The 72,089-nt window shown below is 34.8% G+C and overlaps 1 pseudogene; it reads left to right on the plus strand.

The window, feature by feature from the left end:
* Positions 1 to 19,129: 19,129 nt before the first annotated feature.
* LOC129494155 (multiple coagulation factor deficiency protein 2 homolog) lies at positions 19,130 to 37,918 on the plus strand (annotated as a pseudogene).
* Positions 37,919 to 72,089: the final 34,171 nt, after the last annotated feature.

The raw sequence follows: 72,089 nt of genomic DNA on the forward strand, positions 1-72,089 counted from the left end.
ACAATTGCACCCAAAAGCATAAGATACCTAGGAATAAACCTAACCAAAGAGGTAAAGGATCTAAACCCTAAAAACTATAGAACACTTCTGAAAGAAATTGAGGAAGACACAAAGAGATGGAAAAATATTCCATGCTCATGGATTGGCAGAATTAATATTGTGAAAATGTCAATGCTACCCAGGGCAATTTACACGTTCAATGCAATCCCTATCAAAATACCATGGACTTTCTTCAGAGACTTAGAACAAATTATTTTAAGATTTGTGTGGAATCAGAAAAGACCCCGAATAGCCAGGGGAATTTTAAAAAAGAAAACCATAGCTGGGGGCATCACAATGCCAGATTTCAGGTTGTACTACAAAGCTGTGGTCATCAAGACAGTGTGGTACTGGCACAAAAACAGACACATAGACCAATGGAACAGAATAGAGAACCCAGAAATGGACCCTGAACTTTATGGTCAACTAATATTCGACAAAGGAGGAAAGACGATCCACTGGAAGAAAGACAGTCTCTTCAATAAATGGTGCTGGGAAAATTGGTCATCCACATGCAGAAGAATGAAACTAGACCCCTCTCTTGCACCATACACAAAGATAAACTCAAAATGGATGAAAGATTTAAATGTGAGACAAGACTCCATCAAAATCCTAGAGGAGAACACAGGCAACACCCTTTTTGAACTTGGCCACAGTAACTTCTTGCAAGATACATCCACGAAAACAAAAGAAACAAAAGCAAAAATGAACTATTGGGACTTCATCAAGATAAGAAGCTTTTGCACAGCAAAGGATACAGTCAACAAAACTCAAAGACAACCTACAGAATGGGAGAAGATATTTGCAAATAACATATCAGATAAAGGGCTAGTTTCCAAAATCTATAAAGAACTTCTTAAACTCAACACCAAAGAAACAAACAATCCAATCATGAAATGGGCAAAAGACATGAAGAGAAATCTCACAGAGGAAGACATAGACATGGCCAACATGCACATGAGAAAATGCTCTGCATCACTTGCCATCAGGGAAATACAAATCAAAACCACAATGAGATACCACCTCACACCAGTGAGAATGGGGAAAATTAATAAGGCAGGAAACAACAAATGTTGGAGAGGATGCGGAGAAAAGGGAACCCTCTTACACTGTTGGTGGGAATGTGAACTGGTGCAGCCACTCTGGAAAACTGTGTGGAGGTTCCTCAAAGAATTAAAAATAGACCTGCCCTACGACCCAGCAATTGCACTGTTAGGGATTTACCCCGAAGATTCAGATGCAATGAAACGCCGGGACACCTGCACCCCGATGTTTCTAGCAGCCATGTCCACAATAGCCAAACTGTGGAAGGAGCCTCAGTGCCCATCGAAAGATGAATGGATAAAGAAGATGTGGTTTATGTACACAATGGAATATTACTCAGCCATTAGAAACGACAAATACCCACCATTTGCTTCAACGTGGATGGAACTGGAGGGTATTATGCTGAGTGAAGTAAGTCAATCGGAGAAGGACAAACAGTGTATGTTCTCACTCATTTGGGGAATATGAATAATAGTGAAGGGGAATATAAGGGAAGGGAGAAGAAGTGTGTAGGAGATATCAGAAAGGGACACAGAACATAAAGACTTCTAACTCTGGGAAATGAACTAGGGGTGGTGGAAGGGGAGGAGGGTGGGGGGTGGGGGTGAATGGGTGACGGGCACGGAGGGGGACACTTGACGGGATGAGCACTGGGTGTTATTCTGTATGTTGGTAAATTGAACACCAATAAAAATTAATTTATAAAAAAAATAAAAAGAGAAAAAAAAATAAAAAACCCCAAAGAATAAAAATAAAAAGGAAGCTAGATTCTATTTCCATAAAGCTAAAACTTGGCAGCCTTCAATGATCAGTAAACTTGTTGCAAGTGAAATGTTTCTGCTGGTTTTCTGGGGGAAGGGCCTAATGTGCTGATTTCTCAGATTATATGGAAATTAAATAAAGCTATGATTCCAATTTATCTCTTATTTCCCCATCTAAAGTCTTACTTCTATGTCTTCAGTACATGAACCAAACAATATCTGTTGTTTATTCCATGTATGATTTCAATAAAATTCCTTTAGTTTATTATTATACATGCACACAACATACACACACACATGTATGAAAGAGATATACAGAACTCTCCCCATTCTAGAACAAAAAATATTTTATAACTACCACTTCAAGTTATTTATGTTGTGCTATTTACCCATGCTTCTCTTTTCTTGTACTAGAAAATCTCTGGAAAGAGCAATTTATACCTGATTTCTCATTTCCACTCAGTGATTATTCCCTTGTAACATGATATTTACCTTTTTAAAGGTTACCAGCACCAAACCTCCTCTTCAGCAAACATGATTTGAGTGCTTAATATTTGGTTGGCACTGGGGATAAATATTCAATTAATATTTGCAACTGTCTTCCTAATGTTACAATAAGGAAGACACAGAGGCCAATAATATCCTATATGGTGGTAAGTATTTTAGAAGTGGGAGTATGTTCATTCAAGGGAGGTTATCTGGGGGGATGTGATACCTGAGTTGCCTTGCTTTACAAGTCGAAATTAGTTGCTGAAAAAGGATAAAGGGATTCAGAAAAGACATAAAACAGAAATGGGATATATGCAATGAAGTGTTATTCCAAAGAATAAAGGTTTGACACATTGTTGCAGACTTAGTGAGCAGTAAATGGTGCTATACTCCCAGAATTAATGGGGTATGTATCTGGGATTGTATATGTTTAGGGATAAGGAAGAGCATGATTATTTTCATAGGCTAAGGTATGGAATTTTTGCAATGTGAAGTTGGCCCCACGTCTGTTTTCTTACAGGTTAAAATTAGAATAGTAATATTACCCTCTCCTTCATGGTTTCCTGAGGATTATGTAATAGGATGCTTTTTGTCAACCAAGTCTGGCACTTAGTACACACTTAACAAGATGCCAAGATGCCGTCAATAAGTATTTTCTCTTGTTATTACATAGCAGCAATGGAAGAAGTTTGAAGTGTTTGAAGTTGTGGAAGAAAATTCAGGATAGAAACAGGACAATTAGGAACCTCCTGTCTTGGCAGGAAAAGAAGTGATTAAGTAAGGCTAGTCAGGTAGTAATGGAAATTAACAGAGGATAGCAGAAAGCATTTAAATTCACTTGAGATGGGGTTTATGAATTTTCAGAATATAGGTTTCAAAAATTGATTAAGGGAGAAGGGGCAGATGGCGGAAGAGCAGGGTCCCCAAATCACCTGTCCCCACCAAATTACCTAGATAACCTTCAAACCATCCTGAAAATCTACGAATTCGGCCTGAGATTTAAAGAGAGACCAGCTGGAACGCTACAGTGAGAAGAGTTCGCGCTTCTACCAAGGTAGGAAGACGGGGAAAAAGAAATAAAGGAACCAAAGGCCTCCGAGGGGGAGGGGCCCGCGAGGAGCCGGGCTGAGGCCGGGGCTGTCCCCAGGACAGGAGAGCCCCGTCCCGGAGAAGCAGGAGCTGCACCAACCTTCCCGGGCGGAAAGGGGCTCGCAGGGAGCTGGGGCAGGACCCAGGAGGGCGGGGATGCCCTCGGGCTCCCGGGGACACTAACAGACACCTGCGCCCGGGAGAGTGCGCCGAGCTCCCTAAGGGCTGCAGCGCGCACGGCGGGGCCGGAGCAGCTCGGAGGGGCTCGGGAGCGGCTCCAGGGAGGGAGCTGCGGGGCGGGAGCGCGAATCCCACAGCGCAGGCCCCGGAGCACAGGGCGCCGGGACACAGCCCAGGATCCGGCCTCCCCCGGGACAGCAGAGGCCGGGAGGGCCCAGGACAGCAAGGACGCTCCTGCCCCGAGCTGAGCACATCAGCGGCCCCGCCCCGGAGCCTCCAGGCCCTGCAGACAGAGAGCCCTGGAGTTCCTGCGGGAGCTGAATCCAGGCTTCCAGAGCTGCCATAGCCACTGCGGCTGTTCCTCCTGGGGCCTCACGGGGTAAACAACCCCCGCTGAGCCCTGCAGCAGGCAGGGGCAGAGCAGCTCCCCCAAGTGCTAACACCTGAAAATCAGCACAGCAGGCCCCTCCCCCAGAAGACCAGCTGGACGGACCAGTTCCAGGGGAAGTCAAGGGACTTAAAGTATACAGAATCAGAAGATACTCCCCCGTGTGTTTTTTTTGTTGTTGTTGTTGTTGTTTCTGCTTTTTGATTTCTGTTTGCTTCCCCCACCCTTTTCCCTCCCTTTCTTTCCTTTTCTTTCTCTTTTTCTTCTCTTTTTCTCTTTTTCTTTCTTTTTTCTTTTTCTCTTTACTTCTTTCTCTCCTCACTTTTTCTCCTTTTCCCAATACAACTTGTTTTTGGCCACTCTGCACTGAGCAGAATGACTAGAAGGAAAACCTCATCTCAAAAGAAAGAATCAGAAACAGTCCTCTCTCCCACAGAGTTACAAAATCTGGATTACAATTCAATGTCAGAAAGCCAATTCAGAAGCACTATTATACAGCTACTGGTGGCTCTAGAAAAAAGCATTAAGGACTCACGAGACTTCATGACTGCAGAATTTAGATCCAATCAGGCAGAAATTAAAAATCAATTGAATGAGATGCAATCCAAACTAGAAGTCCTAACGACGAGGGTTAACGAGGTGGAAGAACGAGTGAGTGACATAGAAGACAAGTTGATGGCAAAGAGGGAAACTGAGGAAAAAAGAGACAAACAATTAAAAGACCATGAAGACAGATTAAGGGAAATAAATGACAGCCTGAGGAAGAAAAACCTACGTTTAATTGGGGTTCCCGAGGGCGCCGAAAGGGACAGAGGGCCAGAATATGTATTTGAACAAATCATAGCTGAAAACTTTCCCAATCTGGGAAGGGAAACAGGCATTCAGATCCAGGAAATAGAGAGATCCCCCCCTAAAATCAATAAAAACCGTTCAACACCTCGACATCTAATAGTGAAGCTTGCAAATTCCAAAGATAAAGAGAAGATCCTTAAAGCAGCAAGAGACAAGAAGTCCCTGACTTTCATGGGGAGGAATATTAGGGTAACAGCAGACCTCTCCACAGAGACCTGGCAGGCCAGAAAGGGCTGGCAGGATATATTCAGGGTCCTAAATGAGAAGAACATGCAACCAAGAATACTTTATCCAGCAAGGCTCTCATTCAAAATGGAAGGAGAGATAAAGAGCTTCCAAGACAGGCAGGAACTGAAAGAATATGTGACCTCCAAACCAGCTCTGCAAGAAATTTTAAGGGGGACTCTTAAAATTCCCCTTTAAGCAGTCCAGTGGAACAATCCACAAAAACAAGGACTGACTAGATATCATGATGACACTAAACTCATATCTTTCAATAGTAACTCTGAAGGTGTCTTTATACAGAGATGTTGACATTATCAATGACCTTATAATTCCTAATGGGATTATTACTTTGAAATTCACAGAGCCACTATACTAGAGTCATTTACACAATAAGAAATTCTTATACTGAAGTTTTCCTTAGAGTTTCAGAGCAATTTACTTGAGTTTTTTAAGTCTAATTACGTGTCTTGATTATGAATTGCAACAAGATTTCAGTTAAGAATGAGGAGAGATGGAAATTTTAGAGATTTGAGAAAGTAGGAAAGTTCTGAAATTATCATCACTGACATTGGCAATGTGAATTTATTAGGGACATAGACAGGTGTGGCTGTATTGAGTGACCACTTGAAAGCATGGTTATAAATCTGAAGTGAGTCTTGAATGCATAGTTGTGTTATTTTCAACAGGAATATATTATTGCTTAGGTACTGTCAAAAAAGCAGATGATAGTTGAATTTAATCAGAAGTAAGATTTTGTTGTTGTTGTTGTTCTTGTTTTGTGTTTTATTTCCCCTAAATTAGTTCAAAGAAGGCTGGTGGACAGAGAAGTTAAATGTTTGCATACAGAACAATAATGCTAGACAATGGATCCAAGCCAGTTAAAAACAGTGACTGGTGTAGATAAAGAAAAGGCAGTAGAGGGTGACGGACACTGAGGGGAGCACTTGACGGGATGAGCACTGGGTGTTACTCTATATGTTGGCAAATTGAACACCAATAAAAAATAAATTTATAAAAAAAAGAAAAGGCAGTAGAGTAATCAGCATGAAGCATTTGAGATAGAGAAATACCTAAATATTTTGGATTAGGTTGGGCAATGACCAGAGTGGGATAGTTGTTATATTAATTTTCTAAGGTGGTGCAATTATTTATGATGACAAAGTCCTGAGGGTGACCCTAGGAGTGAGTATCTGAAATAGGGAAAAAGACAAAATAATAGGAACAGAGATATTAAAAACAAAATAACTAACCAGCCATTCTGTAACTGGAAGCCATGATATTGGTGGATCATTTTTGTGGAGGTTTAATATGCCATGAAATAATCCAGAAGTGGTGGAAAGAAATCCCATGAGCCAGAAATTAAAGCCATTGATGAGTTTGAGGATAACAATAATAATAGTTAATGTCTGTTAAAATTTGGTGATATATACTTGAAGGGCAGCAATATTTGAAGAAGGAAAGCAGTGCCTGAGTGGCACAGTTGGTTGACCACTTGACCCTTGGTTTCACTCTGGTCATGATCTCAGAATCATGAGATCAAGTACCTCGTTTGGCTCTGCACTCAGTGTGGAGTCTGCTTAAGACTTTTCCTCTCCTTCCTCTCCTTCTGCCCCTCCCCACTACATGTGCCTGCACATGCCTACGTGTTGTCTCTCTCTCAAATCTCTCAAATAAATAAATAAATCTTCAAAAAAAAAAAAAACTTTGAAGGAAGAAAGAGACATATTGGAAGAGGAGGAAATGGGGAATAGATAATTTATTCCATGTCCAGGCTCTGAGATATAGGACTTTGCTGCAAATATTACCTCCACAGAGTGTTCTTCAAAGTTAAAAAAAAATCCATTAGTTCAAGAAGTGAAAGGAATAGGTTGGTGGAAGATACTGACACACATCTATATTTTAGTACAATGTCATATATGCTACAATGAAGATTTCTATAGATGCATCTAACTTTGACCACATGGTGGGCCTGGAGAGGGTGGCAGTGAGGATATCTGAGTCTAGCTCCATACTATGAGAAAGGGGAAGGAGAAGAAAAGCTGCTCCATTCAGGTGGGGAGGAAACTATGAAAGACGGAGTTTATACAACATCCTTGAGGTCATGACTGTGCAAACTCCTTTCTAAATTTCTCTAGCTATACTTTCTATACGTTCTATAACATGACATATATTCTTCATGTGAACTCTAGTAGTTCTTCTATAGAAGTTTCCTCTTACTGGTCTAGCAGTGTTTTCCGAATGCCTGTGGAGCTTATTGTGTGCACTAAGCACGTTGGCAGGAATTATAAGCTACTATACATTATTCTCTACGATATTTTACTTATATTTTTCCCAGCTGGAATTTGGGTTCTTGATGAGTGAAGACCATGTTTTACACATCCAAAATTCTTTCGAGTAATTTGCAGAGTGAACTCTACAGTTAAGTTTTGCATAAAAACCCGTTGAATGAATTGTTTTTATTAAACTAATTTAAGTGCTAATTACTTTGGTATTGACTAGAAAACACCTATCTAAGGACATTGAATTAGATATAGTTTTGCATAAAAATTAGTTCTTTAATTCAGTAAAATAGTGTGCTGCGGTTTTAATGTTTTGATTCCAATTTGAAATAAAATATATGCTAAATAATTTTGTAATGGCAGAACCATTATAAGACAATTGTCATATAGTGGGACACCCAGGTGGCTCAGTGGTTGAATGTCTGCCTTTGGCTCAGGTCATGATCCTGTGGTCCTGGGATCAAGTCCCGCATCAGGCTCCCTGCAGGGAGCCTGCTTCTCCCTCTGCCTATGTCTCTGCCTCTCTGTGTGTCTCTCATGAATCAATAAATAAAATCTTTTTAAAATAAGACAGTTTGTCCTGTAATATATATTTATTGAATACTTGAGTACTATAAGGATAAATGGGCATGATAGGTAGGCATCCTTAGCCACAGCTCAACTAGATGATCTATGAAATCTAATTTCGCCAATTTGTGGGGGGGGGGGAGACAGACATCAAAAGGGAAAAAAGAAAGCACAAAGAAAATTTCAAGGCCACCTCACCAATACACATCATAAATTCATACTTCTATAAAATGTCAACCTTAAACTATTTTTTCCTTTACAACTGATATCACCAGTGTCAATCATTTAAAATTGAATGTTAGCTCTTTTATCCCTCAATTTCTATTTCCACTTTCAACTGATAGACTTAAATTCTTTCATTTCTCTTTATGAGTTACCATTCACTATAATTTACTTGCAAGTGCTTTTTTATTGTCTGGATGTTATAAGAAATGAAAGAGTGATTATTGTAATACCTGTGACATGGTTTTTCTCTTTGTCCTTACCTGATGATTTCCAGGCAGGAAGTTCAACTTTGTGTTTGGTTTTGGATTGCTATTCAGTAAATTCCCATGCCTATAAAATATTAAAGAAATAATGGAAACAAAAATCCATATATGTCATCTTAGATTCTTGAAAAAAGATATTCTCGTTTCTATGCCGTTTATGCATCTTCATCATTAAATAACAAGTTCACTTGAAAGTACCAATAAGCTTATACAGTTGGCAATAAAATACCAGTAGTAGATCTTAATGCTTATCTGTTAATCTGATTTTGCTCTCTGCTGTGTCTTCATGCCTGTAAAAATACTAAGTGATCAATAAATACTGTTGAATGAATGTAAAGCTACTTAAAAATATGTTAATAAAGAATTTAAGGGTGGTATTAAAATTTTTTAAATGTCAATTAACATTTTATGGCTCTAAACTTAAATTTAATGAGCACTAAGGACCCAAATCTTAAAAACTAAACTTTTCTCCTCTAAATCATCAAGTCAACTGTTACCTTGATACCTGTACAGGATCCTTGGTAGTGGGATTGGGTTGGATCTGCTGATGTTTATGGCAGTGGGTAAAGAATCTTGAGCAGGCAGGAGCACTATAGATAAAGGAACAAAAAACAGAGAAAGTTTTAAAAAAGAAACTGAACACATTTTTTTGATAAAAATTGTCAAAATTATTAAAATCAATTATCTGCTGTGATATGAAATGAAAAGCCTTGATTACCCCAGGAAACACTCTTTGCACAAAAAATAAAACTTAATCTAAACAAAATGCCAATTGATAAATATTTCTTTTGTACATACAAGTGAAAACAATATCCTTAAATCATTTTCATAAAATGTCCTTAAGAAAATATCAGCTGCTGGGGTGCCCGAGTGGCTCAGTCAGTTAAATGTCTGCCTTTGGCTCAGGTCATGATTCGAGAGTCCCAAGCTAGAGTCCCATGACCAGCTCCCTGCTCAGCAGGGCGTCTGCTTCTCCCTCTCCCTCTGCCCTCCCCCTGCTCCTCTCTCTTGCTCATGTTCTCTCAAATAAACAAAATCTTTGAAAAAAAATAAAATCAGCAATTCTATTACTGTTATTAAAATTCTTTTTTTCACCTGTCAAAGATATTTCAGATTACTCTGCTATTTTTACAATGAGGAAAAGCACAGACAACAACAACACATGACTGTGGTAGGTAGCATTTGAACACTTGGGGAGATGTTTGCAGTTTAACATTTACTATATGGCAGCAATACAGGATCCTCTTGGCAACAGCACATCCGTACATCCCCTTGTGTGACATAGGACTTCAGATGAGAAATGCATTATAAAGAAGAGCGGGAAATGGGTGCAACGTAGATTTTTAAACAGTTATTTTACTTTCCTAGTTTACTATATTTTTCAGACCAATGTTTTTCTAGCTTGAATTATCTGACTGATCACTTAGGGGGGAAAACACATTAGTTTTAGATTCAAAAGGTCTTGGGTAACATCCTGTATCCAAATCAGCGGTCATCTGACTCTCAGCTTTGTTGTGCTAACAATAAGGATAACATCTGTGAAAGCTCAAAAGTAATAGGTGCTCAACACATTTTTCCCCCCAATTTCTTGTCTCCACTTCCACCATGGCCTTTTTAAGGCATTCTCGATAGATTTTATGACCAATGAACAAATTCAAATAGAAGCAGTAATCCAATTCGTATTCTTCAAAGAGACACCACACAACAGCATAGAGACATCACCAGAGAACTCCCATTAGACTTAGCTCTGCAGGAATCAGTTATCGGGGTTCCAATAATATGAAATCTTTATTAAGACAGAAGTAGTAATCTGAAAAATATAAAAAGATGGTTAATAAAAACTGATAACAGTGCAGCTGAAAAAATTAAGAGCAATATATGTTGAGTGTTTTGCATGTTTCACTCTTTCTTCTTTTTATATTATTAAAATAAGATTATCACCTGATGCTTATTTGAAAAATACAAAACACAAACCACAAATTACAAAGCATAATAAACTTAGACTAACATCTCTTTCTTCCACCAAAACCAAATGTTTTTGTTTAGAAGCCTATGTCTTTGCTCATAATATCGATTCTGGCTAGAATCCTCTCTCCTGTCTTGGTGAACTTCTGGTAAGTGCTCGTTCACTTATCATGGTCATCCTACATCATTGCTTCCGCAAGCTTGGCTTCTTGGACACCACATCTCCTTGTGCATATTTCTACTGTATTATTTGGAATTAATTTACCATATTTATATTCTTTAATTGACTTTTTCTTATGGGAAATAAACTCCTATTTAAAAAGGCCCATTACCTTCTCATCTTAGAGCTATGGATTCTGTAGAATTCTTGATACAGAGAAGAGAGCAATGAGTTTTGGTAAGATTGAATGAATCAGGGAGTTGCTTACAGGGCAAAGTATTATTTAAAAAAAAAAGAGTTGGGATCCCTGGGTGGCGCAGTGGTTTAGCGCCTGCCTTTGGCCCAGGGCGCGATCCTGGAGACCCGGGATCGAATCCCACGTCGGGCTCCCGGTGCATGGAGCCTGCTTCTCCCTCTGCCTGTGTCTCTGCCTCTCTCTCTCTCACTGTGTGCCTATCATAATAAATTTAAAAAAATTAAAAAAAAAGAGTTGTTGCCTTTACTCATTCTATATCTTAAAAATACAAAAAAGGGGTTTCCTCAAATGGATCCCCATCTAATATTACTATTTTTAAAACAGCTAGTAAAAAAATTAAAAAATAAAATAAAAACAGCTAGTAATAAAAGTTTAATATAGACTTTAATTTCCATGATTAAGCAACATTATACCCCAGTAGATGGCAGTGTAGGATAGGGTAAATTTGTGAACACATGCATTAGGTGTGCCGCCAGGTAAGTCCTGGAGCTGCTTTCACAGAAATGAGAAAGGAAGAAAACAGACTTCTGCAAACAAGAATCCGTCAACAATAGTACCAAAAATAGCACTATTTATATGTCAATGAGAAGAATCCTGATTACTTTGTTGACTTCTGGTAGTTGTTGAGATTAGGTATTATATGACTAAAAATTCTATTTTATAGTATAACAATCAGGGCATATCTGGAAAAAACAAGATCAAGGAATTAGACCAGGTTCCAGCAGTATCAGTTGAAAAACTGTAGCCTCGTTTTCCTAAATAAATAATATACTGTATTTCCAGTGATAAATAACAGATGACAATTTGGTTATATCATAATCACCTAGGCTATTCTCAACTCATTAAGATAAAATATTCCTACCAAACATATCTGGGAAGCATGTCACTATTATAAAAAAATATTTTTAAAAGAGACCCCAGAGGACACCTGGGTGGCTCAGTAGGATGAGCGTCTGCCTTTGGCTTAGGTCCTGATCTTGGGTCCGGGGATCAAGTCCTGCATCGGGCTCCTGTTTACGTCTCTGCCTCTCTCTCTCATGAATAAATAAATAAAATAAAATAAAATAAATAAAAATAAGAGACCCCAGGCCTAAACGTATTGTGTCCTTCCTTCCTTCCTTCCTTCCTTCCTTCCTTCCTTCCTTCCTTCCTCCCTCCCTCCCTCCCTCCCTCCCTCCCTTCCTTCCTCCCTTCCTTCCTTCCTTTCCCTCCCTTCCTTCCTTCCTTCCTTCCTTCCTTCCTTCCTTCCTTCCTTCCTTCCTTCTTTCCTTTCCTTTCCTTTCCTTTCCTTTCCTTTCCTTTCCTTTCCTTTCCTTTTTTTCTTCCTTCCAACAAATATTTATTGAACACTTACTATCTCAAGAAATGCACATCAGAATCACCATATGAAGGAAATATAAAGCCTTTAAAAACACTTAAACTCAGAAAGGAGAGGAATAGCATTTATTTAATGTCCACCATGTGCCATGAGTGATGCTAAATATTTTCACTGGTTATTTCACAACTAAAAGAAAGGTGTTCATTGCTTCCAATGTATAATTGTAGCCTGATGCCCAGGGAGGTTCTGTATATTATCTAAAGTTCCACAGTTACTAAATGCTAGAACTTGTGTTTGCATATAGATTAGTATGTCTCTGAAGATCATGTTCTTTCTACTAGACCATCCCTACCACCAAAGAAAATGAAGATATTGTGAGAGTTTTGAGAAAGGTGCATTTCTATATTATATAAAGATATGTACAGTGGGGTTTTTTTTGTCACAAGAATTTAATTGTATAGATCCAATTAAAGGTATTTGAAAGTTTGAAAGTTGCTTAAAGGTTAGATGAAATAGTCATCCTTACTCCTTGTACTTGGTTTACTTGACAAGAAAGAGTAGATTTCCCAGTTTCTTTATTCTCTCTTTTCTTCTCCTCTTTCACGCATCCTATCGAAAAATATCTTATGCCTTTATTAAAATAAAAAGCCACACCATTTAAAAAATATATTTTAAAGTCTAAGATAAATCAGGATATTACTTTTTTCCCTCAGGAATTGTATGAAAAAAGCAAAATGTTTCCATGGGAACCAAATATAATATTAATGACTTACATTTACATAACATGTTTATTACAAACTTTTGTATCTCTTGTTTTATTTGATCTTTGCAACATCCTTTGTACAATACATACAGCTATTCTAATCCTTTAGGTAATCCGTGTACACAGTAAATATTTAAATAGGTAAATATTTAAACGTGTATTATATGCCGGCTTGGCTCTCTCAATTAAACACTCCTTAAACTGATGATTCAAAACAATTTTTAAAAACTGAATTTGAGGATTAGCATTTAACACTCTCAGGGCTTCCATAATTTGTTACATTATGTTATACACTAATTTATGTTTTAATTGATTTTTAACTTTTTGGGATCCCCAGTAGATAATAATTCACAAGAACATTTACTCTTGCCTTCGTGCAATAGTGACCTAACTGGCTTTGTTGTGTCTTCCCCTCTACCCCTACTGACCTCTACTCTGCTGATACAATTTTAATCCTGAAACAATTCATTTACACTTTCCAGGAATCTAGACTGGCTTTGTATTGTCTACAAAACAGTCTAAAATCCATAGCATTGACTCTAGTCTTATATCAGTCTATCTTCCTGCGCTTACCTCTGGCCAACCCTCCTCACATGTTTTAGACAATTTTTCTCCTTTCAAGAAAAGACCATGTATCTTACACCTCTATTCCTCAATTTACACCATTTCTAAATATCTTTGTTTCTTGTTCTACCCAACAAAGGCCTACATAAATTTCAAAAATCTCTTCCTGGAGCTTCCCATATTCTCTGTGTCAGAATTTATGATGCTGCCTATATAACAATTGTTTACTCTTTCTTTACAGCATTTGTCATACTGACAAATATAACTTGATTTGTTGGAAATAAGCCTATGTGTCTACTTATAAGTATTTGCATAACGTGAGTCCTGCCAGTCTCTTCACTTTATTTCCCAACTGTCTCTAACTTACTGCACCAGAAGATTGTTCAAACCTCTACCATTTCACTATCTTTTTACCAGTCTTCTTAGTTCTACCACTTATTAAGTCTGACTTTGGGCAGTTTATTGGAACTCCTGGAAAGTCAGGAGTACATATATATCTATGTATAGTATATCTATGTATAGATAGATTTATAAACATAAATTTCATGACTAAGTAGAAAGTTTTGTTGATGTATTAACAGAATTATTTTCTTGTAGGAAAAATCACTAAAATTTGATTTAATAATTTCACCTGAGAATTTCTGGAATTTATTTTAGGTTATGTGTATATTATTATGCAAATTATCCTTTTGTATAGTTATATTTTAAATATAGGTTGAAACTTTTTTTTACCTGCTTTGGGACTTGCTTAAGCAGAAACCATGAAGATACTCTTATAATTGATCAAGCAGTTACTCCTTTTGTCATGAACATGAGGAGTGATGAAATAAATGGCTAAGGATTGACAGGACCCTGGACTACGTATGTCATCAGACATTTATCTCACCATTAGGTAAATTACCAGTGAAAACAAAAGAATTTCTCCTCTGTTATTTGATCATGGACCAAGCTTCTTACATCTGTGTGCAGTTAATTTGGTTTGATTCATAACCTTAATTACTTAACTTGTTATATTTTACAGAAAAGACAATAATAATATTCTCCCCGTCATGAAATCTTTCGTCAGTGGGTATTAGAGTCACAGCAGATGTGCAAGGCTATAACCTAGCAGAGTACAATTTATGTATTTCTGCTGACTTTCAAATTATTTCATTTAACTCTTATTGAAGATAGTTTTTAAAAGTCTGCCAGTAAAAAACTCTGCTTCAAGTTTATAAAATAGTTGCTTCTCATGCAGTGTCTCAGAGACTTAAAATCAAATATAAACCAGATTGCTATAGAAAATAAGTAAAGTTTAGTGTCAAAACACTGATAATTTAAACAGAAATGCTGATTTTTTTTCATTCGCCAAATTTTTTTTTAAAGATTTTGTTTATTTATTCGTGAGACACACACACACACACAGAGAGAGAGAGAGAGAGAGAGAGAGAGAGAGAAGTAGAGATACAGGCAGAAGGAGAAGCAGGCTCCATGCAGGGAGCCCGATGTGGGACTCGATCCCAGGACTCCAGGATCATGCCCTGGGCCGAAGGCAGGCGCTCAACCACTGAGCCACCAGGCGTCCCTCATTTGCCAATTTTTAAATAAAAATAATAAATATTAGAAACATTTTTAAAATATTAGTATTCTAAAGAAAACATGAAAACTTTTTTTTTTCCTTAGAGGACACTGAAAACGAGAAGTAGAGTACAGTGAAGGAAAAATCATCTTTATTCTACCCTCCTAGATTCTTGGCTGAGAATCCCCTATAATAAAAGACATATTAACAAAAAAAAACAAGCAGAAGCTTAATAACATGTGTACCTCCTGTATACATGAGAGATATCAGGAAAATCCAGTAATTCTCCAAGATGGCCTAGGCCACCACCTTAAATACCATCTCCAGGTAAAGACAAAAGATGATGTGGTTGGGGTGGGGTGTAAAGAGAAGCCAGTTATGAGACATCACCAGGAAAAGTACAGTAAACAAGGGTAAGGTTGATATGTAGATTTATTTCTGCTTTTCCATTGATAAAGAGTTTAGAGAAATTCAGTGATCTTCCTCTTGGGTTTGTATATAGAGAGACAGATACTCTTAGAAACCGAGATTTTCCTTATTAATGTTTCTTGCAAAAGGTTAACCTTCACTCTGTTTTCCGAGCTTTCTTTTCAACTATTTCTTAAAAATATTCAGCCTAAAATAAAATAATTCTTATGCCAAAGAGGCATATTTTGGGGTGGTAAATTCTGTTGTCCTTGCTGTGAGCTAGGTTTGAACACCATTTCAGCCATCACTTAATGCCAAATGTTTTCAAACAATCTGTTTCCATGTTTCATCAATTAATAGACATTTATAAAATAACTAATAAAATACTATACTTACTTATTAGTCATCTCCCATGTTCTAAGCACTACAGTAGGAGAGGCTTCTGAAGTAACATTTAATAATCCCTGTTGGCAGATTAGAAACTGAGGCTCAGAGGTGGTAAATAACTCAGCCCAGGTTCACAGCTGTTAAAAAACAAAATTCAACTGAGTAAATTTAAGGATCAAATTGTCTTTATCCAATAATTCATGAATCTGGCTGCATCCCATCTAGCAATAGAAAGGAGCTGTACAAAATGGAAGGCTTTTATAGACAGATAGGGTCAGGGATAAAGAAAATATTTGATTACCTAATCTTTCCTTGGAAAATGGAAGGAGTCTGTCAGGTGGATTACTCCACTTGTGCTGACCAGGAAATTCCATACTGACCAGTTATGATTACATAAATACAATGGAAATTGCAATAGGTTGGGTGTTAAGTCTTGGTTTGCTGATGTGGAGCTTAGCATAAATGACTCCATTTTGGGTCTGTTGTTTCATCTTTTTTTAAATATTTCATTTATTTATTGATGAGAGACAGAGAGAGAGAGAAGAGAGAGAGAAAGAGAGAGAGAGAGAAGCAGAGACACAGGCAGAGGGAGAAGCAGGCTCCCTCTGGGGAGCCTGATGCAGGACTTGATTCCAAGACCCCAGGGTCACAACCTGAGCCAAAGGCAGACACTCAACCACTGAGCCACCCAGGCACCTTGTAACTTTTTAGACACCACCTCAAGTGGAGGACCTGGGATTCAAACCAAGATCTGTCTAATAACCAAGACTTTTTCTTTCTTTCTTTCTTTCTTTCTTTCTTTCTTTCTTTCTTTCTTCTTTCTTTCTTTCTTTTTTTGACTACATTCTTTCTATTCCACAACTGGGGCCTTAAGACTGTTTGCTGTCTATTTAAAAATTCTGACAGAATTTACATGAAATTATATTATTATTTATTTCATTTCAAACTTCTATTTGAAAATATTATTTCCTTTTGATTAGAAGAGCTGGTCCTACTAAGAACAAATGAGTGTAGTGAGCATTTAGTAACATTGTTAGTGTTTTCTGAACATGAAATTATAAAAATTAATTCCTTTTTTTAAACTATGATATTACTCCTCGAACTTCTTACTCATTCTCATATGTGAGGTGCTCATGAAATTATTAAATGCTATCATATTAGAACAAATGCAAAAAAACATGAAAAAAATATTTAAAAATACAATGACAAAAGTTTAAAATAATGGTACACCTTGATTTTCTTAGAATGAAACACAGGACTACTAGCAAAAAGATGTCATTAGGAAAGTAACACAGAATGAAAACATTTCTTAAGTCTCTTTAATTAGTGATTTGTCTCCCTTTGATTACTTATGTTACTACTCTTGAAGGCCATGTGACTTTCTTTATATTTTGTAAAATATTTAATATTTTAATATTAAAATTTTAAATGTTTAAATTATTAAAATTTAATATATTTAATGTATTTGCATTATTGGATTCTAGTTTAAAAATAACTTTTTAAAACAATCAACTATACTAATAGCATGTTCCAAAGACAGTTATACTCTGTCTTAAAATGGAATAGTATTAAATCTAATATCTATGTACTTAAATATGCAAATATGTGAAATATATATGATAAAGATTAATAATTCCTATCATGAAGCTGAGCATTCTTTCATACTTGTATTTTGACTAGCATTTTTTGTTTGATTTAATGTTCTCCTTGCATAAGGAATCTCATATGCAGCAGACAGTTATAAGTTTTATAAGTTTTTAAACTAGAGAAGGGGAGGGGAGGAAAGTGTTTATTTGCAACAGCATTATTTCCTAGAGTATGTAAGCCACCAATCAAGAGATTAATATAAGTAATTTTCTCTTTTTAATTAGTAAGATACTATTTTCCTTAAAAATAAACCCTAGGTCTTCTGTTAAGTAGCTCAGGAAGATTTAGTCATGTACTTTTAGGCAATATAATAGTCAAGTAGAATCAGAAAAGAAAATTATATAGCAATTGTCTAGAATATAATTTGCTTACGAAGTGATAGGCAAGGTTATGCCATACTGATTTTCCATATCTCTCCCTACACCTTTTTAAATAAGCCCTTCCATAAGTCTTCTGTTACACTGTGTCTGTTTCCTACTAGGACTTGGCTAAACAACCAAAAAATAAAAGCAAAACAAAAAACAAAAAACAAAAAAACCATGAAATAAATGAATGTAAAATGTGATTCTCACTATTAATGGAGCTGATTTTCTTATAGAGTATATAAATTTAACACTTAAAACATGTGGAAATAAATGCCCAAACACTTGCATAACCATGTCACTTCTCGACCTTAAAGAAAAAGTGCAATGTTTTGAGGGTCACCAAGAGACTTTACTCCCAAGCCATACCTGAAGAAAGAGTGACTTAGCCACCTAGTTCCCATGTCTGCTACTTAACAAGAAAAATTACATGGTTTATAGTTAGAGGTTGAATAGCAAAATGACTTGAGATATGAAGAAAAGATTTCCATTTTCCCCATAGGTTCAAGGGGACTTATATTGCAGTTCCCCACAGAGGTATATATATATCATATCTCATAATACATCTTCCTGCATGTTCTGTGAGAGCAGATAAAAATAGGCATGCTTTCCTGTTATGTGTTTCTTCACACTCTCTCCACTTCTGGCCTACCATAAAGGTATTTTATTATATCCATCATTGTCAACCCATTACATCAATGCCTTTTATTTTTTACTGGTTTATTTTTTTAACAATAATTTAGAATAAGACAAATGAATTTGTAAAATTCTGTTGCTACATATAAAAAGGGATAATTTTTTTCTATTCTTCTTACAAAAATAATGTAAATCAATGCTGAATATCTGAGAGGTTTTTTATTTCTTTTTTCTTTATAAGAAACTGTAAACTTAATGAAGTTTAAGAAATACAGGAATACTGGAACATAGAACCAATGTTGTAGCATCTGAAAACAGATCTGAGCTGAAATTAGGACTGTCAGTTAAACTGGAGAGGTTAATTCCTATTTGGAATAGTTTTGCTTAGTTAGCAAGGTTGCTACAAGAATAAAATACCTCCATAAGCTTCTACCATTCAGTAGGCAATCAATTAGTAAGCACTATTTCCAATACTACAGTATCATTATTTCTTGATATTAGAAAAGTCCAAGAACAAGATAAATTTAGGTTTGGGTGGGAGATGTTGGGTGATTATAGAAATACCAATGATGGGCTCTACTTCCTAGGCCTACAAGGCAGATTAGATCTTAAAGAATAGCTCACAGCAAGTCCTATATTTCCCTAGTTTCTTCTATAATGTTGAATGGATATAAGACGTGAGAGTTGACCCAGGTCAGTAGAACATGCCAGTGGCTTCTATGGATACTCTACCTATAAAAAATATGCCTACGGTGCTTTTGGAAATGAGGGGTGAGAAAGTAAAGTAATGCTCTTTCATTTTTTGGTGGCTAAACTTTTGCTTGTCGTATATACATATTTGCTAATCTTACTTAAATCTTCTTCCTGCCAACTTTAAATTTCTCCTACCTTGTGAAATCTATTAAAGAATAAGAGGGACAAATCCAGTACTGTGCTGCTAAACTATGTCTTAAAAAGAAGAAAAAAATCCTGGTATGTATTATTTACCAAATTCCATACTGTTCATTGATATTCCTGCCATGACTGATTTCAAGCTATAAAAGGTTAGCAACCAGCTTACAGGACTTCCGAATACCTAATATTCTCTCATTACCTTGAATGAGCTCACAACACCCCATTGTTCTAAATTATGAGCTGAAAATAAAGTTTTAGACATATTGGATGGATTGAATATTATCTCGTGAAGTATTATACTAGTAAAGGATTGGTCTTCGATGAGTCAAAATCAGCCTTGGGATAATAAAATTGTTCTGTGAACATGATAGCATAGAAAACATGTAAGATTATAAAGACATTACCCCTCATCTTTAAGCTTATGTGTCTAAGCAGCCATATCTTTAGGATTAGTTTTCAAAATTCATATTAAGTCTAAGGCATCTGATGTCTACTTCAAGTGCTTCATTGGTGGTTTAAAAATCTTTTTATTATTCTGCTACACATCATGAAACATGGATGGGTAACTGGAATGAATTGATGAAAAGATTGGACAGAGTTATTTATGGACACTTTCTCCCTTCTATTCTTTTACTCATGCATTGTTTATGTTGCAATGAGAGTAAAAAATAGTGTTATAAATTAATGTGATTTATGGATATTAATTCTGGGCTTTTTACTATGGAACTCAATTTGCTACATGTGATAGTTTCAGGAATTTTGATTCATAATCCTTTGGGGATTATACTTGCAGGAAATGGTGTCTAGCCAGTTACCTCATTGTCTCTTTAGCCAATCTGGACTTAAATTGGACAAGTTTAATTCAGTTCGTGAAACATGAGTTAGTTTCTCTCTTCTCTACCTGCCCTGAGACAGACCTCTGAGTAGGCAGGTATGGGTTTAAAGATGAAGGTTAATCAGGAGACAATTTACAGCAGTTCTGTTTATTTTACTTAGTCTGGGGTTGGGTTTATTATTATAAGCTTCTTTGACTAAGTCTTTCTACATTTAAGATAAAAGTATTTCTTCTTATTTTCTTTTCTAAGCTTCAAGGTATTATTTACTTACTATAATGTCTATAAAAGCATGGCAAGTGTTAACATATATAAGAAATATATTATGTAAAGTTTTCTCTATATTTATTTTAGTGGCTTATATTGCTTTGTTTAATTTATAATAATAGAAATATAATTTGCTCATGCAAACTTTTTTTTTTTTTACAAACTCACAAGCAGGAATAAACTCTTGTTTTTGGTCAGGATTTCTTAATTTGGGTTCCAAATCAATGCCTATAAAGTTGAATATAAAAGTGTAGGCACACATACATGTGCACATTGTTCTGGAGAGAGAAACCATAGCTTTCATCAGATTCTGCAACAGTTTATGAATCCTCCCTGCCCCCAATTACGAATGATCACATATCTTTTGTATAATGTATGATATTGGTTCTTATCAACTACCATCCTTGGCATTGTAAAAATTGCAGAAGTCTTTATTGAATGCCTTTATTAGATTACAATATATGAGATGCCCTGTTTTTTTTTTTCAAGAGTTTAGAGTAATTTTTATTAAAAAAAATCTGCATTTATAGTGGATTTCATGTTGGAGATGCCCCCTATAGTACTTATAATATAATTGGATTTATTTTCAATTACTTTGCATTTTTTATTCTCAGACCTTAATTTCTTTATAACTCATAGATGTACATTGCTAGCAATCTGGGTTCAAGAATGTTCTATTTTTGTAATGGATTTTATAGTTATATTTTAGAAGTAGATAAAATTCTGGCAGTATATTCTAACCACTTAGAAATGTTTTTAAGTTTTCATATCTCATTCAACATTCTAAGTTGAAAGATCTGCCTTGTTAAAAAAAAATCTAGGGTAATAATAATGGCTAAATAAGAGAAAATTTTTTCCCACAATATATTATAATATACAAATTCCAGACACGATAAATGGTGAATATTACTGTTTATGTGTATTTCAGATCTAGCACTTTATTTCCACATGAAGTATCACTATCTTATTATTTTAAGACCTAACTTTTTTATCTGGGTTAAAAAAATAAGATTCTAACTGGTTTAATGGGCACTGCTTTCTTTATTCTCTAATCTTTCCTTCGTGTATTCTAAATTACTTATACTGTTTGAATGATTCTGATATCCTATCACCCTTTACTTGTAACACTGCTTTTGATCCTTTCTGATTAGAAGATAAAGCCATATCCTTTAGGCTGATATATAGATATCTTCAAATTTTTTTGTCCTAATAATCTACTACATTTTTGAACCTGACTTTTTATTATTTCAACCACTTCAAACTAGATATGCTATTATTTATAGCAAGAAGGTTTTCCCTGACTTATTCAGTTTTGTACTCCAACTAGCACAAGGCTTGGTCATAGGGTTGATAGATAGATAATCTAAAGACATAGGTGATCTCTACTGGGTAATTTTATAACATACTCAAATATAAATAATAGCTAGTCAATAATACATTAAATAAGCCTGTAGAAATGTTATCTTTTTAAAACCTATCTTAAAATATGCAGATGTCTTTGTCTGCTCACTGTCAAGAACATGGAAGTTATGACTTGTTTGGATATCATTTCCCCTTCCTATGCAGTTGGTGGACTGAACTATAGAATTTCTAAGGTTACCTCTGATTTGGTAATAATTTTTGCAAAGAGAAGCATAATATCTCCCTATAGAGATGTGTGTATTATGTAAGTACACATATAAACATAAAAGCTGGTATGGCTTATGGAAAATAGCAAAGACCATTTGCCACAGTCTTTGGGAGTAATTCATAAGTCACACATTTGTAATCATTTCCAGGCAGCATTAATTGGTTTGCCTCTTTTAGCGAGACTAATGTAGTTTGTCAAGAGATTTATATGGATTACAGGACCACTCAACTACAAATCTGAAACTCCTTTCACATCTTGTTACAGAATTTGTTTATTCTATTATGTTTTATTTCAGGCATTCTGCTTTGCTAGAGTTTGCTTTCATCAGAAATTTAGATGGTAAAAATCAGTGTGTTGATATAAATTAGATTTTTTTCCACCATGGTACAGGCTAAAATGATCTGTCCGAAAGAAGCAAGATCCAGTAGAGAAGGTTGACTCAAAATAGAGAGATGATGTTCATGTTGAGTCAGAAATGAAAAAGAATACATTTTAATGGTTGGAATGCTACTATAACATCTTACAATATTACTTATGTTATAGATCGACCTTGGGTAATATTTGCTTGACTTATAAAATTATTTGAATATATATTTATGGAACGTGAAAGAAAGTTCCATGGTAATATACCCTAGGTTGGGCTAGGGACTAAGAATTATTTTACACAGTGACCAGGAGAATATTCATGCTTAAAATAATTCCAGGGTTTGACCATATAAAATATGATTAAAAGCTCCAAAGCAGACAGTTTTAATGAAACTCCAAAAAAAGTGAGAATATTTTAGTCATGAAGGGCATTTGGGGAAAAACTTTCAGCATTAAATAGGAATAGTTTAAAAAAGTACATAGGAATCTCATATTAATTTCCTTTCAATTATTTTACAACTATTATTCCATGATATCTAACATATATACAGAAGTATAAAAAAGTAGTATACTAACTCACCAGACACCCATAACACAATCTTAGTAATTGCCAACTTATTCCCAGTATTGTTTAAACGTACTTACACTTGGTCTTCTCAACTAACTTATTCTGGAGCAAAAGTTACATAATAAAACATCCAACTATTTTATCCATAATAAAATTTCTTAATTCTAAAGGATTCAAAAATTTTCCTTATGGCTAGTTGTTTTTCTTTTTTTTTTTTTTTGGCCTTAAGAAATCTTTCCTTATCTCCAAATTATTTAGATAGTGTCTTAAATTCTTTCTAAAGTGTAGTAATTTTGTTTATTTTTTTAAGATTTTATTTTTTTTAACTATTCTCTACATCCAACAAGGGGCTTGATTTCACAACCCTGAGATCAAGAGTTGCATGCTCTACCAACTGAGCAAGCCAGGCACCCTTAATTTTGTTAATTTTGCCATTTAAGTCTACAAATTCATCTGGGCTTAATTTGGGCTGGGGATCATTCTTGTTTTGTCTATATGCATAACTATTATCCGGTATAATTTATTGAGCCTATCATCCTTTTACCGCTGCTCTGTTATGTCACTTTTGATATAAACTCTTTGTCTATATGTTGTGGATCCTTAGCTAGAATTTTTATTCTATATTCTTGTCTATTTGTCTCCCATGAGCCCATACCACATCATCTTAATCATTGCATTTTATATTAGGTCTTTATTTGAGGTAAACAAAGCCTTGCCACCTTGATTTTTCTTCATCAAACATAATGACAAAGTTATTTATTGTATTCTCTTAGGTTTTTCTTTTTCTTTTTTTCTCTCTCTCTCTCTTTTTGGGAAGAGTTGCCACATTCAGCAGTGTTCCCTTTTCCTTCTGATATTGATAAAATGTAACTTCACTCTTCACCTTCAACCTCCTCAGGTATTGTCATATGTAGATTATAGCCTTCAATTATATTTTAACTTAATGCATCTCACAGTTTTATTATGTAGTATTTTCATTCATTCATTTAAAAATATTCTTTATTCCTTTATTTTCTAAATACCTGTTTGTTTTGACCTCTAGTGTAATTTCTTAAAGTCACAGATAATACTTATCATGATTTCAATCAAATGAAATCTGTTCAGATTTGCTTTATAGACTAATACATGATTAATTATTTTTACACATTCATGTGTGCTCAAAAATGTATATTCAGTAATTGTTGATTGTAGTATTTATATATTCTACATATCAATATGGTCAGGACTTAATTTCAGCTATTATATTTTTAATTTCTAGATATATTTGATATGTTCTCAGATATTCTATATTACTTATATAGTCTCTAATATAACCTGACCAAAGTTCAAACTTGATATTTATATTCCTTGAACTTAATAGGGATACTTATTTTGCAGTTTGTTTTTGAAAATTTCTGTAGTTACTGTGTTTCTGTTTATGCTCTTTGTGGTTTTGTTGCTTTTTGGTTTTGACATCTTATTTTCTCATGTGCCTAGCTATATTTAATCATGTGGTGTTCGCTAGATTGAAAATTGTTAGAAATAATTGGAGGCTCCAGATATTGTATCTTCTCACAGAGAGAATTTAAATTTCTTTCTGCTAGGCCCTTGGGAGCATTACCAGTCCCACACCACTTTAATCCAATGTTTTGTTTTCTTTGGATCAGGAAGATCCAAATTGTATTATGATGATTTTGTACAGCTAATGCAAAACTTCTTGACTATAAAATCAAGCAAGGGAGAAATTTTCTATAACTTTTCAAACAAATGGCTATTTTAATTCAAACATATCTTACTGTATTAGCTCAGTTACATAGGGAGCATCATAGTAATGTGAATGAAGGCATGGATATGACTTCCTATGTGGATTTCAAAGTCCACCTGTTTGAAATCAAACAGTATATTCCACACAAATCCATCCTATACATCATTGATTTTCTCTTTATTTCCATACTAACAAGGTTTATGAGGCATTGTGAATCAGTCTTCCACTGTTAAACTTAGTAACTTTCTGTTTTCAGTAATCATCCAGACTTCTAATCTCTGCATTCAGGATGTCCCATGCTCACATATTTTACATTATCTACAATGAGCTTCATTTTCCTGACATAAATCTAGCTTCCAGCTTCACTACCTTCTCAGCATTTCCCAGAATAGAGTACATTCTTCCTAAGTAATTCTATACCTTCTCCCTGCAAAGCTTTTCTTCTCTTAAAAAAAATCTATTCTTAAAGAAGTACATTATCATTTTCCTTCTCTATTTATAGAGAAGTCATTGCGTATCTCAGCCCAAATAAATTTTCCTTATTTTCAACCTCAAAGTTATGTAACAATTGGACTATCATTTGACATTGTATAACATTTATTTAATTTGGTTTTTTTTAAGATTTTTTTATTTATTCATGAGAGACACAGAGAGAGAGAGGCAGAGACAGGCAGAGGGAGAAGCAGGCTCCCTGCAGGGAGCCCCACGCGGGACTCGATCCTAGGACTCCAGGATAATGCCCTGGGCTGAAGGCGGCTCTAAACCGCTAAGGCACCAGGGCTGCCCTATTTAATTTGTTCTAAGTGTATATCTTCCAGTGAGACTGTATGCTTTTCAAGGAAATAAACTTTTATTTTTGCAAACCTTATTGAGTGCTATATACACAAGGAAACCTTATGAGTGTTCATTTAAACAGAGAAAAGCATCCTATGTAAAGAACAGAATTATTAAGAATCTAAACTAAATAATATCCAAAAGGCCTATAAAAATGATTAACATTCATATTTACCTTGACTCAAAATTAGTGTCTAACACCTCTAACAAATTTTCCTGACTTTGATGATGGAAATTCTAATTTATTCTAATGTAAGTAACTATTCCATTGTCTTTTATTGCCAAAATATAAAAATAACTCCTGTAAGGGTTCCCAAATATTTTCTACATTTATGACTAATTCGGACTACTTTAGAATTATATTTCATCACTAAGTATTTATTGCAGTTGTAGTTTTTGTGGAAAAAGTTGGATGTACTGTGGTTCAAGGAAACATATGAATTACGACTATTGTAGTGGCTGACAGCTGACTAGCTTTATTCCCACCTAATTCATCAGTAACTTCAATAAGTAGCTGGAAAGTCATAGGTTCCTGAATCCCTTGAAACACATCATACTGGAAATTCTGAGTGGTGGCCAGAGAAGGAGGCTCAACACCTAGTCTCTGAAGTGCAAATTGATTATTTGTATTTCCTGAGAAAGATGAGGTAATAAAACAGAAATAAAAGTACATTATATATTACTTCTATTGTCTGGTTTAAGTTCTTGCTTTAAAATATGTTTCATGATAATATGCTTCTAACAGTTATAAAATATCTTACATGGGTATCTTGTAAAATAGCACAGAAGTGACTTACTTAAAATCTAATGTCTTACCACTTTCAATTGAATATCTCAGCTGTTCCTGTGGAAAATCTTTATCTGAACAGTTGAGCTGAATAAAAGGAATCCTAGTAGGGGAATAAATCTGAATTTCCAAATGTGGTGGATTTCATACAAGAGGTTCATCATTTATATTCAATAATACAAAAATATTCTCTGTTTTAGCTTATGTCTTAAAAATCTTGCCATATCTGGTCGATTTCTTGTTTCTTTTTATTAGTCATCATTTTCACCTTTATAATATCATTCGAGCATACTTTTACAATCCATTTTAATTATTTTACATTTGAACACTATATATTAGTGTTTTATCACAGAAGCATTGTTGTTTGGGGTTTTCCAGCAGTATAGTCCATGTTCCATTCTTAATTTTATGAAATGAGGAATTAATTTTTTTTAAAGTAAGGTCTACTCCCAACATGTGGCTTGAACTCACAACCTTCAGATCAAGAGTCACATGCTCTGCAATTGGACAGCCAGATGCCCTATAAATGAGGATTTAATTTTTTAAAATGTTTATTTCCTGCATAATTTTTCCAAGACAGGTACTCATGATATTCATGAGATTGCTAAATTTTAAAATTAGATCAGAAACTAAATGCTATTTATTCTGTTTCCCTTTAATCCAGAAGATACATGCCATCAAGTCTCCTCTTAAACAATTACTCAAAACGGGTGCTTACTACATAAAACATATTTCACTATTGGACTTATTAGAAATATTATTTTTTTAACTCAAGCATTTTCTTCAGTTTAGGAAAATGAAGTGCCTAATTTCATTTATGCTTTCCTTCCTTTCCTTAGTAATATTTCTTAAACATTCTTGGGTTCCTTCAGTTTGAAGTCAGTTCCCTAAGGAGTCATGTGAGAGTGCAGAAAAAATTCCACTCTCTCTTTTGTCTTTCTTCCCAATGCATTGCAGCTTGCTTTGTTGGATTGTCCAGTGGAGATCATAAAGGGGTACTGTTAATATTTAAACACTGGTTCACTAAGTACTGGTTTCTTTAAAATTAAAGCCTTGATAACCATATTACCCTGTAAATGAATCGTCCTTAGTTTCCCTTTCTCCTTCCAAATATAACCCAAAGTAGGGAAAGATAGTATTGGTTCTTTCACAATTTCTCATAATTCTTTGTAATAGCAACTAATAATAACTATAATTAATACTTATTAAATGCTAGACTCTAAAATACCTACATTAATATATTTTAACTCCCCATGAAAAATGTAGTATTATTATTATCCTAAAATGGAAAGTGAAAAGAGATAAAATCGCTTAGACAGCTATAAAGTGTATAGGAACCAGAATTCTAAAATATCTCCAGAGCCCAAGCTTTTCACCTGAGAATACTAGTTTTCTATTTAATCATAATCAGTGTTTACACTATTACAATACCAGTCTACTGTGTTATGTGTTCTCATATAAAGTCCCTTCCACTCTTTAAAAGATATTCTGAATGATATTAATTCATTGAAAGAGGATTTTTCTTCATCTTTTAAAGGATGGTTCAGTTTTATGCACTCAAAGTATTTCCATTCTGAGAAACTATGGTTTGTGTTTTGTAACTTCTTCATATTTGAGCTGAAATTTTAACAAAATCCCAAATAGATTTTTCTTGCTAACTAGACATTTTTAATTAGCCAAATGCATTTTAAGTTTTATAAACTGAACGTTGGTTATAAAACAATATATTTTGAATATAAATGTAGACATCTGTGTTTGTCTATGAGGGAAAAAGTCATTGTCCAGTATTCAATCTAAATTTTCATTTTTTTCTTTTTGTTTTTTTTCCATTGTTGTGGACAAGAAAAATATAGAGAGATATATTTGAAGAAAATGCACATATAAAACTGGATATAGAAAAGATATTGGAGGCACAAACAAAAATATCTATATAGTATATATGTGTCTATGTGTATATACTGTGCATGTATATATGTGTATATATGTATATAAACAACAAATTATATATATACACACAAAAGTACTATATATAGTGTGTATACATATATAGTAGCAAATATGCTATATGTAACACAAAATATAGCAATATATATAGCTAAACATACACAAACACATGCACACACATACACTCACACATGCATATCTATTCTCAGTGGCTCAAATCCTGTGATTGCCAAATAGCCAAGATAGTTTAGATGCTCAAAACTGGATGTTGGCAGAGTTCTTCACCTCTACAACTTTGCACAACATTCTCTCTTCACGGAAGATTCTTGTTCTACCACTTATTTTCCTATTGGATTTGTTCATTCAAATACCTTTTTCCTCTATTCTCAAGTTACTCATTTGTGAAATAAAACAGATATAGTCCAGATATACTGGACTACTAATACTATTGATTTGAATATGCAATAGTACTTTAATAAAGAATAGATAGGAAAATGTATTACTTAACTTTAAAGTGTTTGACAGGAAAGTGGTATAAAATAATACTTAGGAATCTGATGGCTTTATTTTGAATGTCCTAATATAGTACCATCATTGCAGGAATAGTGTGAATTAATGAAGAGACAACCAGGGTCGTTGAAGAATTTTGAGAAAAAAAAAAAGAAGCTCTCTGCAGTTCAAGGACAAGATTAAATGTAAAGACATGAGATAATTAATTGAGTTGAAATTATTCATGAATTTTCTTGTAAAGTTTTTTACCTTTAAAAATTAATCCATCTCACAATATTAATGAACAATTAACAAACCGAAAGATAGTAAAAGCATTACCGGAAAGGATAAAAGGTAAGGACCAACACACAGTCCAGTCCTCAGATGGAAGCTGTCTAAATAGTTTAATAAAAAAAATCTTCCCATGATAATCTGAGGCTTTTATTTATTGGTGGCTTCCGAGTTCATCTCTTGACCTTTTTCCTACACCTGCAATTTTCAACAATCTTTGAAACCTCCATTATGTTTTTGAACTTGAAGAACATGTTGGAAAGAAGAGTTCTTCCTTTTCAAACATTGTTATGGCCAGCCTTTAAGTTAGTTTTTAACACTGAGCACAAGGGGACTGTGCCAAGCTTGAATCATCAGCTCCTATTTCTGGGGTGTTGTTTCTATGGCTTGGCATTTAATATATTATGCCAATGTTCCTTGTCAGAATTAATTTTGGCAAAAGACCATCATTATACTGACTAACTGAATCTCCAGTTACAGAATAATGTAGCACATTCACTTTTCTAAATGTTCCCAATTAAAATATTAGAAGTATAGCTATTGAATTATGGAAATTTCCTCAATCCGAAGTCTTACAAGAGAGAGAAAAACTAAGTTTTAGTTGTTTTTATATTTCAAAAATGTAAAATTATTGAGCTTTTAGAATGTAAGAAGCTCTTTCCACTAAGAAAAAAAAAATGGTAGTTAATGTTTCACCTGCTTTCAATACAAAATATATAAATAAAACAAGGTAACATAATCCATAACACTATTGCTCATAATCTAGAATTTTGCAATATGTATTTATTAACTAAAATTCAATAACTAAAAACAAACAACTAATTTATCTGGGAAATTCTTCCAAATCTATTCCCAATTATAAACAAATAAGATTATCTTTAAGAAATAAGGAGAAGTTGGCTAGAAGGCTTTACGTCTGAGGATAACTGCTTGGATACTGTGGGCAGCAATGGTATTGGTGACCATGAGATCTCAGTGGCCGCTCAGAACCCTTTCCCATGTGGTCTGCTCCAGGCTGTTTGAGCTCCAGGTGCCAGACTGAGGAGCCTGGAGGGAGCTTCTCCCATCCTGGCAACATGGGCCTGGATGAGAATATAGTGCATGATCAAGAGCATACCATGAAGCATCGAAAAGATGTCATTAACAAACCAGAGGTGGAGATGTCTCCGCAAGACCTGCAGCTCTGTTATTTAAAATGCTTGATTATGATGGCGATAATTTATGGGATGGCCTAGACCTTTCCATAGCCATCACTCAGGTCCATTAAGACAAAGAGAATGAATAGACACCACCAAAGAGTGAAGCTGAGCTGATTAACTTGATGGTGTTTTGAGAAAGGAAGATAAGAACAATAATGAATATATTGACCATGTTGAATTTGCAAAATCACTGCAGGTGACTTTGTTTGGCCATCTAGTTATATGTAAATGTCACCCATTATAGTGTGATCGAACACTTTGGGTAATGCAAAATAATGCATTTGAACTACTGCTACAGTATTTTAGTATAAACCTGTAGCAGTTTATTACACTAGAGTGAGAAAGAGAAATCAAGATAAATAGAAGAGAAATTGGACACATTGTAGTCCTCAAGTACTGTTAAATCTCTTATTGGACAAGGGTTTGGTGAATGAATCCTTTTAAGAATGATGGATAACTGAGGCAGCCTGGGTGGCTCAGCGGTTTAGCGCTGCCTTCAGCCCTGGGCCTGATCCCGGAGACCCCGATCAAGTACCACCTCCGGCTCCCTGCATGGGGTCTGCTTCTCCCTCTGCCTGGATCTCTGCCTTTCTCTCTCTCTCTCTCCCTCTCTCTCTCTCTCTCTCTCGTCTCTCATGACTAAATAAATAAAATCTTAAAAAAAAAAAAACAAGAATGTTGGATAACTGGATCAGAGTAATCAGGAACTTGACTATGCAATACCCCTCCTCTCTTGGTTTTTATTCATGTTACCTGAAAAGTGAGACAGACTGCCAAGTGGACATGCTTCTCAGTAACAGTGAAGGAATGGTATGGATGCCAAATGCTTCCCCTGGTGTGTCTCGTGTCTTCAGGTAAATGAGGTCAGGATTTTGCAAAGTTCCCTGGGCCCTAGGCAAGTGAGTTTTAGAATATTTCAAAAGCCACAATATAAGAAGAATGTCAGATACCAAGTTCGGGAGCTATAGTCAAAGATTCTGTATCTTCTGGCCCTTTGGAAACGATACACCACTAACCTAAGTGATTAGCGTTATTTTAGTTTTTCAGTATTTAATAAAACTGCTGCCTTTTATTTTATTTATTTTATGTCTTTTTAGGAGACATGTCAACTTAGGAGAGACCTTAAATTGAAAAATGTTCTTTATTCTAATCCTTAGCAAGTGTTTTAGCTTTCCTAATATTTGTATTTAACCCTTATTTCTAGGGTTTGTTTTTGTGGTTTAGAAACTATTAGGAATGCAAGGACTTTATCCTTTCCGTTTGGTGCAACAGGAGTGAAGCTACTAACTGGTCTTGCCTAAGTGAGGAGAAGATCAAGCCCAGAGATAACCTGATGCAAGATATATTTAGAAGGAATGGCATTTAAAGTACATCTTCTAGCTTAAATATGTAAATTATTTCAGGTCAGGAAAGATTAGAAAAGGCCTGAGAACTTTTAACACTGTGAATCTCAGTAATGGTTGAAACTTATAATTGTAATTCATAATTTGGCTTACTGGTTGTGGTAGACATGCTGTGATAGAAAACCTGAAATGATGGTTGAATGAGGAAAAACTGCATAAAATTTTCTGTAAGACATATAGAGACCTATTTTCTTTATTAAAGTATTCTTATAAGTAAATAAGTTATTTACTTATAATTATCCTTATAAGTAAATAAAATTGCACAAGTAACTGTGCAATCAGAATTGAATTGTAAACTATTGTTATAATACCTAGTTATTTTGAAAGATGTATATAATAAATCCTGGATGTATATAAAACTGATGAAACAAACAAACAAAAAGAAGAAATAAGAAAAAGTCTTTTTTAATTACTCTCTTGCTAGTGTTGAAACCAAAGCTATCTATATTTTCTTATTTTTTTATTTCGGAAATTATTCTCAATATAGAAGTTGTAATTCTTAAAGATATTTAATATCTTTATTTTACATTCTAGAGATAGATTTTCCTTAAATGTAGAATGTATATTGTTAAAATACAAATAAGGTAAATTCTCAGACCCTAGCTATGAACCATTTTCTTAATATAAATTGCAGTTAAATGAAAAAATCTCAAATGGGAACTTAACTAAGTTAAGCAAAATTTCTAATAGTAACTATGCTATACTAATAGTAATAGTGACTTCTAATCGTAATGCCATGCTAATGTGGGTGCTATAAGCTGATTCTTATTATGCAAAACAGAATAGTAATATAAAATAATAAAACTAAGAATTAACTCTGCAAGAGGAAATTAAAAGCTTATGTATCTTTAAACGGGGAATTCTCTCACCTTCAGGGAAGGTGTGAGTCTTTAATTTCTAATTTAAAAAGCTAGCCAATTATTTGCATGAATATTCATGCGATTCATGGAAAGAAAAACAGTTATGTATTGTCCAAAGTGTTTTTAAAATCTTGCTTTTCATAGATAGATGAAACAAATAATGATAGTATTCATGAAATGTTGGGATGCCTGGTTGGGGCTCATTTAAGCAATCAATTCTTGATTTCAGCCTAGGGCACAATCTCAGGGTCATGGGATAGAGCCCCACCACATGGAGCCCTGCCTTGGGCTCTTCTCTGGGAATGGAGCCTCCCTGGGTTTCTCTCTGTTCTTCCTCTCATGTGCACATGTGCATGTGTGGATACTCTCTTTCTCAAATAAAAGAAAGAAGAAAGAAGAAGAAAGAAAGAAAGAAAGAAAGAAAGAAAGAAAGAAAGAAAGAAAGAAAGAAAATATGTAAAGACTTTTAAAATATACATTCTGCAAACTTTATCACATGCAAGTTTGTGAAAAGTTCTTCAAGTTTTCATTTTTAGTCCCTATATATATTTATACACACCAAAAGAGAGAGAGAGAGAGAGAGAGAAAGAGAGAAAGAGAATGATGAATTCACCAAATGGGGCAGAGTGATTTGCAAAATTTCCATTTTGTAAAATGATAAATTCTAGTGACAAATTACACTGTGTTTTATGTAATTTTAATTGTATTTTATACAAAGCCTCTCAACAACTAATCTGTCATCAAAAGTGAAGCATACTAATACCTTAAAAAGATTACAAACAATTCTATTACGATTTTATTTGTTTATTTGAGAAGGAGAGAGAGAGAACACATGCAGGGTGTGGTGGGGAGGGATAGAGAGAGAAGGAGAAGCAAACTCCCCATTGAGCAAAGAGCCTGTCATAGCTCCATCCCAGGGGCTAAACCTAATAACCCAGAGATCATGACCTGAGCTGAAGGAGATGTTTAACTAGCTGAGCCACCCAGGCACCCTATTTAGGTAGCTATTAAAAAGAATCATCTGGGACACACATTGAAATATCTCTTCAAAAAAATAATAATAATAAAAAAGAAATATCTCTTCAAGTTAAATATTAATATAACTTACAAATTTAAAAATTTCAAAAGGAAATTCCGGGGGAAAATGGTGATGCTTACGCAGAGACTGTTGGGAATAATTCTTAAAAATTTTAATCAAAGTGCATAATTTTTACCCTACAATGTTTCTCAATACCTTGACTATGTACACCAGTAATTCCTCAGTCAGTGAGTTGTTGCAGAATTACCTTCGTAGATTAGTTTAAGTAGTCAGAAAGTCTGCTTGAGAATTTTGCTTTGTGCCATAATCAAACCAGTTTCCCTGAAGGTCTGTGCTGCAGTAAATAAGTTGATTTTAGATAAAATATGATGATTAATGTATTCATGTTCTCTACATAATCAATATTTTATGATGAAGACAGAAAGAAAAAGAGAAATTGGTACTCAAATTTATAAGTGAATGCTAAAGCTAGACAGGACCATATCAGCACTGAGGTCCTGAATCTCAGACCTGAAGCTAAGAAAGCTGAACCTAACTAAGCATTGTAAGCCAGGTTCCATGAAGAAGATTATGGTGGTTTTTAATGGATAGTTATCCCTTCCTCAAAGCAGAAAAAGTAAATCTTTTTGGAAGAAAGTGTACCTAATTTTCACTCCAGTGTTCCCTAAGAGTGAGATCATTCACTTTGAGTGAAGAGCAAAGATCACATAGAGAAAAAAGACTAATGAGAGAGCATTTGCCGAAACAACCAACAAGAGGGCATTTCCAATGAACTCTAACTGTTGGCAGAGATCCCCATCCATCCTCAGTGGTGTCTGGTTTCCCTGACGTCGTCAGAGAGATTCCTATTCCATCTTGTGGCAGAATGAGCATATCTGAGCTAAGAAATGAAGAATCTGGGTCATTTTCTTCTGTTGAATAGGGAAACATAGATAAATTGCCATTTGTTCCTCAACTCCTGGGGTTCCAGACAAGTATGTCTTCTTAAAAACTTTGAGAGTTCTCTTTTGGTTGCTTTCTGTGTTATTCTGGGGTTTACAGTTGTGTTTAAGAAGAGAAGGGCAGGAAGAAAGAGGATTATGACATTTTGACTGGAAGTTAACAAGCCAGTTTTGAAAATGTACCTAATAATTAGTCTATTCTTGAAAATTTCCAGAGACAGAAGGCTGGGAGAACATTCTGGAAGTTGGAGCATCTTAACTTGTAATCACTTCCAGGGTATGTTTTGCCCAATCATAAATTTCCCATTCACATTCACCAAACTTAATTTTTTTCCCTCTCTGTGAAAAAAAAAATGAGGCTAACAAATTTGTCCTGTTATTTTTTTCACTATAAAATCACATTGAGATTTTTTTTTATCTTTGTAAAAAAGTTAATTTCATATTCTTTCTACAAATAGTGTATCCTGAGCTTACAAAGTTTCTGTGAGACAACTTTGGCCAAAACTTGTGTCCATTTACTTTCATATAGTCCTATGAAATGTCTGCCCCCCGCCAAAAAGGGAAAGAAATGTCTGCGCAAACCAGTGATTCTGCTTCAAATGAAACAAAGGAGCTATGAATTGATCTCATTATTGCATCATTTCAGCTATACAAAGATCTGTATGGAAGTCAAATTTACCCTATTTTCATCCTATGGGAATCTCAAAAAAAAGATTGAGATTGATATAAAATTTGATCCAAAACCCATGACAGTCAGAGAGTGCAAAGCAGAAATAAAGGTAAGTGTGTTCTAGAGGGATCATTTTACAAGCCAGTCAATGGACTTTTCTTTTTTTTTTTTTTTTTGGACTTTTCATTTAGAAAAAAAAAAATCTCTTCAAAACATGAGCACACAATGAAAAATTTCAAAACACAAGCAGAAATAACTCCTTAGGAAATGATAGAATTATCTGAAAGGGACAATATGTAAGTATGCTTAAATTTGCTAAAATAAAATTTTTAAATATTATAAATTATAAGCAAAGCATAAGCCCTATTAAAAATACAAGACTTGATAAATGTCATTTTTTTCTTTCATGTGGAAATAATAGTAAAGATCATGTAAAAATATAATTTTATATAAGGGTAGGGTTTATGCTAATTGTATTTTATGATCTTATCATTGACATCTTCTCTGCCTTAGTAATTATGAGCAAATACAATAAATAAATAATTTCCCAAATATGACCTCTCTATTCTCTCTATATAGAGGCAACTCCTTAGAAATTAAGATAAATTTGCTACCATTGTACAGTTTTACTTGAAAGGAAACATAAACACTCACCCACAATACCACACAATACAGGAAACCAATGAAAGTAATGTTTTTTCTCTCCCCCCACCCCCTTCTGTCTCATACTGGTTTATTTTGCAAAATAACAAGACAAGGTAAGAATCTGTATAAGGTTTACTAAGAGAGTGAGAAATAGTACTTCAATTATTCGTTAAATCTTCCCCTTTAGTTCAACCATAATTTTTAGAAATTAGGATAAAAGACTGGATTATAGCCCTTAAATGGCATAGTGGGATTCAAAAGCCATGCCTTTATTATGTTTTTCTTCTTAGTTTATGGGATCAATTTTCCACATGGTATTTGCAGTTCTTACAGGAAAGTTTGTATTTTGGCTTTCTCTCTTGTAAAACACATGTTCTTGAGTTCTTGGAATCTGATTGAACATCCTCTGTCTCAGAGGATGCCCAGAAGGCCGTTTTTATGTTATCTCTGGGGGTTATACACGCACAGCCTCCAGCCAGAGACTGGGCTTTAATTATTTTAACTTAAGAGAGCTTTTCAGTTGTGGGTGGGCACAGACATAATTTTCCCTTTGTCTTTTTTTCCCCATATAGATTGGTTTTGAGCCAAAATAACAAAAAAAGTAAGAGTAATACTTCCCGCCCATGCTTTCATCATGCTGTTAAGATTTCTGCATCGCGAAAAGAAAAAGTAAAGTAGTTTGGATTAAACAACAATAGCATTGAAAATAGAAGCAAATTCATATTCAGGTTCAAAGAAATAACAAAAATAAAACCCAAACCCCCCCAGACTTTATTTCTGCATTTTCTAGTCTTAGCCAAAGAATAAAAAGAGAAAACTCCGAAAGAAAAGCTCTTGTGTGGGTATATGTATCCAACGTTGCTGTCATGCTAATGTTCAGAATCTCATGAGAAATCTTGGTTTCCATAGTGAGTGCAATTGTATGTCTGACACACTGCACTAATATAAGATGGTATGAACGTTGACAGACTATACAGAAAGCGAAAAGGCACTGAAGCCAACATAAGAGTATCTGCTAAATCATAATCTGGAATTTCCTTTGTTATGGTCTGGCAAATTTCCCATTATCAAACTAGAGTAAAAATAGTAGTACTACTGGGGATTATCCAGTATTAACTTGTCCAAATTTTTTTCTTGCCCCTTAAGCTTCCAATACCGTTTGCCTCTTTAAGTATCTGACCCTGTCCACGCTAATGAATAATCAAGAGCATTCAAGATTAAGACCTTTATTTTTTCCTTTAAATTAAAACTTTATATGGCCATTTGTCCATTTTTAATAAAAATATACTGCGTATGTACCATAATTTACCCTTTACAAAGTAGAATTTCTCAAGCATGCTTCAGAGCAGCTGTGAAAGTTAGATGGGAAAGAAACTATTCTGCTTGTTTGATGAAAAAGGAAACAGAGGTGCAGAGTAGTAAATGGCTTGGCTAAGTAACTAGTCTTAGTGATCAAACTACGGATTTCTGCCTACCAGCCTACGGAATCTGGAGTCAGAATTTTGAGTCAAAATCCTGTCCCCGTCACATCTTCCTGGGCAAGGAACCCCTGAGTTCCTTAACTGTAAAATTTTAATACAAACTTCCTGTGTTTAGATTTTTGTGAGATAAAAGATTTATGATATGCAAAGCATTTAGGACAGCACTTGTATAATACATTCTTAATAAATGCTAACTATTGTTATTATTTCTTAAGAAATAATGATTTTTTTCAGTTGTGTGAAACCTTAGTACTCTTACTTGTAACTTAGATTCCTTCCCCCATGCAAACAATTTACCCACGCCCTACCTTGAATCTTTTTGTTTCTTTCTACCAACATGATCAGGACTCTCGTTATAGGAGAAAGCAGTCATTGTTAATCCCTCAATCATCATCTTTTTCTCCCTCACTTTTACCCCCCCCTTTTTGTTTTTCAAAAGACACACACCATTTGACTTTCCAGCTGGAAACGACCTGTTAGTTCCATCACTCTTGTTTTTACAGGTTAGGCACATAAAGCACAGAGCATTGAGTGCTTTGTGCAAGGAGAAACAAGGCACCAACATAGAGGAGCAGACCAAAGCCCTGAAACCTGGTCAGGTCCCTTGAAGAGACCAGTGGTCTTTCACACACCCATACTTTTCCTGCTCCCACTTGTATGCTGCAACTTACTCACCAGTTTCCTGACTTTGGGATTTTGTTCCATAACTAAAAATTAAGACTTTGACTCACTCTTTTCAGCATGTAAAACTCTTTGATTTTCTTTTGCATATTTGCCTTTGAATGTAATGCACAATATTGAGTTTCCTGCTTTATTCCTCCTTTTAAAATGCATTCTTTTATGGTTTCAGGTCTCACATTTGGGTCTTTAATCCATTCTGAGTTTATTGTTGTGTATAGTGTAAGAAAGTGGTCTAGTGTCATTCTTTTCTATGTGACTGTCTAGTTTTCCCAACACTACTTGAGGAGATGGTTTTTTTCCAATTGCATATGTTTGCCCTCTTTGTCTAAGTTTAGTTGATCATATAATTGTGGGTTTATTTGTGAGTTTTCTATTCTGTTCCATTAATCTATATGTCTGTTTTTGTGACAGTACCATACCGTTTTGATTGCTATAGCTTTGTAATATAACTTGAAGTCTGGACTTGGACACCTCCAGTTTTTTCTTTCCAAGATTACTTTGACTATCCAGGGTCTTTTACGGTTTCATACAAATTTTAGGATTGTTTGCTCTAGTTCTTACTGGAGCTAAGAGAAAAACAAAGATTATCTATTAGAGCTTTCAGAGAGAACATGACTCTGGTGACACCTTGATATTGAACTTTAAGACTCCAGATTATGAAAGACTATACTTCTATTGCTTTGGGCCATCTAGTTTGCGGTACTTTGCTATGGCAGTCCTAGGAAACTAAAAGCAGTGAACAGTTAAATACAGTATTTAAAACTAATAGGATAGCCATATTTCTCATATTTGCAGAGATATTTACAGATTACTAGGAAATGGTTGATATAGATTATATCTCATCCCCCAAAATTATAATATAATTTAAAATAATTAACACTAAATGTTCAAGTTAATGCATCTAAAATAAAATATAAAATAATAATAATATATTAATTTATATATTCATATGTGAATATATGAATGAGTATATGCATTCTCATTCAGGAAATAAGTATACATGTATTCATTTAAAAGCATGTTATATATATGCCTATTTGTTATCAACTTTGCTCAAATTGAAATTAAATTTAAAATTTTGCATTTATGACTAACAACATATTAGAAGGAATAAATCCTGTGACTTATCCCCTCCAACTTGGCAAAAGAACTACTTACAGAAGATTTTTTTTAATGTCAAGACAGGAAACATCATTTTATGTTCATTTTTATGTCTTCTGTGGTTCTTATTTAAAGTAATCATCAAATCTTCCTCCTGTTCAAAAAATTGCATTTTCCCAGAAATGCACTGGTTTCTTGTAATCATATATAACAATCTTGTATAATATTGAGTCATTACCCCCAGGACAATCATATTCCAGTAAAAATAAAATATGAGGACATTAGAGACAGCCTTCATCTCAAGAAGTTGATCCCATAAATCGCTTAATATTGGAATAAACATACCAATATATATAATCATTTTAACATTGCACAGATATTTCACCTCAATTTTTGTGATTTTTCAAAGCACATTATTTATTACCTTTTATTATTGTTGAAGTTGAAATAATGTTTACTAACATAAATAATTATTAAATTATTAAAGAAACTTCCTGGGTTTCTTTTTATTTTATCATTCAGTGATACTGGAAAAATTATCAAACAATTAGAAAAGCACAGAATTGTAAAGAATATTAACAGGTAAAATTTTATATGGATGATTTTTCCAACAAACAGTTCATCACATAAATATTTATGTACTCTTAGAATCTAAATAAAACCATAAGAGCATGTAAGAAGTACATCCTAATGTTCTAAAAATGATCATTGGTTACTGTTAAAGCCTTGGAAAGAAATTTGTAAGAATTCCAACTATTTGGAAAATCTGGCTGCCATCTAGAAAAATTCTGCATCAGGCACAATAAGCTAGTTTATGTTGTAGTAACAATTAAACCATGAAATCTGATTGACAACATGAAACAAAATTAATTCTTGCCAATATCACAATCAGACATGTTAGATGGAGCTTCTTGAGAGTCTTCCAGGTAGTAGGTTACATTTTGTAATGTTTCTATTTTTGAAAGATAACTCTTGAAAATCACCTTGCAAAGGGAAAGTGGGGTTTTTACAGCCACACTGGGGGAAAAGCATCTGCCTACATGTAGTCACATGGCCCTAATCTCACTGAAAATTACCCTGAGCATATAATCTTCCTGTGTACCTAGAAAGTAGATCTGGGAAGCACATGGCAATGTGTCTGCCCTGATCTCAAACTTCCAACTTACACATTTGAGGAGCCATTGATAATCACATTGCTTTTTAACTTCAATAAGGCAAATATCTTTTGTATAAAGTGAGGGAGAGAGAGAGCGAGAGAGCGATAAATTCCTCTTAGGTTTTCTCCAACCCCAGATTCCCATACTCAATAACAAGTACTTAGATACTGATATATTTCTTCCTACTCATGCTTCCTATCAAATTTATAGTTGTATATATATTCAGTAAATAATTAAGGGAATCTCATATGTCATAAGATGAAATAAAAGATACTTAAGAATCTTCCTTTAGACTTAACAATTTAGTATAATATAAATGTTTTTTATGATGTAAGCCACAAAGATTTAAGTGACAAAGTGTAGACATAAAAACATTGGAACACTATAAAAAGAACAATTAATTTCTAATTCAGAGATCTACTAGACCCATGGTGAGACGGTTAATTTTAAGTGTCTACTTAACTGAATTATGGGATGCTCAGATAATTGGTTAAACATCACTTCTGGTTGTGTCTGAGAGGGAATTTTTGGATGGGATTAGCATTTGAATAGGTAGATTGAATAGAGCAAACTGCCATCTTCGATGTAGGTAGACATCATCTAATGCACCGAGGTTCTGGGTAGAACAGAAAGGGTGAAGAAAGCAAGAATTTACTGTCTGCATGACCGATGAGCTGAAACACTGATTTTCTCCTGTCCTCAGACTGGGATTTATACCTTTAGTGCTGCTGGTTATTACCTCAGACTCAGACTGGAACTCACCACCAGCTTTCCTGGGTCTCTAGCAGGTCATGGGATTTCCCAGCCTCCATCATTATGTGAGTCAATTTTTTTTATATTAAATCTCTTAGATAGATAGATGGATGGACAGATGGATAAACGGATGGATGGATGGATGGATGAATGGATGGATGGATAGATATAGATAGATATTTCTTTGGAGAACTCAATGTAGTGTTTTTGTTTTGGTTGGGTTTTTTGTTGTTTTGTTGTTTGTTTGCTTCTAACAGCTTGCATTGTTTTTTTTCCAAACTGTGATTTCACACATTTTATAAATAAAAGCTGCAGTAAGTTAGTTCTTTATCTATATTTTAAATTTTTTAAGCTGTGTTATATCTAGTATATGAAAATAATTGGATTGCAGTTTCAGTTTCATAATAATATAAAACAATTCAAAAAACATTATTCTTTTTAAAAAATATGCAATCTTAGTGACTTCGATGCTGTAGCTTTATTTATTCCACAATCTGTAAAAAATAAGAACATTTTGAAGTGCTTATCAGTTATATTTAAGTGGTTTCTGGCCTTCGTTTTGATGAGTAAATGATAAAAATCCAATCTTAATCAAGTATGTTCACACAACAGAACAACAATTACCACCATTTTCTTCTCCAGCTGTGGAAATGGTTCTAGTTTATTTACTTACCAAACACTTATATGGCACTTAAATAACCAAGTCAGTGCTTTACAAATATTCATTTTATAAAACCTATATCTACCTTCAGGGGTAGACACTATTATTAATATTCTATAATGAAGAAACAAGCAGGAAAAGTTAAATAACTGGCCCAGGTCACAAAAACATTTAGTGCTAAAGCTAATATATAGATAATATAATAGTGGTAGAGGTTAGTGGTAAAGCTAATATAATCTGTCTATCATCTATCTATCTATCTATCTATCTATCTATCTATCTATCTTCTATCATCTATCAAGAGAGACACATAGAAAGATCCATTTCTCTGGCACAAAAAAAACTTTTCAAGCCACACAGACAAGGCTTGATAATGCCTTGCCATTTCAGATGGTTATTTCTGTGCTTTCTAACAGGAGTTAGAACCTAAGTTCCTTGTTAGAAATCACATCTAGTAAAATTAACCTACCAAAATAGACAGTTTATTTCTGAAACTTAATAGTATTAGTGTGACCATTACCTTGCTTGTGGATACTAGTTTCTTTAGAATCTAGTGAGTTCTAAGAGTTTGGCTGCTCTTATAGCCGTATTTAAGGAAGGACAAAAATTAATTTTTAAATTATTGACCCTATTAATATTGTAGAGGTTAAGAGAATGACTTATATTTTTACATATTCTAGAAATGAAGTAAGTATCTGGCCATGGAAGAGCCACTGTACTCTGATTTGGAAACAAAGGGAACATGTTTGGTAATAATTTCTTCAAAAGAATCACTGAAGAGACAGTGATGATTTAGCAGTTATCCTCTAAGGAAATTTATCATGCTCTTTGCAGGAGACAAGCCGCCTTCAATTCTGTATGCAAATTCTTGTCAGCAAGTACACAATGGTGTAATAGACAATGTATGATCATGCTAGCAAATTGGTTTTATCACTGTTGCTATTTATTTTACATCAGTAAGGAAATTCCTGGTTTGTTTTATTCAGATCTAGGCAGGAACAATATTAGTGAACATTGACTCACTTACCTTGAATGTTCCAGGTGCAAAACTTGTATTTCTAATTAGATACAAACATATTTCTTTTTAGTCATTTGCTTGGCTATGGCACAGGCCTATTTCTGTGTTCATTTTCTAATTGATAAAAGTCATATCTCTAACAGCGGACTAAAGCCACTAAGGCCATATCTACATAAAAGGACAAGTTTGTCTCTCTTTCTAAAAATGTGTTTCAGGTAGCATGATACATGATACTAGATTTGAAGAAAACAAACCAGGAATTTCCTTACTGATGTAAAATAAATAGTAACAGTGATAAAACCAATTTGCTAGCATGATCATACATTGTCTCATAAATTATTATTTGATAAGAAAACTTGTTGAAATTTCTTTGGCATATCTGGTCTCAACACCATTTTTCAATTGTCCGAAGAATATGTTTCTCTAGCTTTTTAGGTACTACATGAGGCCCCTCGTCACATAAAAACAACTTCGTTGGATGCTTATAATAACTTTGCAACCAACACATTACTAAATGACCTCCAGCTCCTTTGTTACAATAAAACAGTGTCCCTCTAAACACCAGACCACATCTAATTTTCACTAAAATGTGAAAGGTGTCATGTAAAGATTTTGGTCATGAATGCTACCCATTCCCATTGTATACATTATCTATTAACAATAGAGTTATTCTTATATGTATTCCTTCTCCAAAAGGCATCCCCAAATATGCCAAAATTACTTAGAATTCTTATGCAGATTCAATATAAAAGAAACATGCAAAATGTTAATAATTAGCAGCTAAATGATATGATTATTAGCTAACTAATATAAAACAAGACTCTAGCATTGTCATATCATCCTCTGTATATCAGTCAGAAATGGACTCCATGATAGAAGAAAGCAAACCATCTCTGATCAGGGAGGGAGTCACCTCATAGAAGTATGCTTACCTTTGCTTTGCACCCAGGCCCCAAATCTCACCACAATCATTTAACCTCACAACCAGTGAATGGGGCATAAAATAATTGTGCATTGGAGAATTTACTATTCTTTACATTGTGGCCTTTTTCAAAGAGTTTGTGATTTTAGATTCTGAGCTTATATTCAAACAAGGGTTTTCTATAAGAATTTTCTGCAGTTTAAGTGGAGTTAGGCCTCTCCAGAGACGTTTTGATAATGTTTTTGTGAAAACTCATCAAAATAACACACCTAGACTACTTTTTTCTAATGTCTTGTCTTGGGTTTCCCAAATCTTGCAGTATGTATCATCCAAGCCCAATATATTTGCTTCAAATTTCAGAGGATTTATTGTTCCCTTTCATTCAGAGCTTAGGCTGGGATGGACAAGCTTGCTTGTTGCTTTCCTGGGCCAGTACATGAAGGTGCTCTTTCATTTTATCATTGTGAGGGCCCTTTTCTTGGTTTTTTTGTTGTTGTTTATTTGTTTTTAATTATTATTTTTAAATTTAAATTTGATCAGTCAGCATATAGAATGAACATCATTAATTTCAGATGTAGAGTTCAGTAATTCATTAGTTTCATATAATACCTAGTGCTCATTACATCATATGTCCTCTTTAATGTCCATCACCCAGTTGCCCTATCCCCACACCCATCCCCACTCCAGCAACCCTCAATTTGTCTTCTATAGTTAAGAGTCTCATGGCTTTTCTCCCTCTCTGATTTCTTCCCATTCCATTTTTCCTCCTTTCCCTATGATCTTCTGCACTGTTTCTTATATTCTTCATATGAGTGGAACCGTATGATTATTGTCTTCCTCTGATTAACTTATTTTGCTAAGCATAATACCCTCTAGTTGCATCCACATCAATGTAAATGGTTAAGATTTCATCCTTTCTGATGGCTGAGTAATAAATAGTCCATTGAATCTATAGACCACATCTTTATCTATTCATCAGTTGATGAACATCTTGGCTCTTTCTGTAGTTTGGCTGTTGTGGACATTGTTGCTATAAACATTAAGGTGCAGATGCCCTTTGGATCACTACATTTGTATAATTGGGGTAAATACAAAGTAGTGCAGTTGCTGGGGTGTAAGAGGGTTCCCCTTTCTCCACATCCTTGCCAACATTTGTTGTTTCCTAACTTTTTTAAAATTTCATTAAAACATTTTGACATACATTTCAAAATTAGTTTATCTTGGAAGATTATCAAGAGGTTGCATACATGCTTTTTAACTATTGTGCTGGGGTGTTTTTCATTGTCCTTTTGTTCTGTTGCTGTTTTAGAAACAAAAGACATTTTACATTATTATCATTTTAATTAAAATTTTCAAAAGACATATGTCAAGAAGAATATTTAATGACATGAAAATATGTCCATGAGATATTTTCAAATGAAAATGTATTTTAGAGAATAGTACATTTGCTATGATTTGAGATAATTTTTCATCACAGGTTATTAGGAGTATAGTCTTTGTGTTTATCCTTTTGAAAAAAAGTTGAATTGTATAGGGATTAAAGGTGTAGGAAGGACTAAGGGTTGGCTATGCTTTTGGTAATCATGCTAAACTGATTAATTAACCTCTGTAAATACAGCTTCCTCAAACATAAAATGTGAACATTAATTTGTATAGATTGCCAAAGACCTATCAGAAAACTTGTGCCAATTCAATTTAAATTTCCAGAGGAGTAAATTGTCCACTCCTTATGCAATTTCCAGCACTAAATATCTTTTTTTTGCTTATTTAATACACAAAAATAAATCAGGTGGTTTTCATTTCCATTCCGTTGCTTACTACTAAAGTTGCTAGGTTTTTATTTTACCTTGGAATTCATATTGAGATTTTTTTCTTTCTGATTGCAAGGAGCTCTTTATTTATTGAATATATATTATTTGAAAAATCTGTTATAAAAGCTGTAAATATATTTTTGTCAATTTTTGTTTGCCTTTTAGCTTACTTTATGCTATTTTTTGAAATGCAAATGATTTAAATGTCTTTGTAGTTAAATTTAGCTATCCTGTCCCATATGATGCCTGCCCTTTTATGAAACTTAAAGGACCTTCCCCAAATTCAAGATTTCATAAACATTTACTTACATTTCTTTATTTATATTTAGAGTTTATCATTTTATATTTAAATCCTTAACCTTTTTAATGTAGGAAGCAACATTTATTTTATGCCAAAATGGTTTATTAATTATTCTAACCTCATTAATTTATAACTTACCATCTTATATCTTGGATCCTAGGCTTCCTGGTATTTTATTGATCTAGCTAGTATTTATTATTAACTGGGAATATATATATAAAATTGTTTTTAAAGATTTAAAAATTATTTATTTAAATATTTAAATAATTTTTTAAAGATTTATTTATTTATTTGACAGAGAGAGAGTAGGGATGAGGAACAGAGGGTGAGGGAGAGGGAGAGCCTCAAGCAGACTCCCCACTGAACCCAGAGCCCCATGCAAGGATTGATCTAAAGACCCTGAGATCATGACAGGAGCTGAAGTCAAGAGTCAGATGCTCAACTGACTGAGCCATCCATGTGCCCCAGAAACATACATTTTTATATAGTTTATAACATTTTTGTGTTTATGAAGTTAAATTGCTATTTGTCTTAGCCCGGCTGCCATCACAAAATACTATAAACTGGGTTACTTAAAAAAATAGAAATTTATTTTCACAAAGTTTTGTAGACTGGAAAGTCCAGACTCAAAGTTCAGCAAGTTTTGCTTTCTAGTGATGCTCCTCTTTTAGGCTTGCAGATGGCTGTCTCTTTGTTGTGTCTTTATATGGCTAAGAGAGAACAAGCTCTCAGGTATCACTTCTTATAAATAAACTAATTCCATACAACCAGGGCCTCACCCTCATGACCTCATCTAACCCTAATTACCTCTGAAAGGCCCCATTTCCAAATAATATCACACTGAGGATTAAGATTTTAACATATGAATTTTGGTGGAAACACAAACATTTAGTCCATGACACCATTCAGCCTCATTTTATACAGTATATGTGTTTTTTCTTGTTCTTTCATACTTACTGGTGAAATATATTCATTCATCTACTTCTAATTTAAGTAGAATTGCTATATTGTGTTTATCTTTTATATCAGTTTTAATCTTTCTTGGAAAAAAAAGTGTAGTATGAAAAAGAATATTGCATTTTACTTGGGAATTTTAGCCTTGACTCTTTTTCCTAAATACCATATATTGACAATTTTCACCCAAAGCTTAGTTGGAAGTATCTTTAGAGGAGAAGTGTTTGAATTTAATATCAGTGCAAAAGTTAAGCCCACCTGTCCCATAGTGGGGAATGTATAACCTTTTATCTAGTCCCAAGAAAATAAGTAAATATTCCTCAATAAATCTTTCTAGCCCATAAAAGAAAGATGAGTAATTATAAAGCTGAATAGCAAAGATCTTTTGTTCTATCCTGAGTATAGGAATTCACAAACAGAATTAAAGAAATAATCAGTTATAGAAATACAAATGAAAAGGACATCTACTGAAACTTGTAATTTAGAGTGCACTTGGGGTGTGTTATTGAAAACTTGCATAAGGACAGCAGGTTCATTAACTTATGACATCCTCTGAGTCATGGTTGAAGCCGTTCAAATCACTTTATTAAATTTCTCTCCACAAAAAATTTTGGCCTGGTTTATTGTATTTTCCAGACATAATGAGCCTATAGTGGGGACTGTAACACTGAATCACGGGCACCACTAAGGTTAGCTCAGCAAGAACACATATGAAAGTGTTCATCATATAAGAGTATACACAGACTCTAAACAATGTTTGTGGTTTTAAATCATTTTTATTAGAAGTCATTGCCTGCTTTGTGGGACCCATTGTTGGAATTCTTGCTGCTCTCAAGTAGCAAGATAAAGCACAAAGTCATAAGATAAAGAAAATTTGGCACTATCTATAAAGGAAAAATTCTCCTTTTGTATAGTTCTGCCAATAAAAGTAATGCACAGAGCTATATTGATGTAAGTCTTGAATAAGCCAAGTCAAATACAGTTTTCCATAGAATATTTTAAAAAGCATTTATAAGTGAGAAGTTCTTGCCTGTATACTTTATGTTTAGATCCTCTGTGGCTGATCTCTCAGAATCTTTACTAGTGAAAATATTAATTATTTCTTAGGTGAAAATTAGAATAGGAGAGAATAGCCAGATGAGCAGAAACATAGACTTTTAAAAAATATCAGCTTATCTCTGGTGTTCCAAGACGGTGGTGAAGGCAAATCCTGAACTCACTTTCTCCCATGGACACAGGGAATCTATAGCTTCTTGTGAAACAACTTTCTTTGAAAAAGACATGGAGGAGCATCTGGGTGGCTCAGCAGTTGAGCATCAACTAAGTCTTCAGCTTAGGGCATGGTCCCAGAGTCCTGGGCTTCCTGCACGGAGCCTGCTTCTCCCTCTGCTTACGTCTCTGCCGCTCTCTGTCTCTCATGAATAAATAAATAAAATCTTCTTATTTTATTTTATTATTTTATTTTATTTTATTATTTTATTTATTTTGTTTTTATTGAAGTTTGATTTGCCAACATATAGTATAACACCTAGTGCTTATCCCATCTAGTGCCCTCCTCAGTGCCTGTCACCCAGTTACCCCAAACCCCCATCCACCTCGTCTTCTGCAACCCCTTGTTTGTTTCCCAGAGTTAGCAGTCTCTCATGGTTTGTCTCCCTCTCTAATTTTTCCCACTCAGTTCCCTTCCTTTCCCCTAAAATCCCTTTCACTATTTCTTATATTCCCCATATGAGTGAAACCATATGATGATTGTCTTTCTCTGATTGACTTACTTCAATCAGCATCATACCCTCCAGTTCTATCCACGTCAAAGCAAATGGTGGAGATTTGTCCTTTTTCATGGCTGAGTAATATCCCACTGTATACATAGACCACAGCTTCTCTACCCATTCATCTGTCGACAGACACCGAGGCTCCTTCCACAGTTTGTCTATTGTGGACATTGCTGCTGTGAACATTGGGGGGCAGGTGTCCTGCCATTTCATTGCATCCATATCTTTGGGGTAAATCCCCAGCAGTGCAATTGCTGGGTCGTAGGGCAGGTCTATTTTTAACTCTTTGAGGAACCTCCACACAGTTTTCCAGAGTGGCTGCACCAGTTCACATCCCCACCAACAGTGCAAGAGGGTTCCCCCTTTCTCTACATCCTCTCCAACATCCGTGGTTTCCTGTCTTGTTAATTTTCACTATTCTCACTGGTGTGAGGTGGTACCTCATTGTGGTTTTGATTTGTATTTCCCTGATGGCGAGTGTTGCAGGGTATTTTTTCGTGTGCTTTTTGGCCATGTCTATGTCTTCCTCTGTGAGATTTCTGTTCATGTCTTCTGCCCATTTCATGACTGGATTGTTTTTTCTTGGGTGTTGAGTTTGGTAAGTTCTTTATAGATCTTGGATACTAGCCCTTTATCTGATATGTCATTACAAATATCTTCTCCCATTCTGTCTTTTAGTTTTGTTGACTGTTTCTTTGCTGTGCAGAAGCTTTTTATCCTGATTAAGTCCCAATAATTCATTTTTGCTTTTGTTTCCCTTGCCTTCATGGATGTATCTTGCAAGAAGTGGCTGTGGCCAAGTTCAAAAAGGGCGTTGTTTGTGTTCTCCTCTAGATTTTGATGGATTCTTGTCTCACATTTAGATCTTTCATCCATTTTGAGTTTATCTTTGTGTCTGGTGTAAGAGAATGGTCTAGTTTCATTCTTCTTCACATGGCTGTCCAATTTTCCCAGCACCATTTATTGAAGAGACTGTCCTTTTTCCAGTGGATAGTTTTTCCTGCTTTGTCTAATATTAGTTGACCATAGGGTTGAGGGCCCATTTATGGGCTATCTATTCTGTTCCATTTATCTATGTGTCTGTTTTTGTGCCAGTACCACACTGTCTTGATGATCACAGCTTTGAAATACAGATTGAAACCTGGCATTGTGATGCCCCCAGCTCTGGTTTTCTTTTTCAATATTCCTCTGGCTATTTGGGGTCTTTTCTGATTCCACATGAATCTTAAGATGATTTGTTCCAACTCTCTGAATAAAGTCCATGTGATTTTGATAGGGATTGCATCGAACGTGTACATTGCCCTGGGTAGCATTCACAATAATAATTCTTCCAATTCATGAGCATGGAATGCTTTTTCCTCTCTGTGTCTTTCTCAATTTTTTTCAGAAGTGTTCTATAGTTTTTAGGGTATAGATCCTTAACCTTTTTGGTTAGGTTTATTCCTAGGTATCTTATGCTTTTGGGTGCAATTGTAAATGGGATTGATTCCTTAATTTCTCTTTCTTCAGTCTCATTGCTAGTGTATAGAAATGCCACTGATTTCTGGGCATTGATTTTCTATCCTGCCACACTGTTGAATTGCTGTATGATCTCTAGCAATCTTGGGGTGGTGTCTTTTGGGTTTTCTATGAACAGTATCATGTCATCTGCAAAGAGGGAGAGTTTGACTTCTTTACCAATTTGAATGAATGCCTTTTATTTCTTTCTGTTGCCTGATTGCTGAGGCGAGGACTTCTAGTACTATGTTGAATAGCAGTGGTGAGAGTGGACATCCCTGTCGTGTTCCTGATCTTAGGGAAAGGCTCCCAGTGTTTCCCCATTGAGAATGGTATTTGCTGTGGGCTTTTCGTAGATGGCTTTTAAGATGCTGAGGAATGTTCCCTCTATCCCACACTCTGAAGAGTTTTGATCAGGAATGGGTGTTGTCTTTTGTCAAATGCTTTCTCTGCATCTATTGAGAGGATCCTTGTTTTTTCTGTTGTTGATGTGATCTATCACGTTGATTGTTTTACAAGTGTTGAACCAGCCTTGTGTCCCAGGGATAAATCCCACTTGGTCATAGTGAATTATCCTCTTATTGTACTGTTGGATCCTAATATCTTGGTGAGAATTTTTACATCCAAGTTCATCAGGCATATTGGTCTATAATTCTCCTTTATGGTGGGGTCTTGGTCTGGTTTTGGAATCAAAGTGATGCTGGCCTCATAAAACGAGTTTGGATGTATTCTGTCCCTTTTTATCCTTTGGAACAGCTTTATTAGAATAAATATTGTTTCTTCCTTAAACGTTTGATAGAATTCCCCTGGGAAGTCATCTGGCCCTTGACTTTTGTATCTTGGGAGTTTTTTGATGACTGCTTCAATTTCCTCCATGGTTATTGGCCTGTTCAGGTTTTCTATTTCTTCTTGTTCCAGTTTTGGCAATTTGTGGCTTTCCAGAAATGTATCCATTTCTTCTAGATTGTCTAATTTGTTAGCATAGAGTTGCTCTAATATGTTTGTATTTTCTTGGTATTGGTTGTGATCTCTTCTCTTTCATTCATTTCATTTATTTCCTGGTTGACCCTTTCATCTTTAGGTGGATGCTCTTTAACCTCCACGTGTTTGAATTTCTTCCAAATTTCTTCTTGTGATTGAGTCCTAATTTCAAAGCATTGTGGGCTGAAAATATGCAGGGGACAATCCCAATCTTTTGGTGTTGGCTGAGACCTGATTTGTGATCCAGGATGTGGTCTGTTCTGGAGAAAGTTCCATGTGCACTTGAGAAGAATGTGTATTCAGTTGCATTCGGATGCAAAGTTCTGTTAATATCTGTGAAATTCATCTGGCCAAGTGTATCATTTAAGGCCCTTGTTTCTTTAGTGATGTTCTGCTTAGAATATCTGTCATTTGCTGAAAGTGCCGTGTTGAAGTCTCCCACTATTAGTGTATTATTATCTAAGTATGCCTTTACTTTGGTTATTAGTTGATTGATATACTAGGCAGCTCCCACATTAGGCACATAAATTTCACGATTGTTAGGTTCTCTTGTTGGACAGATCCTTTAAGTATGATTAGTGTCCCTCTTCATCTTACTACAGTCTTTGGGTTATTACTACAGTCTTTGGGTTAAACTTGAATTTATCTGATATGAGAATTGCTACCCCAGCTTTATTTTGAGGGCCATTTGAATGGTAAATGGTTCTCCAACCTTTCATTTTCAGACTGGAGGTGTCCTTAGATCTAAAATGAGTCTCTTGTAGACAGCATATAGATGGGTCTTGCTGTTTTATACAGTCCAATACCCTGTGCCTTTTAATGGGATCATTTAGCCCATTCACGTTCAGAGTAACTATTGAAAGATATGAATTTAGTGTCATCATATTACTTATTCAGTCCCTGTTTTTGTGGAAAAGCTAGTTTGGTGGTCACATATTCTTTCAGTTTCTGCCTGTCCTGGAGGCTCTTTATCTCTCCTTCTATTCTGAATGAGAGCCTTGACAGATAAAGTATTCTTGGCTGCATGTTCTTCTCATTGGGACCCTGAATATATCCTGCCAGCCCTTTCTGGCTGCCAGGTCTCTGTGGAGAGGTCTACTGTTAATTTGATATTTCTCCCCATATAAGTTAATAAGGATCTCTTGTCTCTCGCTGCTTTAAGAATTTTCTCTTTATTTTTGAAATTTGCAGGTTTCATTATTAAATATCGAGGTGTTGAATGTTTTTTATTGTTTTTTTTGGGGGGGTCCTCTCTATCTCTTGTATCTGAATGACTATTTCCTTCCCAGATTAGGGAAGTTCTCAGCCACAATTTGTTCAAATATACTTTGTGGTCCTCTCTCCCTTTCAGCTTCTTCGGGGATCCCAATTACACATAAATTCTTCCTTCTCAAACTATTATTGATTTCCCTCAGCCTTTCCTCATGGGCTCTTAAATTGTTTTTCTCTTTTCCTCAGCTTCCTTCCTTACCATCCACTTGTCTTCTATGTCACTCACCTTCTCTTCCACCTCATTAACCCTAGTCGTTAGGACATCCAGTTTGGATTGCAGCTTATTTAATCTATTTTGAATTTCAGCCTGATTAGATCTCAACTCTGAAGTAATGAAATCTCTAGAGTCCTTTATGCTTCTTTCCAGAGCTACCAAGAGCTTTATAATTGTGCTTCTGAATTGACTTTCTGATATTGTATTGAAATCCAAATTCTGTGACTCTGTGGCAGAGAGTACTGTTTCTGGTTCATTCTTTTGTGGTGAATTCTTCTTTCCTGCCATTTTGTCCAGTGCAGAGTGGCTGTATGAGTGGGCTGAGTAAAAATATCAACCACGATCTAAGTAAAATACAACCTAGATGATTCTGAAGAGCTCAGAGACCAGAAAATAAAAGAAAAAGAATAACAGAATGAAATAAAACAAAAGGACCACTAAAATGAAAAACAAAATTTAAAACCAAGTAGTATTTGCAAATATCTTCTCCCATTCTGTAGGTTGTCTTTGAGTTTTGTTGACTGTATCCTTTGCTGTGCAAAAGCTTCTTATCTTGATGAAGTCCCAATAGTTCATTTTTGCTTTTGTTTCTTTTGTTTTCATGGATGTATCTTGCAAGAAGTTACTGTGGCCAAGTTCAAAAAGAGTGTTGCCTGTGTTCTCCTCTAGGATTTTGATGGAGTCTTGTCTCACATTTAAATCTTTCATCCATTTTGAGTTTATCTTTGTGTATGGTGCAAGAGAGGGGTCTAGTTTCATTCTTCTGCATGTGGATGACCAATTTTCCCAGCACCATTTATTGAAGAGACTGTCTTTCTTCCAGTGGATCGTCTTTCCTCCTTTGTCGAATATTAGTTGACCATAAAGTTCAGGGTCCATTTCTGGGTTCTCTATTCTGTTCCATTGGTCTATGTGTCTGTTTTTGTGCCAGTACCACACTGTCTTGATGACCACAGCTTTGTAGTACAACCTGAAATCTGGCATTGTGATGCCCCCAGCTATGGTTTTCTTTTTTAAAATTCCCCTGGCTATTCGGGGTCTTTTCTGATTCCACACAAATCTTAAAATAATTTATTCTAAGTCTCTGAAGAAAGTCCATGGTATTTTGATAGGGATTGCATTGAACGTGTAAATTGCCCTGGGTAGCATTGACATTTTCACAATATTAATTCTGCCAATCCATGAGCATGGAATATTTTTCCATCTCTTTGTGTCTTCCTCAATTTCTTTCAGAAGTGTTCTATAGTTTTTAGGGTATAGATCCTTTACCTCTTTGGTTAGGTTTATTCCTAGGTATCTTATGCTTTTGGGTGCAATTGTAAATGGGATTGACTCCTTAATTTCTCTTTCTTCAGTCTCATTGTTAGTGTATAGGAATGCCATTGATTTCTGGGCATTGATTTTGTATCCTGCCACGCTACCAAATTGCTGTATGAGTTCTAGCAATCTTGGGGTGGAGGCTTTTGGGTTTTCTATGTAGAGTATCATGTCATCGGCGAAGAGGGAGAGTTTGACTTCTTCTTTGCCAATTTGAATGCCTTTAATGTCTTTTTGTTGTCTGATTGCTGAGGCTGGGACTTCCAATACTATGTTGAATAGCAGTGGTGAGAGTGGACATCCCTGTCTGGTTCCTGATCTTAGGGGAAAGGCTCCCAGTGCTTCCCCATTGAGAATGATATTTGCTGTGGGCTTTTCGTAGATGGCTTTTAAGATATCGAGGAAAGTTCCCTCTATCCCTACACTCTGAAGAGTTTTGATCAGGGCTAGTTTCCAAAATCTATAAAGAACTTATTAAACTTAACACCAAAGAAACAAACAATCCAATCATGAAATGGGCAAAAGACATGAAGAGAAATCTCACAGAGGAAGACATAGACATGGCCAACATACACATGAGAAAATGCTCTGCATCACTTGCCATCAGGGAAATACAAATCAAAACCACAATGAGATACCACCTCACACCAGTGAGAATGGGGAAAATTAATAAGGCAGGAAACAACAAATGTTGGAGAGGATGTGGAGAAAAGGGAACCCTCTTACACTGTTGGTGGGAATGTGAACTGGTGCAGCCACTCTGGAAAACTGTGTGGAGGTTCCTCAAAGAATTAAAAATAGACCTGCCCTACGACCCAGCAATTGCACTGTTAGGGATTTACCCCGAAGATTCAGATGCAATGAAACGCCGGGGCACCTGCACCCCGATGTTTCTAGCAGCCATGTCCGCGATAGCCAAACTGTGGAAGGAGCCTCGGTGCCCATCGAAAGATGAATGGATAAAGAAGATGTGGTTTATGTATACAATGGAATATTACTCAGCCATTAGAAACAACAAATACCCACCATTTGCTTCAACGTGGATGGAACTGGAGGGTATTATGCTGAGTGAAGTAAGTCAATCGGAGAAGGACAAACAGTGTATGTTCTCACTCATTTGGGGAATATGAATAATAGTGAAGGGGAATATAAGGGAAGGGAGAAGAAATGTGTGGGAGATATCAGAAAGGGACACAGAACATAAAGACTTCTAACTCTGGGAAATGAACTAGGGGTGGTGGAGGGGGAGGAGGGCGGGGGGTGGGGGTGAATGGGTGACAGGCACGGAGGGGGACACTTGACGGGATGAGCACTGGGTGTTATTCTGTATGTTGGTAAATTGAACACCAATAAAAATTAATTTATAAAAAAAAAATAAAACCAAGTAGTAAAAATAAAAAGCCAAAAATCACAAAGAAAAAGAAAATGAAAAAAATTAAAGAAAGAAAAAAATGGGAATTGGGGGATGGTGGTGGTGAAGAAGTGGTAGTGGAGAGAGAATGTAGTCTACCTGAGGGGTCCTATAAGGTGATCCTCTTGGTTCTAAGTATATTTTGTTTTGTATGTTAGAAGATGCTTTTGTATTTATCTGAAGCCCTTATTTTTGCAACTGTCACCTACGGGATACCTCCAGACTGCCTGGTCTGGAGACCAGGAGGGTTTATGATTGTGGCCCCATAAGACAGTATATTTTGCATTCTTAGAAAGCTGCTATTTGAGGATCTGGTTTCCAGTCATCCTGAAACTAGATATTGAACGAGACCCCCTTTTTTTTGAAACACCAATGGGTCTTGTCACAATGGGGACCTAGAAAGTAAAGCAGGGTGTTTAGACAAGCATCAAGGTTTGACAACAACCAAAATCTAGGACAAGGTTGAAAGATAATGTTCATTTCCTACAAAAGTCCGCTCCTTCAAAATCAAGAGGGATAGTTGTTTCACCTGATACACCAAAACACAGAGAGTCAAGAAAAATCAGGAGACACAAGTATATGTTCCAAATGAAAGAATAAGATAAAACCTTAATAAAATGAAGATAAGTAATTTACCTGATAAATAGTTTAAAGTAATGGCTATTAAGATGCTCACAGAACTTCACAGGATGGATGAACGCACTGAGGATTCAAAAAGTGATAGAAAATATAAGAAGGTGCCAAACAGAAGTCATAGAAATGAAGAATACAGTAACTGCACTAGAGGTCAACCACAGACTGGATAAAGCAGAAGAAATGATCAGTAATCTATAGGACAAGACAGAAGAGCTCACCCAAACAGAGCAGCAAAAAGAAAAAGGCATTTTTAAAAAGCAGTTACTTTAAGGGCTCTATGGGACAACATCAAGTGAAATCAAGTGTTTGTGTGTGTGTGTGTATGTGTGTGTTTTGTTTTTTTTCCAGCTTGGAAGCCAGTTGAATCTCTGATGGAGTTTCCTTATGATCGGGGGAGCTGGGCAGGCTATGGCCAGACTCTCTTCATGCTGCCTGGGGCTCCGGGGTATGATCAGAAACAAAGCTTAAGGCTGAGGTTGCCACTATATACTGGATGCAACAACCTGGAAAATAATATTAATCAAGGAGACAAAAATCTCTCTAAACTCTGATACTGCACTCAAAATCAAATGAACAAAAATAGGATGCCCAGGCCACAGCTCTAAGGATGATGGATCCCTGTCCTTCCACAATGTTGTTGCTGTCATCAGGAGTCCTCGATCAACCCAGGACTCAGTCATCACTTGGGGTCATGAGGAAATAGGATCTCTCACCTGGTCTCCCCATCCTTGCTTGGTGTGGGTTCCAGTGATATTCCAGGGGAGTGGCAAGGGGCTAGATCCCAGATATCCTTGGATCACAAAATATTAATTTATGTGAAATCACAAACCATATAAATGAAATAGTCACAAAATAACATTGAAATGGACTAATACAAATTAACTTAGGTTATATATTCATACTCATAGAGTATAATTCATTAGCAAAATCATGGTGGTTGTTAATTCACATACCATTTTAGCCACCTTTTTCACATTCTTAGCTATAAGGAAGAACATACATATATATAGACTTTCTGAAGATCTATATAGCTAAGATCAAATCTTTGATGATTTTCCTGCAGTAACTAAGAATTTATGGATACAGCTTACAAATCAAGATGAACATTATAGAGTTCAAGAGAAAATTATTTTTAAGATGTTCTTATATCCACACACAATAAAATAAATTTGAAATGAGTATAGGAACTCTTTATTTGTGATATTAATTGATACAAATGTTTTTATCGTACCTGTGTCTGGTTTAATATAAAATTTGGGAGGTGATCCCAAATTGCCTCCAACAATGGTATATTTTATATTATTAAATGGCCAATCTGCATCTGTAAATGGAATTTTCCCAATCAGGTATCAGCTGGACTGTTTCCAAATATACTGAAGATAAATGCTGATGTAGTTCCAATTGGATTCAATTCATTTATGCGACTCATTCTAATGATGATTATAATAATTGCTGTGAAGAAAAAAATACATAAAAATTAAGTTAAGGTGATCACGTTTTCTATATTTTTATTTTCCCTTTCCTTTTTAATTGCTGTCTAATATACAATTGGCTCTTGAACAACATGGAGATATGGAGCACCAACCCCTGTGCAGTTAAGAATCCACATATAACTTTTCACTCCCCCTCAAATTTAATTTTAATTCCTATAGGAGCCACATTCCCATTACATCAACAAGCTAAAAAAGAAAAAACATGTGATTATATCAATAGATGCTGAAAAGTATTTGATAAAATCCAATATTCATTCATGATAAAAACAATAGGTAAACTAGGATTAGAGGGGAACTTCCTCAACTTGATATAGAAAATCTATAAAAACCTTCAGCTAATATCAAACTTCATGGTAAGAAGCGCAAAGCTTTCTCACTAAGATCAGACAGATGATAGGGATGCCTCCTCCCACCTCTCCTTTACAACATAGTATTAGAAATTCTAATAGGCACATTTAAAAAATAAAAAGAAACAGGAAAAATTAATTTTAATAAAGCATTTTATTTAATAAAATGTTTTCAAAACTCTATCATTTGAACGTGTAATCAACATCAAAGAAATATTGGTGAGATGTTTCCGATAAATCTGTTACTAATTCCAATAAATCTGTTACCAGATTCACACTTACAGCATAAAACAATTCAGACAAGCCACAGTTCAGGTGCTCAAAAGGACATGTAGTTAGTGGCTCCCTTATGGAGAACAAAATTTTATAAAACGTAAACTACACACATTGCAAAAGCTGGGATAATAATCCTGTATATTCTCATATAGGTATATAATTATTACCTTATATTACAAAAGCATACTAAGAGCAAAAATAGGGTATGTTTGATATGCATTTGTTTACACTGACTCATTTGCCTAGTTTGTCTTTTTCCTATTCTATAAGTAGCTGCTATAGGTTTCTTAAGATTTATAAAACTTAGTTTTCATGGGTTTATTTGCACTTTTTAAAAGAGTTAGATATGGATTATCATTACCATAAATAATTTCTCAGAAACAAGTTTTAAATTGCAAATTTTGAAGTCATACAAAAACAGAACCTGAGATCCACTCTGTGAGAGGTCATAGTATCTCATATTTTACTGTTTCACTTTATTCTCTAGGGAAGGATGTGCAGGGTAGTCATGATGCATTCAAGGTCTTTCATTTCATAATGGTAAATGAAAAGAGTGATGGTAAGAGTCTCCACCTTCACAGCCCATGCATAATGACACAATCTTCAGTGTGGTCATAGTTAGAGTAGGTCTGAGGCCATCCAGGAAAAGTAGAAGGAATGTGGTTATGCACTGTTTCCACTAATGTCCTTTTTTATGCCTTAGTCACATTCCTATTAGCTATTTTCCTCAACAAAGAGCGAACACCTATTAGGGAGATAAGTTATGTGTAGCAACTAGATGATGTGTTGCAGAAAAGCATAGGTGAGTAGAATTGTTTTGTTTTGTTTTTAAGATTCTACAATATTCCAAGAATTGCAGAAATTGAGGACGGTAAATTAATTGCCAAATGGCAAAAAAATAGTTCTGCATAAATAGAATATTAGGTGATCTCTAAGGACTTTCCAATTTTGTCTTTATTCTATGTAAGGAGAGGTAACACATAGAACACTAATGACACTGAACCAAATATCAGCCAAGAAGTGAGTAATTCACATTCATAATGCTCCTGATAGTAACTGCATGTCTTTCCTCATCCTGCTTATATCTAATGATACAGAAAAACTGGAAATAAATTGATCATTAATATGAACTACAATAAGAAGAAAGTAATCAGAGGTAGACACAAGCATGCATAAAATTTCCATAATGTAAGAGACGGCATTGCAGGTCACTGTAGAAATACCACTGTGCAAGTTGGTATTACAAGTGCAAAAAAAAATCAGTCAAGGGACGCCTGGGTGGCTCAGTGGTTGAGCTTCTGCCTTTGGCTCAGGGTGTGATCCTGGGGTCCTGGGATCAAATCCCACATCAGGCTCCCTGCAGGGACCCTGCTTTTCCCTCTGTCTATATCTCTGCCTCTCTCTGTGTGTCTCTCATGAATAAATAAATAAAATCCTTTTTTAAAAAAAGTTCAATCAAATTCATACTTCACTTTAAACCACGAAATTATTTCCCTTGTATTTAGAAAATTTAAATATGAAAGACTACTTGCTACAATATTTACAAGAAAATAAAGGATATTTTCTGGAATAGATGAACATACCACACAAATCAATAAAGAAAACAAAGCAGAAATGGGTAAATACATGTTTATACTTTTCACAGACACATATGAGAGATTTTCATTTTTTTTAATACAATTTTTTAGCAAATGAAAAGGTAAGCAACCTCATTACTAATCAGGCTAAAAAGCATTTTAAACAGTGTGAGAGTACACAGTTTACAATAGGGATATTGGCCAAGAGAAATGCTTACACATTGCTGGTTAGAGTGTAATGTGATGCAACCACTTTGGAAAACAACTTGGCACCATGTCATATAGCTGACCATTTACATACATTATGATATAGCAATTGTTTTTAGTATATACCTTAGAGAAGGGGTTGCATGTAGGCACCAAGAGAAGCACACAATAATGTCTGCTACAAACTTAAACAAAATTCAGGAAGAAATACATATATCTATCCATGGGAGAATGGCTATAGTCACAAGGTGGAATATTAAGGAATATAATGGAACACTAGAGCAAGTAGGTAGGTAGATGATGAAAGTGGGGGGGGGAGTTGCCATACATAGATGACTCCTCAGGATATAACATAAATGAAAAAATTAAGTCCTAGAAGACTGAATAGAGTATGATATCATTTCCTTAAAGCTCAAGAACTAAGCTAAGTAACACTGTTGTTCAGGAACATATCCAGAGATGATAAAACTATAAAATTCACTCAAATATGACAAATAAAAAATTTAGGATATTGGCTGCCTCTAAATGATGAGAAAAAGAATGAGAAAGAGTAGTAACAAAGCTCTTAATAGTGGTCTAATTCTAAAGGGGGTGATGGGTTCAGGGTTCATTGTATTACTATGCCATAACATGCAAATATGTTAGTTATGTTATCCTGTAAAAATCAAATATTGCATCATAAAGCAGTATTTAAAAATGATTTGACTAGTAAAAATATATTGGGGTGATTTTTCAGGTCAATGCTCATTAAAGAGAAATGACTTAATAAAATACATGATTAGCAATGCTAGTATAAAGAAATATACATTTTATTATTTTATTAATAAATTAAATATATTACATATGAAATGTTTGGATTCATTATCACTGGAACCCTGATAAACATCACTCCTCAGTGAATTAAAATAAATTAGAGGTAATGGTGTCTGCTAATCTATTAGAGTTTTATTCATTATTTTAAAATAGAACTCTTGGTGCTTATTGTAAATTCTAGTTTTAAATGGCTGTTAGGACTCTTTTTTTTCACTTTTTAAAAAATTTTTATTTATTTATGATAGTCACAGAGAGAGAGAGAGAGAGAGAGAGAGAGGGAGAGACATAGACAGAGGGAGAAGCAGGCTCCATGCACCGGGAGCCCGACGTGGGATTTGATCCCGGGTCTCCAGGATCGCGCCCTGGGCCAAAGGCAGGCGCCAAACTGCTGCGCCACCCAGGGATCCCTTTATTCACTTTTCACTATAATATTTGGCCATCTAAGAAAAAATCAATTTTATACTTTAGCATTTAGTGTTTGTATCTTAATTATGCCCTTTGATGAGTTTAAAACAAATATATATGAGTTTGGTAGCCAAATATACATGTTTTCTGTGCTTTCATAATAAAGATTTTATTCACTAAGCATTAAAGTTGTATCAGTTTCTTGTTTTTCTATAAATTGGCTTCTCCTGCTTGACTTCAATAGAAAGATAAGACTTGCCATTTTAATAACCCTTTCTTAATCATCTTTTGAGAAAATATGATTATTCTCCTTCCAATAATATTTTTTTAAAGAAAACAGGGTTATACCATACATTAGTGAGTTTAATGGATGTTAATATTATATATTTTGCAAGAAAAGGTTTTATGATTTTTATCAAAATTATACCAGTCCCCATACAACAACTTATTGTTTGTTCATATATTTTGTGTGTTTGTTTTATTCTTGTTGAAATTTGTTTGAATAGGAGGTATTCAAAGTAATTTTATATAGTGCCATGATCTTCGCATTGAGTATTTTTTTATATTGTATTCTCTTCTAAAATTAACAGAGTATAAATTAATATGTATAGTTTATGAGGATCTTTTTTAACATTCTGGTCATATTAACAATATTTTTTACCTGCGAAAAATTGTGAAAATGTGATGCTTTGGGAATAATTTGTTACTAAATCCTTTCAACATCTTAAAAACTTTCATAGTTTGATTTTGTTTATTCCTCTCTATTGTAGTAATTTCATTATTGATTAACATTTATCTAACAAGTACTGAATATGTGCCAGGCACTAGTTTAAAGGCATATTTTTTCTAGTCCTGTCTGTCTTCTCAGTAAGATAAATGATAAGTACTATGATAGAAGAGAAATGAATTTCTGTGAAAACTCAAAGAGAAGCACCTGACCCACAAAAGAGGGAGATGAAATATCAGGGATGGTTTCCTAAAAGAAGTGATGTATCAACAAAGTCATAAAGGCTGTGTGGGTTCCATTATACAAAATACACACAAAATAGGCAGAGGACATTTCCTAGCAGTGTGACAGTGTGAGCAGCAGGACTAGAAGCCAGAGCTAAAGACAGCATAGTGTCCTCATGTGAAAGTGATTCTGTGTACTCTAGTCACAGAATCTGAGGTAGCAAATGGTAAGGATGTTAGGGTTTGTACGAAATGTAACCTGAGGCTTGAGTAGTACTCCAATTGTAAGGGATTGTGTCCAATGAAGGCAAAAAAAAAAATCCTGTTTATTACCTATCTATGGATTACTTATCCAGATCATGTCTAGTATCTTAGCCAATTGGTTAGATAAGCAACTTTTTATCATAATATGTAGCTATGATCTGTGAATCCTGGTTAAGCACAAGGCCTAATCCAACCTCGCCTATTCAGTTTAAAAATACGTGAATATAGCAACATGTAGAGATTGCTCTCAAAAATTATTAAAAATAAAATTTAGATTTACTGAATGGGTAAAATATTTAACCTATTGTATATTCCAAGATACATTAATAATGTATGAATACTTATTCTATTTTTTATAAGGCTCAGTAGTTATTTAATATACTCATTCATGGCAATTATGGTGATTTGAACACATTGCAAAGGAATAGTCAGTACTTCATCATAGAACCATTTGTTCCAGGAAATTTATAACCTTCCTAGTTCAGTTCTCAAGATCAAAATTGTATTCCAGCAAGAAAGTTTGTTGGCGATTTAAGGTTCATTTGAAAATACAGGAACAAATTTTGCCATCAGCTATTTGAACTACTGTAGTTCAGTAAGAATTTTATAATGATAAAAATAATTTTGCTTTTAATCTAAGGTTAATCACAAGGCCACAATTAGAGAGCAACTTTAAACTACTTTCAGTTCATTGTGTGTGCGGGTGTTTCATTTGAAAAAGTATCTGTAATCAAATGATAAGTGATATTGTTGTTGGGAACAGTTCCATCCTTATCTGTATAAGTTAGAGACTAAGAGAGTTGCAACTGGGGTGTTTTCAGGAAGTTCAATTCTGTAATGAGTAAAATATGAGAAAAATAGGAGGTAGCATGTTAAGGTAGATTTATACAGATAATAATATTTAATTTAAAATGTTTTAAAATGTGCTCATATTTTAACTAACCACTTCTTTCATTAATAAAATTATACTGTTGGTGAAAAATTGTGAAAGATAAGAAATTATTTGGCATCCTTACTAAGGCCTAAGGAAAATGAACTTCTTTTATGTTGGATAATAAGAGGCAAATTTAGTAAGGCACATACATATATTATCATTGGAACAATGGCAGTCTGTACATCGGATTCATATTTTTTTTAAAATCTACAAATCGTAGATCTACAAATGATCTGCAATTATTTGCTTCATAAATTTGCCATTAGGAACATAAATTATTATTGTTACCACTTAAAAATAAGGAAACAGGGCAGCCTGGGTGGCTCAGTGGTTTAGCGCCTGCCTTCAGCCCAGGGTGTGATCCCAGGGTCTTGGGATTGAGTCCCGCATCAGGCTCCCTGCATGGAGCCTGCTTCTCCCTCTGCCTGTGTCTCTGTCTCTCTCTCTCTCTCTCTCTCTCTCTCTCTCTCTCTGTCTCATGAATAAATAAGTAAAATCTTTGAAAAAAAAATAAGGAAACAGAACTAGAGAAGTTAGATGACAATTTAAAGGCACAGGCTGGAAAAATGAATAAACCCTTGATCTCTCACCTCCATGTACAGCATGATTTTCTTTGTTTTCCTATTATTTAAAACCATCTTTTTGTTACTGGAAGTTTCTCAAATTAATATCAGACTTGAACTACTGCATTGATCTGGTCCAACATAGTTCAGGTTATGGTAGTCCTACTACCATACTATAGGACTTTCTCCTATATCAACTCAAGAGTGGCAGGCACTGTTACATCTTGCCAGTGTTTGTATACCTCTGTATATATCTCAGTTTCCCCTACAACTTCCACAGTTGGCTCTGGGGTGGCAGGGAGAGGAGGATGTGCTAGCAAATGAGGTGGGAAGTGGAAAGACTATGTATCAATCTAGACAAGGTGGGGTACCTTCCACAGGCTCTCCCTTTCTTTAGCCTCTTTACGTGGGTGGAAACAAAAGGCAACAAACACAACAAAGCTAAAGAATACAATAAACCAGGACCCCTGAGTCAGACTATAGCTTGCCACTCATTCTACTCTGTCCAGTCAACCAACCTCCACAGCTCTTTGCATAAGGGACAAAGAAATGTTTAGTAGGTTTAGCCACTGATTTTTTTTAAAAAAAATTATTTGCTTCAGCAACTAGTGTTAAGGAACCTGATTAATAAAGGCAGTTATAATTGTAATTATTTTGTTGTTGTTTTCAAAGAACATTTCTAATTTTAATTACTTAAAATACCTTAGATTTGGGGAAAAATAATAGAATAAAAGTTGAGTTGTCTAATTTGCTAATAGAAAGAATGTTCTAGAAACCAAAACTCATACTATTCCTTCGGGAACAATCTATAGGCTACTATCTGAAATAGCAATGGAAAGTGAACTACAATTAGAGTAGCAACAGAATTACTGTTTACAATTTCTGTCCCTTGATTTTTTTAGTAAAACATATCTCTGGCAAAAGTTTTACAAACTAACAGTTTATTTTTGATGTATGACAGAGCAATAGCATTGTTTCTATGTGTGGATTTTGGCCTACATTTTGTTACTACAAAGTGATAAAATACATGCCTGCAAAAATATTTATAAAATATTGCTTTAAGTGAGAGATAAGTTATTCAAGAGCAAACCACCAAACACTTTTACGGCATTGTATAAAACCATGGTTCTGCTATGTAAGTGAAAATCTGCTTGAGGGGGAGCTGTCGTTGCTCAGTTTGCAAGACTATTGAAGTTCCGGTCTGTATAGTTATTTTAGCTCCATCTAAATTGTGTTTGGTTGCTTGATAATATAAAACACACATTTCTTTGGTTTTCCTCAGGGGTGGGTTATTACACACACTGTTGGAATGAGGTAACCTAAGTAGAATGCCAAAGAAGAGTGTGTTATTAGAATACTCCCAGGCTAGGTGAAGAGTTCTAAGCAATCAGGTATTCTATAAAGAAAAATGTACCAAGAATCAGGAAATCTGGGTTTCAAGATCTAGTTCCTTACTAATTAGTTGTATAAACTTTGTGAGTAAATTAAATCTTACATATGTGTTACTCCATTTATACAGTGGGAATAACCTAGCAAAACTGTTTTTAAATCTCTAAGTAATTTTAAAAATACTGGGAAAGGCATGTTTGCCTGTGGCTTTAGAACTACCTTTAAATTAAATTTAATACAATTTTAAAAAATGATTCATAACTTTGCTATATACACAATGTACATTTTTAAATGTGAAAGTTGTTTTCCTGAAAGCAAGGAGCTAATCAAAGGTGATCCTTTGGGGTCCTTTCTAGTTTGAAATTTTCTAATTTTTGAGACAAAATAAGAGAGGCTCAATTGTTGTAGGGAAGAAAAAAGACAATTTTTGACAATATAGTAAGGACAGGATGAAGGGATTATTCATCCCAGGAATGGTATGTTGGTTATCCATTAATTTTACTCTTTTTCTCTCTATGCCAAAATCTGAAGGCTGTATTTGCTGTAATAACTTACATGTAAATATCCTAAATGCATTGGGATAGGCTGTCATTAACATCTTGAAGAATCACTGTGAGTATTTCAGTTGTGGAATGCACTCATCCACTGTCATAAACTCTAAAATACAATATCCACGAATGTGGGATGGCTACGTCTTCACAATCAACAAAGGATTGGCGATTGTGACCTCTTCTGTCTCTAAAAGACAATTGCAACTTTGTTCAACGTTCACAAGATGAATGTATTAAGAATAAAATAATAATATGGATAAAATAGTTCTAGAGATAAATTAAAGGACATTTCACAGTTGCTGACCTGATGATGCTCACAAGCCAGTTGCCACTGAGGATCTATGGAGAATGGTTTATGACGGAAAAAAGAAGCTTCCTCAACTGCATAGATCAGAAAATATTTCATAGAAGGGTCATGGTGAGTGGAAGTGAGGAATGCACAGTGAAGCCTAGGCTGAGTATTGAATGAGCTCAGGACATCTAGGCAGAGAAGACTGGGATGGAACAAAGGTTGCAAGGAGGAAGTTAGGGCAAAGGGATGCTAAAGAAGAGGAAGACATAGGATGATGGATGCTCTAGGCAGGTGAATAGCACATGATGGAAAGGCAAAAATTACACAAGAACAGAGCATTCTGAGAAAGATAAAATGCACTACTGAAGACTGAAAGATGTCAAATACCAGTAGTGATGGAAAGAAAGAATTTTAACCCATATTTAGCAGGTAGAATTGATAAATATTTTCTGGCTAATTGGACATGTGTATCTGGGAGACAACAGAAGTAGAGTAAAGGCAATGAAAGAAATTCTTACCTTCTTTATTCTATCAATTTTTCAAATTACATTATTTTAAAGATATAGCTCATTGCAATTGAAAATATCAGTTATATACTTCTGTTATCATGGGGCATAGATTTTCCAGAATAATTTTTTTTTTAATTTACAGATGCCTGGGTGGCTCAGGGCTTGAGCATCTGCTTTCGGTTCAGGGTGTGATCCCAGGGTCTGGGGATCAAGTCCTGCTTTGGGCTCTGTGCGAGGAGCCTGCTTCTCCCTCTGCCAGTGTCTCTGCCTCTGTCTCTGTCTCTCTCATGAAAAAATAAATAAAATCTTTAAAAGAAATGCTTTTATTAAAAAAATAACGTATAACAAAACCAAGAAAATAATACAGTAACCTCACATGTTCGCATCATTAGCTCCAATAATTACAACACTTGGCCAGTTTTTTCCTCTGTAGCATTGCCTACTTTATCCTCTACCTGGATTATTTATGATCCCAAACATGTTATGTCGTTTGTAATTATTTTCTTATTTACTCTTAAAGGTCAAGGGCACTTCTTTTAAAGTATAACTGTGATATAATCATCATATCTAAAACATGACATTAATTTCTTATCATTGTCATTTTTGCCGGTAATGATCAAATTTATTGGATTGTCTTTGAGGTTTTGTTGCATTTCAAATTATCACCTGAGTAAGGCCAAGACTTTATAATTGGTTGATATATCTCTTAACTCTATAAGGTCCTCCCACATTTTAAAACTTTTGTTCTATAATTCTGTGTTCTTTCCTTGATGAATTAAATGGTAACACACTATGCACACTTTTCTTTACCTTTCCCTCCCAGATATAGCTTGGATATTTTTATATAATAATTCCAAGATAAATTTCTCACTTCTTTTTCTAGGTACAGATTATTCCATTGTTGAGATGTACAGTTTATACAAACAGTACCCTATGTATATTTTCAGTCTTGCTATTAAATAATGCTGAAATGAATAAAATTTGCATAGGTCTTTCTATTTTTTCCAGATTATTTTGGGATATTTTCTAGAGGTGGAATTATAGAGTAAAAATGTAAATGTATACGCAAATTTCTTTGATTCTGCCAAATTTCCTCAGCAAGGGTTGTAGTATTTCTCAGTTCTCGCCAGCAGAATATGGAGTCTATTTTCCTACTGTCTCACCAACAGAAGATCAAACATGAAGTTTTGCTCATTTGATAGGTTAGAAACAATAATGTAGGATTATTTTAATTTCAACCTAACTAAGAGAAAAATTGAGCACTTTTTCACATGGTTGAGTCATTTGCAACTCCTCTAAACCGTTGATTCTTATCTTTTGTCCAATGTCATAGATGATTGTTACTTTTATTTCTTCTAAGATGCCAATATTTTCTCAATATCCTATTTATATTTTTGCTTTGCTTATGGTAATTTTGTGGGGTTTTTGCCATAAAAATGTTGTGATGATGATATGATGATTATGTTAGATTCATCAATTTATTATCATATAATTTCTGGATTTTGAGTTACAGTTATAAAGGCTTTCCTTACTCCCAGATTACAAAGAAATTTATTTGTATTTCTTCTGTTACATATATGGTTGCATTTCTTAAAAATATATAATCTATTTGATTTTTTTGGTAATCAGTATAAAAACATTACATTTTCCCTAATGCTATCCAGTTATTATATCATTTATTAAAATGTCCGTCATTTCTGCAGTTTTACTGAATACGCATTTTCACGAACTCATCAATATTTTATATTCTGGGGGCACCTGGGAGGCTCAGTGGTTGAGCATCTGCCTTTGGACCAGGGCGTGATCCCGGGGTCCTGGGATCGAGTACCATATCGGGCTCCCAGCAGGGAGCCTGCTTCTCCCTCTGTGTCTTTCATGAATAAATAAATAAAATCTTTAAAAAAAGATTTTATATTTTGTTCCCTATATCTATTTACCTAATCATTTGTCAGTAACACAGTTTATAATTTAGAGGCACTGTGCTTTATATCTACTAAGATCAGTTTCTCCTCATTGCTCTTCTGTTCCTTTCTTTTTGTTTTTTCCTTACTCTAAAAGCTTTTGTTCTCCAGCTCCAGGTAGGGTGAAGTTGGCGTAGAGGGCTATATGCAAAGAGAAAATAAAACATAACAAAAATCAACAAACATAAAAACTAATAATATTTCACTTGCGAATTGCTGGTTAAATTTTTTACTTTATCTATATTTGCGGAACATGCACCATCTGTGTGTCTTTGTCCTTTCTAAACATTATTTATTTTTAGCTCTATAAGTAACTATACATTTAATCCTCACCATTTCTTATGCTGATATCTCTCCAGCTATTTTGGTTGTCTGGAGTACATTCTCTAGTGAATTCCTCAGGAAGAAATCATAGGAACAATATTTCCTTAATGCTTTCATATTCCTAAAATTTTATCTGCTTTTTTTATCTATGAGGTAATTTTCTTATGTATAAAACTCCTAAGTCACATTTTGTGTCCTCAAGTTTCCTAACCATGCTATTCTATGAACTTGCAGAAAAAAATACTGCTTATAATTTGATTATCACTCTTTTATGAGCGACTTTCTTCCTAGGGGCTCAATTTTTTTTTTCTTTTTTGTTAATAGCTAATAGTTTGCTAGAGTATGTCTTAGATTCAACCAGCTGTATTGTTTTTCCAGAAACTTATTTTGCCTTTTTTAAGAGGTATCCTAAAATCTTCTTTTTAGGAACATGATATTGAATGATACTTTTTAGTATTTGTTCTGTCTTCCTGCTTTATGTGTGCTTCTTTGGGAATTTTTAAAATATGATTTAAAATATTATCTCTTCTCTGCATATCATCTATATCTATCTTTTTTCTTTCTTTATATTTTTAAGTCTTCATAATTATGAAATATTTTAAATAATCACACATGGGTGGAGATTTTTTCCTCCTTAACCATTTAAGAATAAATTGGTGATGTGATGTCTCATCATCTCCAAATATTTTAATGTACATTTCTTAAGAGCATTCTCCAACATTATCACAACAAAAACAACAAAATCTTGAGTTGACATCAGTATATCTAATTCTAAGAACCTCTGCCTTTCAAGTTTGACCAGTTGTCTCAATAATATTTTTATAGCAAAAAGATCCAGCCATGTCTCTCTAGTCTCCTTCAATATGGGAAGTTCTTCAATATGCCCTTGTTTTATGAGCATTTTGAAGATTTAAGGCTGATAATTTTGAAGAATATTCCTCAAAATAGATTTGTCTGATATCTGCTAATGATAAGATTTGGTTATGAAGCTTTGTATTAAATATCACAGAAGTTATAGTCTATTCTTATTATGTGCTGTCTCATTACCAAAGCCCACCTTAATTTCTTGACTAGGATTGTGTCTGCCACTCCAAAGTTCTAGTTTATCCTTTTCAATTAATAAATATTTTGTGGTGAGGTACTTGTGAAAATATATAAGCATTGTTTTACCATCAAATTGTCAACTTATTTCTGTATTTGTATCTCTATGGAATTATGGTATCCTATTTTACATAATGGCTGTAATATGCAACTGGTATTTATTTTGGTGTTCAAATTGCCCTTGAATTGGCCAGGGGAGCAGTTCATACGCTTCTCAGTTCAAGCTGAGTTCTGTGTCTTTTCTTAACATATTCTCGATATTATTTTTTAAAGATTTATTTACTTATTTTTAGAGAAAGAGAGAGCACAAGTGGGAGGGGCAGAGGGAGAGGAAGAAAGAGAATCTCAGTTAGACTTCACAATGAGTGCAGAGCCCCACATGGGGCTGGATCCCATGACCCTGAGATCACAACCTGAGCAGAAACCAAGAGTCAGAAAATTAACCCACTAAGCCACCCAAGCATCCCTCTTATTCTTTGAGCATGTTCTTTCTTTTTTAAAAAATATTTTATTTATTATTCATGAGTGACATAGAGACATAGGCAGTGGGAGAAGTATGCTCCTTACAGGGACCCCGATGTGGGAATCGATCCTGGACCCTAGGATCACACTTTGAGCCAAAGGCAGATGCTCAACCACCGAGCCACCCAGGCATCCCATGTTCCTGCTTTCTGTCATAAGACATTTCAAGTTCATCTTGTAACTCCTGTGATTTCAAAAAAAGCCATTTCTCTAAGGAGCTCTTATAGGATAAAATGGTATTTAAAAGTCAGTATCTGCATACTAGGTGTGTTCATTTCTATTAGAGTATCATCCTTCTAAGCCTTTTCACTCTTGCAGTAGACATAACTACAGAAATGTGTTGTGTGTGTGTGTGTAAGCATGTACACATACAATTACATCCATATTTTTAAGTAACTACAGACATACACATACACATCTTCCTGCACACATACATACAATCAAAAACTAACATTTACTCTGAAATCTTTTATTTAAATTCATCCTCATATTGTTCATTCGATGTTCACATTTTCTACATTTGTAACTCCCATGTTAATAGGAGAAACCCGGCTCCATTTATATTTAACATAGTTATTTTATCAATCTTCCTATCTGTAACTCCTCTCTGATTTCTACTGCCCTTCTCTTTTCCTCACTACAAGTTGGGCAGCCTTTTCCCTTTGCTTAAGCTCTGACTACCATAGGTCTTGACTTCCACAGATCACCTTCCTCCTCAATCTCAGAGTCTACTTCCTACACGGGGCTCTTTCTGACGATATAATAGATAATGGGTATTTAATCCTGTTTCTTTTCATGTAAAATGTACATAACCTTTTTTTTAAATTTTTATTTATTTATGATAGTGAGAGAGAGAGAGAGAGAGAGGCAGAGACACAGGCAGAGGGAGAAGCAGGCTCCATGCACCGGGAGCCCGATGTGGGATTCGATCCTGGGTCTCCAGGATCGCGCCCTGAGCCAAAGGCAGGCGCCAAACCGCTGCGCCACCCAGGGATCCCTGTACATAACCTTTTAAGTCGATGAGAAATCTTTTCTTCTCTCCCTTTGCTTTATGCTTTGGTTGTTAGAAGCATGGACTCCTAACTTTTGGTCATACAGAATGTACCTAGATTTGCAAGTATCATAATCAAGCAGACTGATTTTGGTGCAGTTTCTACCATGTAAAGTAGCTGCATGAGCTTGGGTAACTTAAGATCCTGTCCAGGCATCATACCTTAAATGGGGATTGGGAAAGTAAAACCCAAAGAAATCATTAGATATGCAAAGTGCTTATGAAAATGTGTGATGAGGAATAAATATTCCGTTTATATGACCAGTATCATGAGTTTCCTGGGAAAATACGCTTCTCAGAGAGAAATCATACAATAAAGTCCCAGGGAATCTTGCTGTGGGTCTAAATTGTTTGGAAATCCACTGGAGCAGACACATTGTGCAGTGTTTCCATACTTGTGAGAAAGAAAGAATGATCACATTTTACCTCATACAAAATATGTTAAATATGCTACTGAATAATAAAAAACGTATTTTATCCTAATGGAAGGTAATCAGGCTTATTATAACTAGTGAAAATATACTTTATGTTATACTTTATCAAATGGTTAGCAGCAAAAAATACTTTACCTTCATTTATTAAAAATTCATTTTGTGTACCTATAAACTCAATGTACCAAGTCCCCTATGTCTCTATCAGTTGCTGTCAACTTGACTCACTTTGTTCCAAGAGGCAGATTTTCATAAATATTTATAGGTGCATCTGGTATGTATCTGTGGGACAAAAGGGATTTTTTTTATCACTTAGTGTAAACAAATGTCTCTTTTCATCTATGTCACACAATAAGTAT

The sequence above is a fragment of the Nyctereutes procyonoides genome, unplaced genomic scaffold (assembly GCF_905146905.1).
Source record: "Nyctereutes procyonoides isolate TBG_1078 unplaced genomic scaffold, NYPRO_anot_genome, whole genome shotgun sequence".
Classification (NCBI taxonomy): domain Eukaryota; kingdom Metazoa; phylum Chordata; class Mammalia; order Carnivora; family Canidae; genus Nyctereutes; species Nyctereutes procyonoides.